The sequence below is a fragment of the Pelecanus crispus genome, chromosome 3 (assembly GCF_030463565.1).
Source record: "Pelecanus crispus isolate bPelCri1 chromosome 3, bPelCri1.pri, whole genome shotgun sequence".
NCBI classification, from domain to species: Eukaryota; Metazoa; Chordata; class Aves; order Pelecaniformes; family Pelecanidae; genus Pelecanus; species Pelecanus crispus.
Window position 1 is genome coordinate 46880505 of NC_134645.1, and position 72089 is coordinate 46952593.

Genomic DNA, 72089 nt, shown 5'->3' on the forward strand with positions numbered 1-72089 from the left:
TGCTGGGACCCCATTTCCTGCACACTGTCTTCTTGCACATTAAGGATGTAGGGAGAAAGGCTGAGATGCAAGGTGGAAGCTGTCACCGAGGTGTGCGGAGAGCTCCCCGCTGCGCTATTCCCTTCCGACCACATCCATGGGTACCCTGGAGAGTGTACACCGCTGGCTGCAGGCTGCCCGCTGTTCCCTGGCCAGGCTGCTTCCTCCCTGGCATGGTGCTCCTGGCCAGCACAATATCCCTTTTCTCTGCTGGGGACAGAGGTATGGGGCTACGTGGCAGGAGGACTACACACTCGGCTCATGCCTTCTGCCAGGGCTGCGTTCCCAGGAGTACAGTGGGCATTAGAAAATTTCTCAAATTAGAAACTGGCTTTTGCGTGTGTGGAGCGCCTGGCAAGCTCCATCCTACATCTGCTTAACCTTTGGGAAAGGCATCCTCGGCATGCTACACCCCAGTACTCTCTGGCTTTCCTCGGGCATCAGCACCAGGTTAACCTGGGGAACTTCTTGCTGCAAGACACAGAGCCACTTCTCTGCTGATGTTGGTCTCCACCTCTCTGCAGACACTATCTATGTTGCTGCCTTTGATACCTCATGGATGCTTTGGAGAATCTCATGGGGGATCTGCAGGAGCAGAGCACTCATGCTAGCCTTCCCACCGAGGAAGGGAGCAGGCAATGGCACACAGGAATTGACAGGAGCATCCCAAGGAAAAGTGTTTCCAAACTCAAAGGCTCCCCCTGTGAAGTCTGTTCCTGAGGACAGCCCTGGGAAGTGGCCAAGAGGAACTGAGCAGTCTTCATGCAATTGCCCATCTGCCCCTGCTACTCTGCTGGATCACCCAGCGCTGCTGGTGGGAGTGTTAGGTTTAGAAGAGGCCATAACCCAGCAAAGCAGAGTTGCTAGAAAGCAGCAGGGAAATCAGGGCTGGGCTGACTTTGCAAAGATCACTTCGACCTCTGTGTGTGACTGAGGATGGATTGATGTCTACAAAGTTCATCTAATGCAAAATAACCTGTAGAAAGAAGCAGCATAGCTTAATAGAGTTGGTGTTGATCTCCCACGAGTGTGAGAAGGCTGCAGTGTGGCTAGATATATCCTAGTACACTTTCTGACTAAGAGGTACCTGGAGGTTTGCCTGCGATGAGCTTTGTATTCATTTCATTTGCTGTAAGTGTGCTCAATGGGGACAGATATGCTGTTTTGTAAAAGGTTTTCCAGCTCCCAAGCAGCCCAATGACTGAGTATACAAAGCAATCAATGTTAAAAGCACTGCTTATGCTACACCCTGGTGCACTGCCAGGATCCCACACAGATCAACCTGACCCAGCCAGAGAAATCATTGAGAAATAAGAGAGAGAGGGAGAGAGGGAGAGCGAGTGAGCGAGAAGAAATCCCCAAATCCCCAGAAACACAATGTTAAACCCTCCCACCTGATCTGCAAAGCAGAAGCCAGCCCAGACCAAATATAAACCAAGGCTGCACAGCCAAAACAACCAGACTGCAGAAGGTCAGACAATCTGAAATGTGCATATCGCAGCAGGGCAGACGTGCCTGCAGCCAGCTTGCAGAAGGGAGGAGAAACGATGTCTCCCTGCACAGACTCATTTGGGATCCTCTCAAACTCCAGTCCTTTCGGAAATCACAGGGATGACTAGCCTGGAGGAAGCCCATAGTCTATCTATCGGCTGTCAGCTGGCGACCCTGTGCCTGGCAGCAGCCAGCCCAGATTCATTACTAGCTCTGTTCCTCCCTGCCACACTTGGGTGTCACTGCAATTTGTAGGACGAGTGACAGGAGGAGGGGAAGGGCATCTTTGTGGACCCCAGCAGACTTACACCTGAGGCCAGAGGACTAAAGCACTAAAGAACATTAAAGTTTATGTTGAGTTCTTACTCACATAACATGTCTGATCCCTTTTAATCTTACTAAACTAATAGTAAATCCTGCCATAGCAAATGCCCCAGCATTGCCAAAAGTGTTTTCTCTTACTCTTATTAAAGTGCTGTTTACTAGGTTTTTCCCATAAGTCATAGGACAAAGGTGTCCCTTCCCCACACTAGCAGGAGGAAAGGTAAATGTATTTCTAATGGAGAACCTGAACAATTCTTCCCAGAGTGGCTGGACTTGCCACATGTTCCTGCTCTGCAAAGATGGGATTGCTTGTCATGGTGCTGGTGAAAGGGTTGAAGGGGTTAACATCTTCTGAAGTGTCTGCATGGGTAGTAAGCTGGAGAGTTTAGCAGTCACCAATGGCTCCAGCTTCACCTCAGACCTCAGTGGGACTGTCCTTCTAAAGATGTGACCTTCCATCAATGCTGCTCAATAAACAGAGGCCATCCTTATCCCAAGTCTCCCTTGTAGCCCCTTGATGCTTCTCCCATAGAAACTGCCATGGGGCATAGTTATTTCAGGCCAGCTGGTGACACTGTCTTTCAAATGTGCTTCAGGCTGTAAGTAGTCTACCTTTCTCTGACCCCACTTCTGGCAACCTCTCTCCTACAGAAAGGCTCTTCATCTGTGTATGTTAACGGTACCTTTAAAACCATGACACCATCACCTCCAGGTGCTCCATCAGTTTTGTGCACCCTACCTGTGTTGTGGATGGGAGTTCACAAGCATTGCAGCAACCAGAAATTGCTCTCTTTTCAGGCACAGTTTTATCTTTCTTATGTTTTTGCATTCCAGTACCATCCTGAAAGACTTCAGCTGCCTGTCCAAAAGGGAGGATTAAAGCTGGAGCTCGTAATTTGAACGCCATTCTTTGCCAACCCAGCTGAATTTCTCAGCTGTTCTTCACCAGATAATGCACAGCCCTTTAATTTCATGCAGAGATGTTTAGCCTATGATGTTTACAGTCATATGTTATCCTTACCATGACAACACTGAAGGGAGTGTCCCTCATATAATGATAACCCCTGCATATCTTCCCAGAAACACTGAGGTTTTCCACCTTGTGTTCCTGGACAAATTTCTGCCCAGAGCCTGTGTACTTACACTGTACCACAGTAAAAACACGTGGGACCATGGTAGCTGGATTTTAAAAAAATCATCCCTCAGATCCAGGACACAGAGCCTGTGTTCTTCTGTCTTGGGAGGGACCTGATGGCTGCCCAGGAGAAAGCAGGCAGGCTCATTAAGGAGTTTTGCAGTGTCTCAGAGGGGATATTACACAGCTGTCCTACAGGACCCTGACATAGAAGCCTCTCTCCTCCCGCCCGCCTCCCCAAATGTTTCTCTTTCCCACATTCACACAAGCCTTGATACAAGATGGATCTTTGTCTTCTTACACTATGATCATAAATTTCAAGTTATGGACATCTGTGAGGGACTTTATGCTGGGCCTTTGGTGAGTCTATATCCACCAGCTGCTTGAATCCATCACTGTATAGACTGTATAGCTCTTAAAGGAACTGAGAAAATTCCTGCTAACTTTGCTAATTTGCCTTGGAGGCTGTGTTCACATGCAGTGGATGACTACTGAGGTGTGTTCACGTGGGATGGTGGACTGAGGTACCAGGGGATTCAGATGTGTTCTGGGATGTCAGTGTGCTGAGCTCCTGAAGTATACTGGCAAACCCGATGCCTGGTGTTTGGGTGATCACCTCACAATGACATATTGTCGACTTCCACAATATTTCCCAGTTGTAGGTGCTGAAATCAGGTGCTTGCTAAAGGATCACTTCTTTTATTTCAAGGTGCGGGGCAGGGGCGGGGAGGGTGAAAGGGAGAAGGCTGCTCTAGCTTGAATGGCAGCTGGTGAATATTGAAATCTCAAGGCAAATATCACTTCTGGTTTGGGGGTGGGTGGGTTATAACTTGTTATTTCAAAGAGAAAAGAACTCAGAGCGGAAATGTAACATGACCTCAAACATACCTCAGGTGATAACCCAAGGGGAAAGTGAATAGAAGTATAAGAGTTGATAAAAAGTGAGTTTACCCACATTTGTACAATGTGTAGCAGGTAGGGCCCTGCACTTGTTTTGGGACTGTGGTTACTACAGTAACAATAATGCGAAGGAAGGAAAAATAGGTGTGCCACGATATAAAGAAAAGGTGTGAGTAGTGGCACTTCACTAGCAGCCGTGCCTTAGCCAACGGGAACTCTTCCAAAGGGATGGCTTAACTCCATGCCTTTACTTTATGCTCTGCAAATATTTGCCTTTGAAAATGACAATATTTGTGGGTACTTGCAATTTTCTTTGACAGCTGCTACCAGTAGATTTCCATAGCAAAACAAACTGGGGAAATGTAATTTCCTGAAGAAATTTCCATGGAAATGTAGCAGATAGAACCTGGCTAATGTTACCAGAAATGTTACCTTTTGCACCATAAAAATGGCTTGCTTCAGTGAAATTCATTTCCACCTGGGCAGACTGACTTAATTATTCATGCTAAAGTTATGGCAAGGAAAAAAAACCAACCAACCAAACAAAAAAACAAAGAAAGATTCTGCTTTATGAAAATGCCACCCCAAAATACAATTGTCCTCATTCGTACCCCAGAAGGGCAGCAATGAGAATGGGCTTCCGTCCCCCAACAACCACATAGACCCCGACAGTGGGGAGGCAAACCTGTTAGGAAAAGAGTTATGATACACACTCTTTCCTTTATTCAAAAGGATAAAGGATAAGCTGGGACACTGCTAGCTCTTGCTAGTTGAAAAGTGCCAAGAACTTTCTAGGAGCCTTACAACTGGCAACTATGACCAAAACATTCAAAATAACATTTGGAGATCATTAGAGTAATAGGAAGAAGAAAGACCATAGTGAATGATGATCTAGCTAATGGGCTTCATGTACTGCAGAAGAACAAATAGGCACAGAACAAAACCTTCTGTTTTTCTCACATATTACAGCTGAAAAAGATGATTCCGTGCTAATCCAAGGAATTACAATAAGGGCAGGGAGAAAGCTGTAGCCTTTTGTGAGGTACTAAGCTGACAGATTTGAAGAGGAGAGGTGGGCAGACAGGGCTGAGTTGCAAACGTACTTGTCTCCAGGCCTTGCAAGAACATCACCCTAGGCCTTCTGGCTTCGTGCTGTAGTCTTCTCTCTCCAGAGGATGTGCTTTCTAGAGGAAACAGTTGGAGATTCACTCCTGAACTGCAGCCGCTTTGCCCTTTCTAATCCCCTAAATTCCTTTTGTCCTGCTGCCTCTAATTCTCCTCACCTGAAAACACACTCAGCAAAGTTGCAGAATCACACAACTACAGCATGGCTGAGTCGGGCAGGCACCTCTAGAGATCATCTAGTCCAACCCACCTGCTTACAGCAGGGTCAACTAGAGCAGGTTGTTCAGGGCCATGTCCAGTTGTTTCTTAAACATCTCCTATGACAGATGCAAGCTCCATAACCTCTTTGGGCAACCTGTTTCCAGCTCTCCCTTATTGATAAATCCAAACCTTTTCAGCCCTGGGCTTGCAAGCCCACTTACCGATAATCACTGAACTAAGGCTGCTCTGATGCCAAACATCTTGCTGATGCTACAACAAGAGAAGACCAATAACCCACATGCAAATATATACTAAGAGCCCTGCCTATGTAAAGTGTAGTGAGACGTGCAGATCACCATGCAACATGAGGGTTGTGCCCACGCACGCCCCAACAGGGAAAAAGCCCAGCGCTTCCAAAGGGTTAGTACCCTCAAGGTTACCACAGCAGGGCCTGACGTAAGGCCGTAACCTTGGCAGGGTGGGAGAGGGGAGAGTAGCGTTTCCACTTTGTGGAATAAATAATATCCAAGGCTTCCCTGATAAGGGGGGCTGTATCAATAGAGAACTTTATTCAGAAGGTTAATGAATTGATCTGATCATTCCTGAGATCATCTATTAGTCCGGTGCTTGCCCATGGAAGAGAGCTGCCCCAGAGCATACGCTGCACATCAGTGAATCAAATGTGCAAAGACACACGCCTGGAGAGAAAAGAAACCTGAAGCAAAGCCTGACACCGAACAGCTGGACAGCAGCATATAATAATGGAAAGCACGTTGTGAATGCTGCGTTATCCAAATAAAACAGCACAGAGGAGATTTAGAGAGATGAGAGGGACACATGGTGGGGATGTAAGAGCTACCATCTTATTCTTTCCTTAAATAGGCCGTAAATATTCTATGGGACCCTTTGTGACAGCAAAGCGCTCTGAGCCTGATTTTTATCCAAAATTAAGTGTCTCGGACACAATAAGAGAGCAGGAGCTCAGTACCAGCCTGGAGGAAAAATGCCTGCAGTTGGAGCCCTCCCTGCACCTCCTGCTGCAGTGGGGTGTTCCCCAGAAATCACCCTGTAACCCTGTGCCTGCAAGTGCTGAGGGGAAGCACATCCCGATGCAGTGCGGACGGCCACTGGTGCTCCCCGGCTCGGCTCAGCTTCCCAGGTGCCTGCCTTGCAAAATCCCCCATCACACTTGGCGCTAATTGGTACCCTTGTTAGGAGGCTTATCAAAGAATGGGAGAGCCGGATGGGGTCATAATGGCTGAATTATCTCCTTGTTCCTGGAAGTGACCCTGCTGAGCCAAGGCTGAGGCAACTTGACAGGCCACTGTAGTGGAAGCTAATGTTGCCTCTTCTCATGTTGTAGCACTTCTGGAGATACAGAGGACTTAAGGCTCCAGTGCTGTCTGTTCAGCACAACATGCTGCCAGCACTACATTTACTGTAACGAAAACAATAACCGTGAAACCCTGTCTGTGTTAAAAATCCACCTTCATGAGGATTCAGTAGCAGTGTTAGGAGTCACCTCTGTGGCTGAAGGGTGCCTTAAAAGACTGAACTAGCCCATCGGGATTAAATCACGCCCATGGCGTTCAAAGGGAAAAGCTGGCTATGTAGATGCAATATGTACAGGCATGTGTCCCTCCTAAACAGCAACAGGTTCTGGATGTATGTTGAATTATGGTCTAAAGCCACTCTGGCCAGGAAATATGGTTCCCTTCTCTGCTGTGAGTATAATATGGGAAAGAGAATGGACCTGCTGCTGTGGTGAATTATAAGGAAACAGATTGCCTGTGGTCTGGCAAGAATGCTTATATCGTAGTTATTTACTGTTATTATTGATGAGTACATGACAGGTTAAGACAATGGTTTGCCTGAACTGCACTGGGGTCCAGGAAGTTGGCTAGTGTGTCTTCACATCTACCTTTTCTTTGGCCTAGGCATAGTTTGTGCTGACCACACAGACACAGAAAAATGCACTTTTGGTGTTGTACACCTAGGAACTTCAGGAAGGCTTCTTAAGGCAACATGATAGGTGGTTTAGTGTGGCCAGTCCTGATTTTTCAGCTGCTCTGACAGCCCACCCTTTGCTTTGGAAACACTGATGGTGGACGTTAGAGCTAGATTCACTACAGCCAAGTCTCTCTTCATGAGCACAAGTTGCTCATGTTTAGACCCTTTATATGTAGTTATAGTAAGTGTTTGTGCCTAAATTGGAAGGTTCAGCTGTCCTTTCAGCTACTGAGATCCATGCTCCTGTTGGGCACCAGACTGGACCGGGACTGTGGGTTCATGCAGTCCTCCTCCCCTGACCCTCAGCCTGAAAGCCCCATTGCCTCATGTGAAAGCCTCATTGTCCAAGTCATTTATAAAAAAGAACGGGCATGGAGAATCCAACCGACGGTATTCTGCTCAACAGCGGCAGATCTGACAAAACCCCTTGGCAGTGTCAGCTGGGGCTAGATAAAAGCACCTGGTAAGCTCATCAGCCATAGGGTTGTAAGGTCAAGGAGGAGATAATCCCTCTGAGCCATGTCAATAGGACAAGCTTGTTTCCAAGCATTTCCATTCAGTGGTGGGGTCAGAGCTCCACCAACACTGTCGAGTGTTCCCACTCATACTCACTCTCCAGTGCCTCCTGCCATCAGCTTTTGGCTCACCCATGGGAAGCCCACCAAAAGAAGCTGTGTCCCACTCTCAAAGCTTTGATTGTCTTCACTGGAGATTTCACAAGAGAGTGTGCCACAGGAAAGTAGGAATATCACCGACTCCCTTTGGAGTCATGCAGAACAGCGTGTCCCACCGCATCTTCCTGCCTTCAGGGCCAGTCTTCCTCTGAGGACAGGTCTGAGATTTACCAACTTGTGAAATATTATCAGGACATTTCTATGCTGTCCCTGTCATGCAACCTTGAGTTCAGGGACGCGTTGAATTCTGTGCTCGGTTTGCCTTGCTTTGATGTCCCACATCGCGGGCGTTGATTAGAACAGTGAAAGTAATTGCAGCTGCGCTTTGATTTAGAGTGTTATTTATCCCCTCAGCCAGTTTAATGCATTGTTTTCACAGTCCTTCTCCTCTGCAAAGTGCAGCCCTGCCCTGAAAAGTAAAAATGACTTCTGGTTGCAAAGATTGCATCTGCTAGCCAAAAGGTATAATAAAAACATCAGGCTGGCATAGCCCAGCAGCTTCACAGAGGGGTGCAGCATCCCTTGCATGCCTGATCAAAAGAACTGGGGAGTAAACTTAATAAATTACACTCAGAGGTGGCTCTTGAGGGATTTTATGTCGCTGTGGTGGAAGAAGAAAGTGGAGATAGCATCAGGATCTCCTACTGCAATTCAGTAGAGCAAGAGGAAAGAGGCTGTGCTCTACAGAAGCTGTGCTTCCTGTAAATCCTCATTTTCCAGTCTAGTCCCACATTAAGTCCATCTTCCCAGCTGTACTGACTACGAAATCAGTCAGACCCCTTGGATTCTGCACCAAAATCCCACTCCAAAAGGCCACACATTATTTGCTCTAACATACCTGAAATTCCATGTTGTGCCTATTGTGCAGACATCGGCAACAGCTTTTCCTGCTAAGCCAGGCTGTGCTGTTTTGGAGGCCTCTTGCCCTGTTTCTCATTGCTAATCAGGTAGATATGGGAGAGGATGCATTTGTTTCATCTCTGGAGTTGCATGAAGAAATGATTTTTAGCTTGGCAGCCTCACTGGAAAATAGTTCAGATTCAGAGAAAAACAAATGTAAATTTTTGGGGGTTTAACTCACAGGCAGAGGAGGGGGATCAGTCTTATTGTTTTCAGTTGACACAAAATGTTCCATGTGATCCAAAATGAAATGCTTAGCTATGGACACATGAGAACAAAGGCAAAGAGGGGGTGGGTTATGCAACTGCAGGAGGAAGGAGCAGTTATTGCCATCACAACCTTTTATCTGGTATAGAGGGGGCAAAAAGAGTTATGCATCTCCCAAGGCACTGCAGCCTGGTGCGAGGTTAGGTTAGGCTGAAGTCCCTGCCTGGAGTGAAGCAGCTGCCCTGAGCATGGGGCTCTGACACCCCCTCACCCAGGAGTCCCAGTCTCTAAGGGATTCTGGGCCAGGTTACTCTCCACCTCTCCACCTTTCCTGCTGAAGATATTCTTGTTTAAGCACTGATTGGGCCAGAAGACATCCCTCTCCATCTTGCTGGATTACAGTACTGTCCCAGGAGATGGGATGCACATGTTCCCTTCCTTGTGGGAGGGACTATGAGCTTTATATCAGAAGAACCCAACAAGAGTGGGGAGACTGAGAGCCACTTTCACGCCCTGGGGGGGCTCCTCTGTGTTCTGCTGCTCATATCTATGCTCCAGGGCATGCAGAGGCAGGGCTGCATCTTCTCTTGCTGGGTGGGAGTTTAACCTGGGTATTCTACACTCTTTGAGACTAGACATAGTGGTAAAATCTGAAGAGCACTACCTCCTCTTGCAGATTTGTGAAGCTAATCCCATTTTGTCTTTTTTCTTCTGAGCTAGCATCATTCAGGAAATGCAGTACTAATAATGTGTGAATAGTTTCAGGACAACTAAAACCACATTTCCAGAGAATGTATTATTCTCTGGAAAAATAATAATTGTTCAGGTCTATTCATGAACACACACTTGCAGAATTAGTTCCATATATCTGGGAAGGAATCATTTAAATCTCTTTCAAAAGAGAGCAATTACTGGTTATAAAAAACTGACCAGGAAAATAGGTTGAGACACAATTGGAAGTGCTTAGAACTTAATGAAGAAAATGTTATTCGCATTGGTACCAGCATCATTGATATTAAGTAAAACACAACTTCATTCAGCAAGCTTCTTCCTGATTCTATTCTATTTGCCAGTGGTTTCGCTTATGCAAATAGGATGTGCTGCCTATTATAGAACTCTCTTTGCCTGTGTTATATTGGTAAGGGAATCCACTCAGCCTGTGCTGTGAGATACATGATGTGCTCCATGGGGCTAAGTGTAGGACACGTGCTTGGTAAAGGACAGGCTCTGTCCTCAAAGAGCTCCCAAGCGAAGTTAGAATCAGCTGCAGCAGGTGGCAGAGAGACAAACAGGCAGGTCATGGTGGGATACAAGGCAGCAGCTAAGTCAGTGCAGGGACCTCACGCAACCTCCAGGATGAAAGGGTTGGATGTGTCTGGACCACAAATCACCTTGCTCCTAAGAGAACTGAGCTGTGGTAGTAGAATATGCCTATCCAGAGAGCCACAAAAATGCAGGAGGCGTGAAGGGAAGAAGAGCTTTGATATAAGGAGAAAACATTGTCAGGGCAATTAAACTTGGATGACAACATGAGGAGAGGAAGCAGGAGTACACAGTAATGCAGATGACTCCAGCTGGCACTCCTGCTTCCCTTTCCCATGAAACAAGACCAAGAGACTCTTTATTATAAGAAGATAGACTTGAAAGGATAAAAGGAAATACTTTTTCTGGCAATGTGTAAGGTACTTGTAGAGGCCTCTATGTTGCAGAATGTTATTGAGGCAAACAGTTTAGATTGAATGTGTGATAGACATGGGATTAAATTTACCCTTGCTGTAACTCAGGGAGTGGACCATGTCTTAATAAAGCATGAATAATAGCATCTGCAGTTACAGTACATAACACTAGCGATACATGGGTCTTCGAAGCCCAGGCTAGCCAGGATGAAATTGCAAGCACTATCGATGCCCAGCTTTGGGGCATGAGATAATCAGCCACAAAAGGGGCAAAGTTATCCCTACTGGCATGGTATTTAGGTGAATTAGGAAGGGGTTTGCACCTTCCCTTCGAGCATCCACTGTTGTTAGCTGTAGATTTGGTATTGGACCATGTGGACAATTACTTTTTCCTAATGCAGCAGACCTTTTCTGCCTCTTGTTCCCCAATAAGGTGATCCCAGGAACTTCCTGCACAAGTTGCCCCAAATGGGTTTCTGATAACATTTTGCCAGAAGGGTGGTGTGTTTGGCTATTTTCTTTCTATTGGTGTCTGGTGGGCAGGGTGGGCTTTGTTAGATCTCTGCTGTTACAGGAGAGGATTTCTTAGAGCACAGACCAAGAAAGTATTGTTTCTTCTGATGAACAAGTTGCTAGCAGCCAAACAAAACATTGCAAAACTAAACAGGACAGAGCTTGTGCTGCACTTCAAGAGGCTGGTCTTATTTGTCAAGAACCTAAAGCAAATGCTAGCAGAGGATCAATCAGAGAGAACAAAAAGCTGCCTTCTCCCAGGCCCGGTCAGAAATCAGTTCAGCCTGATGGACAGGTCATCTCTATGTGCAAGACCTTCCTTTCATTGTAGATTCTTGAGGAGGAGACACGGCTCTCTGAACCCATTGGCAGGTGAATTCCTCTGCTTAGTCCATGAGTGTTGATCATACAAATCAGAGATGCACCTCATTAAATGGAAGGTAGCACTCCGTCCTCAGATCTGGTTGTCTGCTCCCCTTTCCTTGGCATTTCATTCTCACTCTCCAGGTCACTTGTAGCTCATCTGCCCCCCCCCCGCCCCCCCCCCCCAATGCTTCTATGCACATGAGGGAAACCGTGTCTGCATCATCCAAACATTGGCTGTGTTATTTCACTGGGGAGCAGGCAGCTACTCTGCTCTTGCTGTTTCCATAGAAGGTCTATAAAAGTGTTATATGCCTGCAGTCTGCCATGGACCCACCACACTGGAGGTGGCTCTGCAGAATCAGCTAGATCCCCAACTGGCTATTAAAAGGGACGTTCAGCAAACTCTTCTCCCTGTTACCCTGCCACTGCTGGGGAGGTGGGTGGACATCCCCCTGGCCTGGCTCTGAGCTGGAGCTGTCCATCTACCTTTGCTGGTCCTGCCCTCAGCTCTTCCTAATCCGGGCCACAGTCCCCCACTAACTGATGGACCAGATCTGCCTATGGTGGGGGCCTCAGGAGCCCATTTAATACCACTCCACCTTCTGATGAGCTATTCCAGGTGAAGCTTGCACTTCAACACCCATGGTGCAGAGTCTAGGTGTTAGAAGACAGTAGCCACTGCTTCCAGCATTGGGTGACATTGATAGCAGCACGTGAGGCTCGCAAACTGGGCAGCCAAAGTCCAGCCCCTCTGTTGGCTTCATTAGCATTGAGACCACAGGAGGAAAGGAAAAATGGTGGAAAAGAACCAAAGGAAAAGGCAACACACAATGTCCTCAGTGATAGCGACAAGCTGGTCACCACTCAGGTAGCAAGTTCCATCCCCACAAATTTGTCATTAGTCAAGCTCCAGAATAACATCTTCAACCCTGACCCTGATGTTTCTAAGGTCTGGAGAGTGCTCAAGATGGGAGAGTAACAAAAGGCAGGTGTGAGTACAGCTATTATCAAGAACAAAAAGAGGAAATACAGAATGTGGCTTTCATCATGGATGGGATTTCCTACCTACCTCCACCCTTCACGACATAGATGTGCTATCTTCCCTGAGGACAATTCTCATTGAGAGGGAAAAAAACAGATGGGCTGATATTTTTTTTTTTAGTGCTAAGAGCTGCACAATGCAGTATTTAATTAGATGAATATAAACTTCAGCAAAAGCAAGTCTGGAAGGCAGGAAGGTCATTTTTGTAGTATAAAGATAAGAGGAAGTGGTGAGCAGGCTGGAAATAACATAGAGTTAGGCTGGTTTTGGAGGATTTCTAAAGAAATAAAGTCGTTTTAATTGTATGACAAATTTCACTGACCTTTCACTGGAGACAAATCTGTCTTTATACCTTTTATTTGATCTTGTACATAGATCAGCCCTTTCAGCAGAGATCATTTCAGCTCTTGGAAAGGCATTGCAAACCTAGCTGAGACAACAGACATTTGAACTCAAAATGATCTTTTTAATTTTCTTTGACACAAGAATTAAGCTTCACAGAATGATTGATTTCCAAACACAATGCATCACAAGATACTGGTCTGTGTCCAGAAACTGGCCTGCTGCCTTCCTCTCTCTTATTGTGCAGCAATTCTTTGTTCTGCTCCCTGCTTTCTTCACACTACATTGACTGCTGTTATTATTTCATCGATAGAGTTGCACCTGACTGTATTTTTACAGCTCTCCCTACTTACAGCTGTTGTGCTGAGTTTAATTGCAATGCCTCAGCCAGCTCATGGTAGGAAAAGGGTGGGAAGGGCTGTCCCCGGTTGACAATTCCAATCCCCTGCTATTACAGGCGAGCGCATCCTGTCACATCCTTCATAACCACAGCAAGCTCCATCATCAAGAAGCTTTTAAGGTAACCTTTTTGGCTGTTTGTCTCACTGGAAGCTTGTTCTCCACCTCTTCTTCCCCCTCGGGAGTTCTGATTATTTGTGTGTCTCCCATCGCGCATTGCTTTGTTTTCACAAAGGCAGATAAAGAGATGGCTTCTTAAATCCAGTCCTTTTATAAGTTTGACATGTAGTTAATTCTTTGTTGTCAGTCATTAATCCCCTGGCAGAGCATTCAGAGCAGGGTAACATACAAAGTAATATAGAGCAATCAAAGCCGATGTTGATTTAGTCCCAATACCAAATCAATGCCAAGGTACACGCCTTCTGATCTGCTCTCTTAATATATCAATAAAGGCTACAGAATGAAATGCATCCTGGCATTTGAACAGAATTTAACAACTACCTCAGCATTGTGGTATCTCACTACATAGAGCTGAATTTCACCCGCAGAGAGCACACACTGATGTGTGCAACACTGCCTTGGGCTTTTAAAGATCATTTCCAAGCACTGCGGAGCCAGACTTTCTCTGGAGTTAGAGAAACATATGCTGCATATGCTAATGCACCATAAATCAGTGTTCACTAATACTCCGTGGCTTTCCATGTTGAGGAAAGTTTCTAGAAAGCAGATAAGACAGAAGAATTTATCTACAATCAAGGAAAGTGTGAGACACAGGCTGGGAAACAGCTCCAGAAGTTCAGAACTTGCCTGGCCTGTTTTTGCTTTTAGGTTTTGGAAGTGCCCTGACCTCGGGCCACCGTAACCTGAAATTCTTACAGCCTTCTAGGGAATGACTGATTGAAAATCCACACTGGCTTAGTATTTCAAACATGCTTAGGTTACTAGATGGTTTCTAATTGACCAACAGAAAATTAATCAATAAAAAGAGTGTAACCAACTACAAATACCTGTCACCAATATTATGTGTCTGGGAAGTACAAATCATATGCTGTCATTTTTCAGCTTGGTGTTAAGTCAATGTCTAAACCAAAGGCACTGGTGGCATATGATATTTTTGTAATGAGCTACCCAAATAGATTAATGGTCTTGGTCCCATAGTAAAAAATACACATGGGAACTCACCATGAAAACACTCCCCCTTGTAACGGCATGTGGAACATGAGCATTCACAGTCAGCTAGTCATTACAGAGGTTTTTAAAACTGTGAATAACCTCTAGCCACTGGAAGAAATGAGAAGCACAGTATCTGCTTCTGCACAGGTGACAGGAGGAGAAGGGATCCCCTGTCCCACTTGTGGAGAGGAACACACTTGCTTCTGCTACATGGTCTGTCACTGCAGAGGAGTTCAGAACTTAAGTGGATGCATGCATGCTAACTGCAAAGAAGAAGAAATTCAGCCAGAGGAAGGACTATAAAAAAAATAGTGAGTAAAGCTAGTCCAGGATTTTAGTTGAATGACAACAACAAAAAATACCAAAACTGGAACATTTTTGTAGGCAGACCTAACATTTCCAGAAGAAATCCATGTTAGATTATGTCAAACAAAAATATTTTTTTTGTTTCTCGTTGTTGAAAGCCAAATGCAATTACATTTTTTAGGAGCTGGGCACTGAAAATTGCAACCCAAACCTGGAAGGCTTTGCTTTGTAATCAAAGTAGTTTTTCTTCAGGCTCCCCAATAAAAACCAGAAAAACTTTTAAGTAAAAGCTTCAGTATAAACTTCGCCAGGCTAAACTTGCAGAAAAAATGACCAGCTGAGGTTGCAATTCATGTGGCTGTTCTCAAGGTCCAAGACCTCATCAGACAACTGTAGTTGGGTGGTCACTACAGGGTCATGATGGCTGAAATCATTTGCAGTCGATGCAGAATCCCTTGCAGAGGATCTCAGGGTTACAGCACAAAAGACATACTCATTCTCCTAGTAGAGGAAGTTTATATAACTAAGTCAACAGAAAAATACAAGCACAGAATGACTAGAAAGCCTCAAAGGATCAAGGATAAAATGAACAAACAAATCTACTCTACCACTCCGTGACAGTGCGTGCACAGACAGTAGTGACTTCACTCTTCAGGACATAAGAACCCCAAATGCATGTATGCCAGTGTGAGACTCAGCCAGTGCTTAAATGGATCTTCCATCCTACCCATCTGATGGGTAGGCAGGCACTGCTGGCTGTTGTTGCTCCAGTCCTGGCTAGCAAGTCCCAGGTATCAATACCCAGGGGTCCATGTCAGTGTGGATCCTCTTGAATGATGACTGCAGTCATCAGACAGTGAGACAGCTGACTTCTGTACACCCTCCTTTTCTACAGTCCCCAGCATGGCTCTCTGTGTTGTCCAGGGACCAGAAATTTCTGTTCAGCAGAGCACTTGCATATGACACTTACTGAAGATTAACAATAAGTACGCCTTCCAGTATTTTCATGAACACTAATGGATGTGAGCAGATCCTTGAAATTAAGAAGACGCTTTGCAGAAATGAGACTGCAGTCATCATTCAAGAGGATCCACACTGACATGGACCCCTGGGTATTGATACCTGGGACTTGCTAGCCAGGACTGGAGCAACAACAGCCAGCAGTGCCTGCCTACCCATCAGATGGGTAGGATGGAAGATCCATTTAAGCACTGGCTGAGTCTCACGAATTCCAGTTGGGATTTCAAAGAAAGGAGATGCTCTTCTACACCCTGCAGATGTTGCTTGTTTCTGTGCCAGAGGCTGAGGAATTGTGTGTGCCTTTCCCCAAAGCCTAGTATAATGTCCATGCCGTTTCTACACCTTGGGATCAATGCTAAGTCTCAAACAAGCTAGATTTACTTCATGTTACTGCATGGGATCTTGCTAAGTAAGGCTCTAGAGTTTCACGTGTGGAAATAGCCTTTAAAATCTGTGCTGATCATAACCAAACTGAATGTCTGCCAGTGTCATTTTTGAGGGATTAAAGCCAACACCAACTATTCACAGTCATAGACCCCCTCCTCTCTTTTACCCCCCTTTCCTTCCCCTATGCTCTCCTCCCTCATGATAGAGAAATAGGACTGTAGATGTATGATCCATTGACAATTTTACTGTAGGTCTCTCCACCCATTCATGAGCACTATCCGTATCACCTCCGAGGTTTTTGTGCTAAAACCTTTAGCATTTCAATGAATCCAAGGCTTTTTTGTTTGAACTGTAAATTCTTTGAGTCAGGGATTGTCTGCTTGTCTCTGTGTGTTTATACAGTGCCAAAGACAATGGAGCTATTCTTAATTTATAATTAGGCACCACCATAACAAATCTAACGACAATAGTATGGACAACCTGCTCCCACCTGCACTTCGACATGAAGATTTGTAAAGATCAGATCACTGCTGGCAATCCCTTTGTAACATAGAATCATAGAATCATAGAATCGTTTAGGTTGGAAAAGACCTTTAAGATCATCCAGTCCAACCATTAACCTACACTACCAAGTCCACACTAAACCAATCAAGGGTAGACTAGACTAAACCATGTCCCAAAAGTGCCACATCTACCCATTTTTTGAACACTTCCAGGGATGGTGACTCCACCACCACTCTGGGCAGCCTGTTCCAATGCTTGACTACCCTTTCCATGAAGAAATTTTTCCTAATTTCCAACCTAAACCTCCCCTGGTGCAGCTTGAGCACATTTCCTCTTGTCCTATTGCTAACTACATGGGAGAAGAGACCAACACCCACCTCACTACAGCCTCCTTTCAGGTAGTTGTAGAGAGCGATAAGGTCTCCCCTCAGCCTCCTCTTCTCTAGGCTAAACAATCCCAGTTCCCTCAGCTGCTCCTCATAAAGCCTGTGCTCCAGACCCTTCGCCAGCTTTGTTGCCCTTCTCTGGACATGCTCCAGCACCTCAATGTCTTTCTTGTATTGAGGGGCCCACAACTGAACACAGTATTCCAGGTGCAGCCTCACCAGCGCCGAGTACAGGGGGACAATCACCTCCCTGCTCCTGCTGGAAACATGAAACAACACCCACCTCCAACATAAAAAGTTGGAACATCTTTGTCCGAAAAAATTCATTTGTGTGATAACATCTGCACACTGTGCTCTGCTCAGAGGGAGAAACATGTTTATGAATGCCAGTGAGGAGCTTGCACACAGATGTGAATATGAATAGGCTGTGCTATGCAGGTAACTCTATTCTGATGTTGTCCGATGTGGTAACCTTGGGTACTGATGATAGCAATCAAGCCTGTATTACACACACAATCCTGGGTACCAAGGTCACCCACATTAACTTGCACCAACACAACCAAGCATTGACTTCTGCTGATCATGGGGTCATTGGCCACAGTTAGAGAGACCCAGTCAAAGGAAGATATAAGATTACAGGCCTCTGAGAGGGCTGGGATCACCATGAGAAGTTCTAGGGGCATTTGCTGCAGAAAAACTTCATAAATCTGAGGTTATCACTTTGCTACTTTTGACAACTTTCCTTTAGGACAAAGCTATCAGTTACAAAGGGCACTTGCAGTAGATGGTGAAGGATCTTGGGCTTCTGCTTTGGGGAAGCAGGTGACACGCCAGTCAATGGTCCCTCATCGTCTCTGATATCTCTCATTCTACTAAGCACCAGTCCTGATCTGTCTCCCCAGATGACACAGTGGCTAGATTTAGATGGTGAGTATACATCTTATCTATCATAAGTCCTATAAATAGTTTTCATATCCATGTACAGTATCTTGCTGGACTATTTACAGCATGATCTGAAGCCCCTTGAAACCAATGGAAAGGATGCCATTTACTTTACAGGGCTTTGGATCAGGCCATTATAAACTCCTCACCTCTAGGGTATGTGACCATGCTCTTCCAGGCATATCACAACATGCATGGCAAAACCATAGTCTGTAATAGGCTTCCATTTGGACCTGCTGCATTTTCTGGCTATGAAAAAAGAGAAAAAAAACACAGAATGAAAGCAGGCAGGGATGAGAATTGGAAATAGAGTCCATCTTCTGCTTTGGTACATTTTCCTGGCTATGATAAGGGAAAAATTAGAAAGAAAAATGAAAGAGAGCAAGGCGAGAGCAGGTTAGGAGATATCTGCTGGGAGGCATCAAGTTCTGTGGCTTGAAGTCTGTTGTCTGCATTGAGATGCACTGGGGAGTCTGTTTTCTTTGCTTAGTATTTGTTATCATGTCTCCTACCTTGAAATGAGAACAGCAAGTCCTGAGAGGGCATCTACTCTTCAGTCCTTCTGCACAGCACATGTACCAGCAGAATTAGGCTGTGTAGACTTCCTTCAGTGAAACTCTTGCAGCAAATAACACTATGCTTTCTATAGCAGCAGGGAGGAGAGACAGGAAAATTGTCCCAGCTTGGAGGAGTGGGTGATGGGCTGTTCAGCCACTCCTCTTCCAGCCCTGGCTTACTGATACACTCTGATATAACCAGCCAGTGAAGTCAGCATCAACGGTACCTGAGCAGTGCCTAAGGACCCTGCTAACTCAGTAAGACCCTTGTGCTTGGTGCTATACAAATAGAATGGAAGGATGGTTCCAGTTCCAGGCAAACTGCAATCCAAATATATACAAAAGGCAGGGGTTTGGGAAGAATGTGTAAAAAATGAGACTATTTTGGCCAGCACACTAGACAGTAGCTCTCATCTTTATTCAGCTTTCTGTAGGCAAAGGAAGGTCTGTATGATTGATCTGAAGCAGGTAATTATTTTTCCTGCTCATCTTACCGTGCACCAATGGAAAAGCAGAGATGGGCATGTTGCAAAAATCTTCATACCTCTGTAACTCAGTGTTTTGAGGTAAATGGGGACACCTTTCATAACCCAGCCTCAGCAGGTAGGAAGGAGACAGCCCTGATAACAAGCGAACTGATACCAGTGCTGTGGGCCACACCTCAGCATGGGCAGGGAGAAGGGCCCTGAAGGGTCTTGTTGTTGGGACCAGGGGGCTGGGGAGACCCTCAGTGTCATGCTCATCCCTCTCAGGGTGCAGGAAGAGGAGTCCGAGGTGGGTAAGGAGACCCCCACCTCCTTCCTGCAGGCAGCAAGTGCTGCTGGGTGGGGATGCATCCACCAGCACACATGGGCTCAGCTCCAGGAGGTCCAGCCCCAAGTCCGCATGCTCAACACAGCTGGAAACTGCCTGGCTTCTGCAATTACCCCTCTCCTGGCCTCTAAACCCTCCACTTGGGGAGAGGGAGAAAGGAAAAAAGAAAAGGTAGCAAGGAAGATGAGGAGGTCTGAGGACGGGGAGAAGGGAGCAGCAAAGCTGACGGCAGGAGAGTCAGAAATTTTCACTGCAAGGGGTAGCAGGGGACAACTGACAAAACCCAGGATGAACAGGGGAGATCTGGAACCAACTGCAGGTAGGGAAAGGGCATGCAGCAGGGTGAACAGCCTGCCTCTTGAGGCAGGGACGAAAGCTGGCAGCAAGCAGAGATCCCAAAAGACAGTGCAAAAGGTCAAGAAAAGAGGCCAGGAAGAAGGAGTGGAGGGAAGGGATGTCGGTCATGCAGGATTCTGCGGAGAAGGCTATATGAACTCCTTCCCCCAGAGCTGGCAAACCTGCCCTCTCTGAATTGGTTTGTGCCCTGAAGCAGGAGGGTTAACTTCCTTTTCTGTTGCAATCCTAGCTAGTCTAACTGCGGATATTATTATTCATACAAGTATCTAATAAAGGATACAGAGTGGAGCAGCTGGAGCGGAGCTCTGGGACGTGAATGATGTTAATAATGTTTTTGTTGACCTGAGTTTAGGTCTTTTCGTGCTCATCTGTCCTGCAAATGAGACAAGATGGACGACAGAAGAGTGAACAAATAAAAATGCATGATCCTGTTGGAGTCTGTGCCTCAGCAATCAGGAGAAGGCAGATAGCTGGACACAACCCTTGCTACCAGTGTCCCCATTTATCCCTGTCCATGGAGAGGAGACATCATTCCCTTCACCAGAACCCTGACTCATCAGTCAGTTTTTTTGTGCCCAAAGGCGGCTGCAGATACCTAGCTTCTATGAGTGGGATTTTTCAGAAAGTGTGAGACAGCCCAAATGCATCAGATAAAACCAAGCCAAGCCCAAGGCAGTGTACTCAGTAGTCATTCTGGAGAACATCAGCTTTGGTTTCTACAGAACTGCAGGGTCAGAGTCTTTACTGCCCTTCCTGAACCCATGCAACCAAAAGGGAGAAGGGAATGACTTATTACCACTGGAGAGATAGTTCACTGCCTTTAATACTGCAGAAGTTACTGGTTCAGCAGTCAAACAAAAAGAAAGAAAAAGTCATCACAAGATGTTTTGTTTTGGTTAGAAACAAGTCTCTTTGGCTTGTTTTGTTGCTAAAACATTTTTAAAAATTTATTCCAGCCACCGGAAAGCTTTAAGTCAACTGAAAATACAGCATGGTGATGAGTGACTGCCATCTTAAGCTGACATCTGGCCACCTTCCAGATCTGGGCTCGCACCGTCATGCACTCACCCCAGAGGTGAGTGGCTCTGTAGGACTTCTGCTGATAGGGCTCAAATTTACACAGATAATGAGCTCCTCCCTGGAGCAGAGCTTATACCTCAAGTGACTCCCCCTTCACCCCAGCATGTTCTAGCCACCAAGCCAGAAAAGTAGGCCCTCCCCCTTGCTATATTAGTAGAAAAACTCGAACTGCTCCAACAAGAGGTAAATCAGAAATGCCATCTTGGATACGCCTTAGCTCTGTGGCTACTTGACAAAGGGGAGACCCCAGTGCACTGTTGGCTCATCCTCTAGGACAGCCTGTTTCCTCAGCAATGAGCTATTCACAGGAAAGTTTCCACCACTCCAGAAGCTGGTGGAGGATGATTTGTGTCCTCCATCCCGCTGTCTGCTTTTAGGCTTTCATTGTGTTATTTTTGCATACACAGTCCAGGGTTTCTTTGGTCTTACTTACGCAACCCTCAGAGAGTCTACTTGAAACCCAAGTCCCTGAGGAAGACTTAATGATAAGGTTTAGACGGCTCTTCTCTTTTGAACTTCAGCTCCTCCTCCCCACACTGTTTTGCTCAGGACCGACATTAAGTTGGTCAGTGTAAAGGCAGGGAACACAACCAGGGTGGTCATCGAATCCAGCCTCAACTACATGGCAACAGATCCCCGCCAAACGCTCATGAAAGAAAGCTCTTCCATTGACACCACTGGGAGTTTAGTTCATGGATCGTCAGATGTAGTTGCTACCTCAAGATTTACTCTGTCTCATGTCCCATTCTAGCTATAATCAATTCTGCCTTTGGTGGCTATGCATGACTTGGCTGCCATGGTAATACATGCATAAAAACGCTCCAGGTACAGCTGATCTGGTAGGAAGGGTCTATGTCTAGTGTGTGCACTGCCCAAGGCAGCAGATCTGTGCTTAGCACCAGCAATTCAGGGAAGCTGAAAAAACAAAAAAAATACTGCTGCACAATGTCTAAAGAAACTAGTTTTAGGAGTGACCTAACTGTATAAACCTCACAAAGCAGTTAAATCACCTGGTGGTTTATTAAAGTGGATAGAGGTGTAGATAAGTGGACAGAGCTGTAGAGCAGATAAAGGTAATTTATTTTTAGTGACCCAGGCTTTAGATTACTGTTACTTTTACCAAACATGCTGTGAGGGATTTGGAACTCGTCTCTGGAAAATTAAATAACTAGTATGTTTTAGCATAGTAAAACATAACCACAGGGTTTGGGGCTCCTCTTTGGGGCACCTCCTGAATTGTTTCGCATTGCTTCTCTTCTCTCTTCTCTTCTCTTCTCTTCTCTTCTCTTCTCTTCTCTTCTCTTCTCTTCTTCTCTCTCTTCTCTCTCTTCTCTTCTCTTCTCTTCTCTTCTCCTCTCTTCCTCTTCTCTCTTCTCTTCTCTTCTCTTCTCTTCTCTTCTCTTCTCTTCTCTTCTCTTCTCTTCTCTTCTCTTCTCTTCTCTTCTCTTCTCTTCTCTTCTCTTCTCTTCTCTCTCTTCTCTTCTCTTCTCTTCTCTTCTCTTCTCTTCTCTTCTCTTCCTTCTCTTCTCTTCTCTCTCTCCTTCCCTTCCCCTTCCCTTCCCTTCCTCCCTTCCCTTCCCTTCCCTTCCCTTCCCTTCCCTTCCCTTCCTTCCCTTCCCTCCCTCCTCTCCTCTCCTCTCCTCTCTCTCCTCTCCTCTCCTCTCCTCTCCTCTCCTCTCCTCTCCTCTCCTCCCTCTCCTCTCCTCTCCTCTCCTCTCCTCTCCTCTCCTCTCCTCTCCTCTCCTCTCCTCCCTCATCTTTTTTTTTTCTTCTTTAGTTCTGACACATGGAAAATGCACCTGGATTTTCTAAGGGTGCCAGCATTTGGGGTATGACATTTGGGTAAATATTTCAGACAGTAAAATATTCTATTTCCAGGGTCAGCAACCTCTACAGTTCTGGATGCAACCCATTTGCCAAGGTACACAATCAGAGGGGACAGGGTCACATCCTTAGCTTGTCCAAAAGGTCTTTACACTAGCTGCAGTCTGCTCCAGGAATTCTGTTCTTTGTCTCAAAACTTCCAGGTTGTCTCAAAACTTGACAGGTTTCATTTCAGGTGCTTGATAAACTCATGCATGGCAAGCTTTACTCTGCTTAATTGTCATGTTTTCTATAATGAAGTGGAAAAGAATAGCAGGGCAATACCATTGCTCAGATGACTCAGGAAACTGTTAATGAGATGGAGAATCTCTCACCACTGGGTGACCAGATTACATGTGAGGTGTGGTTTCATGACCACCCTGAGGCAATCTAAGTCTGGCTTTTGCCAAAATGTGTAGCATTGGTCTCCTGCTGGTCCATGAGTTCCCATCCCTTCCCTTGTGCCAGCTGTAGCGCTCATGCATCTGGGAAATTGAGCACATCAGGCTGATCCAGCTAAATGCTCCACTCAGCAGAAAACAGGAAAAAAGGGAAGAGTTCCCTCATCTGTCTGAATCCCCTGATTTGGCTGACTGCTCAACCACACAATCATCAAGGTGCACAGGTGATGGGGTGGGAACGCATGATGTAGGGCTGAGTCACCCCTTTCAGATGAGGTAAAGCATTAGATTGCCTTAAGCCAATGATGAAAGCAGAGAGAAAAAAAAATATCTTTTTCATCTAGGAATTAAAAGTCTATCCATTTGTCATCATTACGGTATCTGATGTCTTTACAATAATTGATACAAAGCTAAAGGATGGGCCTCACTTCTACTCATTTATCCAGCTAGTTTAAGCTAGTTTCTCAGATCCCTCTGGTCAATGGAGAGAGCAGCTTCCAGAGGAAGATGCATCTCATACAAAGATGGGTGTTTAATGGGACTGAGACATCTTCTGAAGATAAAAGAATCATAGAATGATTTGGGTTGGAAAGGACCATTAAAGATCAATTAGTCCAACACCCCTGCCATGGGCAGGGACATCTTTCCCTAGATCAGGTTGCTCAAAGCCCCATCCAACTTGACCATGAGCACTTCCAGTGATGGGGCATACACAACTGTTCTGGGCAACCTGTTCCAGTGTCTCACCACCCTCATCATAAAGAATTTCTTCCTTATATCCAATCTAAACCTACAATCTTTCAGTTTAAAACTGTTTGTCCTGTCACTGCAGGTCCTGGTAAAAAGTCTTTCTCCATCTTTCTTATAAGCCCCCTTTAAGTATTGAAAGGCCACAATAAGGTCTCCCCAGAGCCTTCTCTTCTCCAGGCTGAACAACCCCAACTCTCTCAGTCTTTCTTCACAGGAGAAATGTTCCAGCCCTTTGATCATTTTCATGGCCCTCCTCTGGACCTGCTCTAACAGGTCAGATGCTCTTGACTATAGAGTAAATTCCAGCTCCACCTCTAGGACATCTGCATTTCACATCCCATCTTGTTCTTGATTGGAGTCTGGCTCAGAAATCTTTACTCTCTAGGGACCAGGCTGAAGAGTGCAAGCACCCTCCACATTGATGTATTCCCGGTGGATGCCTGTTCGCTTCACCTCTCCTCCCCTCCTGTGCTGGCACTGCACCTGCACGGGCCTAACATTTCTTCAGTGAACTTTGGCTCAGACTTGTAAGGGCCAGCAGCAGGTTCACAGAGGTAGGGTTAGTGACATCATAGTAATTGCCCCAACAACAAGATGACATTATAAACGCCAGCTTTGTTCTGCCCTGATTTCTGTCTGCAGCAGACTAAGCAGGGACAAGTGCTGGGCATGAGGCACCCCAGCTTTCTGAGCTCTGCCTGTGGAAATCAGGCAGAATTATATCCTTCCAGAGACCAATTGACTCGGGGGGGGGGGGGGGGGGTGTGTGTGCAGAGGGAAGAGACATTATTTTATTAATAATTTTTTACAGCCGTTTTCCCCCCGGAAGTCCTTTTCTGCTATCTTAGGGCAAGGTCTAAGAGTGTATAACTTAAAAGATCTGGTATGGAGATTTTGATCATAATGACTTAATTAAATGAGGTGTTTGGGGAGTTTAATATTACATCGTTGCTGATGGCTGGCTGATTGTTTTACTTGCCTTTGATCAACTGTGTGAGTGGAGGGTCATCCCAATCACCACGGGCCCACAGTATCCGTCATCACCCCTCAGTCCTATTTGTCTTGCGTGTGTATGCAGAAGGCCTGCTTTTGATGAACTGTGAAAAGAAAGATGAACTGTTGTAATGAAAACATTCCCTCCCCAAGATCCTCTTTAGACAACATTCAATTGGTTTGACCTTGTCCCCTCTCGCGGAGGACGGTAATGATTCCTGCAGATGGCTGGGTCATTCCTTGGACACTTGGGAGCAAGGGAGCTGGATTCTCAGTCTGCATTAGCTCTCCGGCTATGCAGGCTGCAGCCAGGCAATGCAAGAGCAGCATGGGTAGACATACCTGAGACAGTTGTCATCTAGCCAGTTGGAGTCCTCATAGATGTCCTGGGATGCCTATTAATACTCGAGGGACTTTACCTAGGCTTGTTTTGCTCATGGCACATGCATGCACTAGCTAGCCAGAAAGAGATGGATCTCTCAGAGCTGCAGTCTCCTCTCTGGCTGAAGCAAAGGCATGGTCTGAGGGAAGACATTCAAGATGGCTTCCCTTGCCCATCTGCCTTATAGGCAGATGTAAGCTGGCAAATCTTAGTAAATGGTCTGCTAGCTGAGCTAGTGGTCCCCTGCCTTAACTCCCTTTTGCTCCCAAAGAGGCAGCCTTCTCTGATTATGTCACATTTAGAAAAGTGACATAAGAACTGGTGATGAACACAGCCTTTGCATCTCTTGAGGCAGTCTTAGGGAGATGAAATCCCTGGATCAGCCTTGGGGAGATGTCCTTGTCCCTCTGAAAAGGTGACTGTGTTGGAAATGATTGTCTATATGTCATCAGGGGAGGAGAACAGAAAGACTTTCCAGTACTTTTACTGCTTAATAACAGAGAGTAGAAAGAAACAGCTCTGTGTATTATAAAGATTTAAAAGTATTTGGAAGCTAAACTGGTAACTGCATACTTGGAGGCATCTAAGGGCACATGAACCCTGGTACAAATGCTTAGTAATGGCCGGTGCCTGAAGAGTTACAGAGTGTGTAAGCAAGGAAGAGAAAGGATAAATGGGGAAAAGAGCACATCAGAGCAATGGGACTTGTCCCACATCACACACCCAGACCACAAAACCAGAGCCCAAACAATCCCAGTTGGTGTTCTACTAGCGAGGCCACTGAGTCTAGTCTGGTGGTCCTTGAATAAGACAAATAGTCTTTAGCTGAGGACAGTCTCCAATTCCACCTGACTAGTCTGAGGATGTCATGACACATCAAACTCTTGGCAGCCTCATAAGCTGGTCCATAGGTCCTCCAGAAGTACTGTCACTTTTTCAGAAGTGCAGTTATCCTGTCCTCCTGTGGCTGCTCCAGAAGGAGCTGCACCTACTGTAGTGACATAAGTCTTGCCTGTGGAAATACACGCAAATCAAGTGCACAGCTACTGTCCTAATCCTGCTGGTTTCCTCGTACTTCCTCCATTTCAGGAGTTCCATGAAAATGCAGTCATTGCGTGCATGGCAGTTATAAGACAGCCTGACACTTGGGTGCAGGCCAAATACTGACTGTTCTTGCTTTGTCATGCTTCAGTGAAGCAAGAATGCCACCCTTTCTCTAGGAAATAGCATAGCTACCAGCATCTTGGTACCTATAATAAGAAGCGTTTTGCCACATGTTGCTATCTGCAGCTTAGAGTGGTAGGGCTTTTCTGCCTATCTGGTCAGCGCAGGATCATGTAGGCATGACTCATTTAATCAGTTTAATCATGTTCCCTTCCATTTCAGGTGCCTTAGATATTACTGCCTGGGCTGTCCTCAATTTCTCTTGACCTTTGCCAGAGGCACATGACAGTTTAGTCACCTGGAAGACTGCAGCCCTGTCATTTATCTAAAGTCAAGGGCTCCATACTGGGGTATTCCAGCTTGACTGGTCCCAGTGGGATACAAGAGCAGCCAGTATGCTTCGCCCTTGTACCAGCCCCATGGCTTGCTCTGTAGTGCATTAAGCTTGCAATGCCCCATCACTGTCCCGCATGAACAGTGCTTCCTGCTGAGGTTTGCAGATTTAGCAACAGTCATTCAGGCAGAATTCCTCATGACCTTAAAAGATGTTTTGCCTCAGCAAGAGCTCTGGTACTAGGTGTGCAGCTGGCAGGAGCGGCAGTTGGGGAAAGATCAAGCTTGGGATTCCCCTGCAGGATTTTCTCCAGACAAAGAACCATTACCCAAACACAGTTATGTATGAGAAGAGGAGGTCTTTCCAACTGGCATCTGAAGTGGTGCGATGAAGCTAAAACCCTGAGCCAGATTCGTGAGGCAGCTGTGTGGATAGCAGCAGTTTGCGGTGCGTGCAGCAACAGGCACTGGGAGATTACTTGCTCCAGTAACTTGGGCTGGGTGTTCAGGACCCAAAGTAAACACATGAGGTGCAGTGCTCTACAAAGGCTTAATACCCTATATTCATAAAACACCTTTCATTCAGTGGTATTTTAAAGCATTAGTACATCCTGCATACATGGAGCAGCGGGTGAAGCTGAACTCGGTAACCTTTGCCCCAAGCAGCAGTGGGAAGAACAACCAGGCGTTTATGCAGTGCCTGCACCCTGGGTGTACCAGATGTACCCTGTGCCGGCTCTGGCCCTGCACTGCATGCACGGCTTCTGACCATCTGGGATCCAGGTGATCCATGCTTCCAGAGACAAGGTGGGCACACACAACATGACCTGCAGTCACACTGGTTGCATTCGTGAGAGAACACAAAGAAGTTAGGGGTCCGGGTCTCGCTGGGAGGAATACCCCAAATATCAAAATACGTGAATGCTTTGGCACCCCCCTAAAGATCTGCCAGAAACACAATCCCAAAAGAAAACTAAACACTGAATGTGATCAGCCGAATTGTTTGACTTACTTCATTGGACAACACATGAAGGTCACAATCCCACTGCTCAGGGCGCACACCTCTCTGTCTCGCTAAGTATTTCTAAAGCATCTGATGGCATTGTTATCCCAGCCCTGACTTGGTGCCAGCACTAGCCTAGTCAGCAGGAAAACTTTCTCCCTGCTCTGTGTGCATCAGCAAAAATGTTTGAAGCCGCATGCATATCCCAAGTATTAGGCTACTGACTAAGAGCACCGAGCACAGATCCTCTGAGCACAGAAAGCCCTCCAGCTGCCTGGGGAGGGGAATGGAGAGAGAAAAAAATTCCCCATGAGTTGCCATCTTGGGGGCGGTGTTCCACCAGACCTGTATGTTTGTAGATGTGCAAAAGGCAGGATACAAGGATTGATGTGCATCATTTGAAAATGGTGCATGTTTGATATCCTAATTTTCAAGAGGCCCAGTATACAAATCCCCCAAAACCTCCCTCTGCAATTGAAACTTTCTCCCTGGTGGAAAGTTAGCTTTAGGTGCAATGACAGAACCAAGGGTGTGCATCATTTACATTAAGCTGGCTAACATTTGCCAAATAATTAGAGAAGGACATAGCATTTCCTCTGAAAGTATTTTTGAAAGTATTTCCATTTTTTTCCATAGCCTTCATTTCTAGCATTTATGCTCGATTTTTTATTTGCCATTTCCCTTGATCAGCATAGCCACATGATGAGTTTTTCAAAAGTAGTAATAAAAAAGAAAACTTTGCTTGAAATAAAATGTTTAATTTGAAATCAAGAATTTCACGTTCCTATTTTTTCAAGAAGTGAAAGATGGATTTAAAAATCTATGCAACTAGCAAATCCATGGAAGAATAAGCATCTTTGAAAGCTACAGAAATTCAAATGCATTGCTGACCTTCAAAACTTTGCAAAAGAAAGAAAAAATACCCACCCATTTGTAGATTTTGGTGAAATTAGAAATTACATGCCTGTGCACTCCCAGATGAATGTCAAATCTCACACCTCATCACCATTTATCATTATTCCTACTCAAAAATGGGTCTGTTGCAGATGAAGTGGAAGGTCAAAAGAGCTCCCTGCCCCTTGGCTGGTGTATGTGTCTCAAAGCTAAATTCCAGAAGAGTCACAAAAGAGGACAAAAGGACACAGAGGAGCAACAGAAACAGGGCAGCTGAACTCAGAAACAGGGGAGACCTGCTCTCTGTGGGGATGTCTGAAATGCCTTTTAATTCTAAACTAGCCTGTGGTGCTTGCGCTGGCTTAGCTGCATGGGAGATTTCCACCCGTCGGTCCCCGGCTCATTGCAGCAAAGCCAAGCTCTGCCCTCCCCAGGGAGCAGCATCACGGGCGGCTGCAGCCCAGGGAGCCCCGGGCCCCCACTGCCACCCAGCCTCCCGCTCCTCCCACACTGACCCGCAGCAGGGCACTCCTCTGGGCCAATGCCAGTTGCATAATGCTCCCTCATTAAAAATGGACAGGATTACAGAAAAGGAAGGGCTAAAAATACAGGCCCAATGAACCTGCTGAAAATGCAGCTTCTTTGCCAGATCTTAAACCCCTGCTCACCTCCCAGTCTTTATATCTGTGAGGGCGTGCACACTGCTGTTTTATACAGGTCTAATATATGCAAGGCAGCGTGCCCTTGGCTTTTTCTTTTTATTTAATCTTTGATATGACAGTGTTGGAACTTGCTTCCCCATGAAACCGGAGAAGGAGGGATTGTTGTGTGTGTCAGGTTTTGCTTTCGTTTTGTTACTCTCCCTTTTATTGAGTTACATAAAGAAACTCAGCAACTCCTGGCTACTCCTAAGTGCTCGGGCGTCTGTTTGATTCTGTCTGTTGGACCATCAAGGTGTACCTCAGTGCAACAACCACCACGCTGGCCACCACTGGAAGGATGGTTTAGGATGTTGCCGAGGGCAGCAGGTCCAACAGGGAGCCTTATTTTTCACATCAACTGAGAAACCTGCCCTTCATGCTTATTAATTTGCATCTGTAACTCCCTTAAAGGGGAGTCCCTGTGGTGTCTTTGGGATTTTCTTTTGGATTATTTCAGGATGGACAACTCCCCTAAATCCCTTCTCCTATCAGACAACAACCCGTAAAACCAGGTAGTGACCTGGTCGCAAAGCACCCACCAGAGAATTAAGAATCAGCTTTGTGACTTTCTGCGTTGATAACAGAAATCATACAAAACTGAGCTGGAAAAAACTTTTAAAGGTCATCTTGCCCTTCCGCCAGCCTCCAGATAGGATCAGTTCTGCTGAAGGTTCTGGAGTTGAGATAGTTATCTCAGCCGCTGCTAAAGCCTACCCACAGCAGCACTTTCACACAGCAAACCAGCCCAGCAGTGCACAAGTCTCACAACTGGAAAATGTCTCTTAACATCTCACCTGAAATCCCTTTGTTGCACTTTAAGCCTATTACTTCCTTTCCTGTCCCCAGCAGACATGAAGAACAGCTTATCCTTCCTCCTTGCAGTAGCCTTTCACATACTTGAAGGGTGTTATCACATCTACCCGTCTTCAATTCCCTAGACTAAACAAACCCAACTCTTTCACTCTTTCCTCATAGCTCATGTTTTCTAGCCCTCTGATCATTCTTGTTCCTGCCTGCTGGACTCTCTCCAGTTGGTCAACATCCTCTTGAAGTCTGATGCTCACAAGTGGATGCAGATTGATTCGACAGGTTACTCCAGGCCAAAGGATAGAGGGGAGTATTTTCAAAGAGTTGGGCGATCCTCACCACAAATGACCTATCCGCTCCAGCTGTGGCACCTCTGTAAAACTTGGCTCTGGGTCATTCTGGCAGTCTCCCAGAGAAGCAGTAGATTCATAGATGAATATCAGCACCTTGGGTTCATCCTGGAACTTAATAGGCAGCTGTAGCAAAAAAGAAAAAAAAAAAAAAGCCAACAAAAAATACCAGTAGAACCAGCATAGTGGACTCACTGCATGAGACACTTCCCGATAAATGTACTGTTAAATTTGCTTCTGCTTCAGTTTCTGGATAGATATAGGATGAGGTGCTCTGAAGAGCATGTGAAGAACAAAGCATCATCTAACAGTCTGTTAGCAAAGTATTCAGGGGCAAGTGGCGTTGTCCTGCTGTCGCAGAAAAGGAAGTTCTTCCCTTTCACATCCCAAGGCTTATTCTTCGGGTGAGATGCCAGCATGTCTATACTGCATTTCCAAAAATCTCAGACCAAACCCCAGACTAGTCTGTATGTTCAGCACAGCAGAAAGCCTGAAGGAAGGTGAGATCCCTTTTGAAATCACGGCATATTGCCCTCTGAGCAGGGAGGACAGGCTTGGTCACTGGACCACACTGACACAGATCTTGGTGGTCCTGCTGTTAGCTCTGTGGCCAGCACTGGGATCTTTGCAGTGTGCTTCATCGCATGGTGCAGCTGTGCCCTAAGGAGCTCTTTGGGTTTGCGGGAAAGGTTCTTACTCCTAGAGTCAGTTTTCAAGGCAGCAGGATTTCTGTCTGGTTTCATTGTCACATTGCAGACTTTTTTCCCTGGAAATTGCTCTTTCCAAACTCTAACCTTAACATCCCTCAAAGAGCTTGCCCATCATGAGCCAAAATCCTTAGCTCCCGTCAAGTGAAGACAATGAAAGGACATGTTAAAACAGCCATGCTGCTACACCTCAGGCAAGGCTCAGCTCCAGTCTCTTCTGGGGAACTGCTCAAATACATATTGGCTAGGATTTGTGCCAAGATTTTTCAGTTAATATTTGCAAAATTTAATCACAACAGCCCAGATTCTGCATTGCCTTAATCCCATTGAATTGTTCCTTAGTCTGCAACGAGCACCTCCAGTTTCAATAGACCATTCATGGTTATGGGCACTTTTGAATAAGAAGGGATCAAAACCTGATTCTGGAAATCTGGTTGCAGAACGCGTTCATCCAAACCAAGGCTGCATTTCAGCTGCCCAGTCCATATTATATAAAGGGAAGATTTAAATACACACTGTACTGGACCATTGTAGCAAAAAATCTGCTTGAAAGAGGAGAAGAATGTAGACTGGCTCTCTGCAAAGCATATCCCCAAAAAGCTCCCTCTTTAAAGGAAAGACAGATCAAACCAGGAAAACAAGCAGTACCTACCCCAGGAGGCAGGCTTGCCTCCTGAGTGCCAGATAATAATAAATGATGTGTTTGTAATCCACAGCAGAGATACAACGGCATTTTCTTTGACATCAAATGCTAAAGAGGGAGCGAATAGTTCTGTAAAGTGCTTTTTCCAATGCAGGGTGAAAGATCTTTCACCAGAGAGATGATGATCTCTGGGGATGATTGTTCCTATCTTTTCATTTCACATCAGCATGAAGAATCCGGAAAAAAGGAGAAGTGTTTATGTACCTAATACTGCATAATTTCAGGAAGAAAAGAGATTCAACTACACCTAAAGTGAGTAAATAAGGAAGATATATGCAGGAAGGGGGAGAAACTGAATGGGGAAAAAGCTTGGAATCAAGGGGTGAGTATACCTCTTTGCACTGAGCGTTTTTAATTCAGCCTGAAAGCTCCTTTCAAATGTAAGGATAAAGAGGGGTAATCCCACCTCCTCCTAGAGGGCAGCCACAGTGGGATTCAGAGGTCACTCCTGGCAGCAACAGCACAGGGTGGCCAGAGAAAATCAGGATCCATGTATGTCCAGCAGGAGGAAATTAATTCCAGCAGAACAGAATTGACTCTGTTATAATTTGACCAGATCACTCTATATCGCTCATCCACAAATATGAAATGTCATCCAGAATGATCTTCCATGCAACTAAACAGTTTGGTCACAATCCTGTGCCCCACCAAAAGATTAGAGGGCAGGCTTAAACTTACTGCAGGACGTTTTAATTCTGTGTATTGATGCCACCTTTAAAAAAGTGCAGCGGGTTTTATTCTCTGGTTATTTCCTAAGGCCACACGTTGGCTCAGCAATCCTGGGTTTCACTGAAACACCTGCTCTTTACAGGCTCTGCTGACTGAAGGACAAGGTAATTAGGTAACTTACCCAAAGGTCACATGGTGAGTAAAGTAGGATTAGCACTCAAGTTCCTCCTGGCAACTAGTCCTGTGCTGCGACAATTAGAAAAGGTTAACCATCCTCTTTTAGCTTTTGTTTTCCATCTTCCAGAATGGGGCAGCACGTACGCAGGGCTGGGCCATGTTACATTGCCTCAGCAGTACTTTGGAAAAAAACGCCACAAAACAAACAAAGAACTCACCCCAAAAAGGGCTTTGAGAAGTCATCATATCTGGTGGGATGTGGTGCTTGAGAGGGAACGGAGAAAAACAGTGGATTAAGCTAAGCACACTGAATATGAATTCTGGAAAATGCCCCACTCCCTCGTTAATCCCCAAGCACAGAGCTTGCACGCCCGCCGCTGTGCGACACTGTCATGCTGCTGCCCACCTTCTGCTCAGAAGTCACCTCGGCTTCCCTTGCCTATCGGCCCTGGAGGCTGATGTCAGCTGGCAAACATTAGTAAAGGGTCTTCCTAGCTGAGTTACAGATCTCCTGCTTTAACTCCCGCTTGCCTGAGACCTCTTGCCCGAGTTCCCTGCGCTGGCATGGCCAGGCCAGGTCTGCCATCTGCCAGCTGGCATAAACCTGTGTAGAAACCAGCTGCATTGGAGTCACTGGCCACATTGCACAGTGCTGTGAACGTGTGTGTACCTGGTGCCATTTTTCTCCTTAGCAGGACCCGTCTGGTCGTGCCACTGTTCAGCAGGCATGCCTGGGAGCACAGGGGAGCAGTCTTCTACACACACTGGTCCACGCCCACAGCCCACTGGTCTCTTCTCCAGCTGCTCCTCACCCTGCTTTGCCTACAGCCCTATATCCTGGTACTTGCAGACTACAAAGGAGAAAAGACGTGGCAAAGGAGCACAGGCCTTTGTCCTTCCCCATACTGGGGGAAACTGGTGTTATCCTGAGCTGAAGATCATCCTGTAACTCAGCTTGGATTTGTGTGGGTCAACACCTAATCTCCCACAAAATGCCTGATCCCTCTCGATGAGCTGTCCAAGTGCTAGGGTGGACAGCTTTCCATCTTGATTTGGGGGCAGCTGTGAAGGGGCAGAGTGCTGGTCTTCCTTCTTTGGGGGAGTTTTGTGCTACTCTTGGCAGGAAGGCATAAGTAATCTAAAGGACTTCTGGGTGTGCCAGGGCACATGGTCCTTCCACCCACCACCTGGGCAGAATCTAGATAACAATACCACCACAGAGAGGTTCTCAGGGTGATGTTTTGGGACCACTGGCTGTGGCCTCTCTTCCACCAGTATGAGTAAAAAGAGCAAATGCAAATGCATTTTATCTTGGAAAGCAGTGATGGGTTTTGGCTCTGGCCGGGGATGAGGTGTGTGTCACCTGATGATACATATCTCATTCCCATGGTCTGTGCCCTTAGCTCCCAAAGTCGTCATCCCCCCATGACTCTTCCCCTTGGCCTAAGCAGTGTCCCTGGGGGCCAAGGACCTCAGCTGTTTCCAAGCGAGGCCAGCAAGCTCCTTCTGAGGAAGGTGGATCTCCTGAGTCCTCCTCCAGTCCCTTGAATGCTGCACCTCCCTCCTTCTCTTGGTGATGAGCAGATGTGAAGATCAACTGCTCATCATATTGCTGGAACTTGCTGAACACATTTCACCCACAACCTCCAGCAGGAGTGTATGTGGGATGGCCACTCACCTGCCACAGTACCAGACTGTACATACCACCCCAAGCAGCGTACCTGGGTGCTATAGTCCCCTCTTCTGCTATAAATACAGCCTTAGGGTAAAGGGTTGAAATGAAAAAAAATTCATTCACATACTGCACTGTGCACCAGCAGACAGCCATTTCTCTGCCTGCTAGCTGCTTTAAATTCAGGTAGCTTTATCAGCTGAGAATTTACTGGGCCATTCATCAGAAGCAGCTGTTTCAGAGTCAGCCAGGGACCACCTCCCAAATACTAGCTGTTCGGAATTTGCATAACTTAAATTCACAGCCATTGAGAGTATTCGCAAAAGCGAGACCTGCTCCTAAGCTGTGAGCAGGACAGTTTGACTTGAAAAAGTCAGCTCATATTTCTCGTGTGTTAGAAAGAGCACCTGTTTAAACTGTGCAGATCTGACTAACAGTGGGCATGTTTTGGGCACTGACCCGTTAATAGAAAGGGTGGGGCTTTGCAGTTTGCATTAACAGCAATCAGCAACTGAAACAAAAACAATGAAAAAGAATCAGCATTTTCTTTAATCCAAGGGTAGGCAGGAGGGTGAGGATCATGACTGAAATAAACTGTAACACACCATGTCTCATCCCTGGTTGCTGGCTTTCTGACGTGCCCTCCACCAAGAGGCAAGAACTTCAAAACACATTAACCATTTCCATTCCTAGAGAAATCCCTAGTACTAAATGGCATCTAATGACCCTGCACTGGCAAAAGGGTCCAGAGCAAGACATTATAACTGGAGTATAACACTCTCACACTAAAAAATAGTACTATTCCCTCTGAGATCTTTTCATAAACCTTGATTAAAAGTCCAAGAAGAAGGAATAAACTTTCTCTGCACGTTTTCAGCAGCAAGCAGTGTTGAGGGGCATGGATGTTTTGCCACCTCCTTCTCACTTCTTGCAGAAAGGGTTGTTGGAGGGAACATTTCTGCAAATCTGAACTGCAGATCTCCCTCAGCCAGCTCCCCTGCCCACCATGCCCCCTCACAGGTGCTTTCAACATGGTCCTTTTGTTCTCCCATTCATAAACCGCTGTGCAAGCAGGACAGATCGCTGATCAACAGCTGTCTATCTGCCTTTCTCTGCAAGCAACTGTCTGTGTGCCACCTAAAATAAGCAGCTGGGGCTACCCCCTCACCTACAGCTCTGAGGACATCACTGAGGTGGTGAAACCTTGGGTAGCTGCCCGCTCCCAGGGCCAGCCTTGGCAAATGCAATTCTCATCTGCTCCATGTGTTAGCATTGTGTGTCTCAGCAGCCCAAAGGGCTTGAATGCCAAGTTATGTATGCCTTCTGAAATAGGCAGAGGTATTGTCCACAATCAATAAGGTCAGATAATATGCCCGGTACCTGCAACGGTATCAATCAATCACCAAAAAGCTAAATGGCAGAAAGCACTTGGATATGAAACATGCATAGAATTTACACAGTGCCTTGACTTTGTGCTGGACACTTAATACTTTTGGAGAGCTCCGGTGTTACGCGACTCTGTAAGCCACATAGAGCCCTTGCTGTATCACAGCCATGTATGGCCACTTGAGTCTCAGTAATGTGTCATTAAAGGTCACCAGCACCATAGACAATACTTCAATATACAGTTATTTTGGGAAAGATCAAACCTATCAAAACTAATAGATTTTTCACTACATCAAAGACACTTTACTGACATTCAATGAAGCATGTCTCCTTAGATCCTAGAGAAAGGAATGAGCCTCATAAAATAATAAATATCTTTACATTTTATCTCTTCATGCCTCTATCTATGGAGGTATTTATACGGCCCCCATAATGTCTCTGGGAATTTACCTCACCTGATTAGAGTACAGATCTACTAAACAGACATGATTTGTCTGCAAAACCAAACTCATTTTCTTAAAACAGCTTTCTGAAGGAGAGACAAACCTGTTAGTGGAGTTTGTCAAAGAATATTTTACTGCAACAAGGTTTTTTTTTTTGTTTAGCAGGACACTGCTTGGTTGGTGCCATGTAATTTAAAGGAGTTATCTCTATTGGCAAAACCAATCAAAACACCAGGGGCCTGAAACTTGACTGTATTTCAGATCTTTGGCAGTGAAGCAGAGGATATCATACGCCTAAGTCTTTGGTCACTGGTGACTGCCCCATGGGGCAGGAATATCAACAGAGGAGCTCTGTATTACTGCTCTTATAATCCTCTTTGCAGAGAGGTTGGCAAAATGTCCCTGACCAGACCCGTGGTGCACTCCAGCTGTTCCCAGCTGCCAGAGGAGACTTTTGGGGGATATATAGGATAGCTGAGCAAACCCTGAGGCTGCTCTGACCAGTGCGATATATTTGTGCCAGCCCCAGGTGCCATGGGCAGTGCAAAGGTAACTTCAGAGACCACCACGGGGGAGAGCAGACCCTCTTCTGCTCACTGAGCTTTGGAACAGAGAGCTGCCTGTATTTCAAGTGGTGGTAATCCCTTGGAGAAGAGCCTTGCCCATCACCAGCATGCCCAGTTTCGCTTCACAGGCTGGCCAGCACAGCTGACAGATGCTGCCAGAGCCACCAGGACAGGGGTGGTGGGCTGGGGACCCTCTCCCTACTCCCAGGGGCTGGGGTGACCCCAGGTGAGTCTGGACCCAGCCACCATCCTCACCAGGTGCTTGCATCACCCTCCTGGAGTGGAGAGCAGCATCTGCTGTGGGGCTGGCTGTGGGGGCCTCTGGGGAGGGCCCACCACAGCCAGAAGAGACTGCAGAAGGTGGCTTTTATCTCCTTTTATCAGCACACCAGAGGTTACTCCAGCTGGGGACTTGGCAGCTTGGCAGCCGCAGGCCTGGCTGATGGGAGCAGGAGGGATTAGCATACAAAATCTCTTTCGGGAAGATGTCCCCTGGCACTGGAAGCATGTCATCATGTCACCAACAGCGCCAGGCTGCTGCAACCTGGTTACTCTCCTGTCCCTGGAGCACAGTCCTTTTGTGGGCCTGGGAGGACCTCCCATCTCCCCCCATGCTACAGGATGCCCTGGTCAGAGCTGATGTCCCAGGAATGCCCAGGGGCTTCCTGGCACTCCTGGCTCCAGCATCCCTCACTCCTCTGGCTCCATCCCAGCTGGCATCACCTGCGTGCTTTGCAGAGGGGCTGCCCGCCCTGGTTCCCCCCACCAGCCAGCCACCCATCCCTGACCCATTCCCAGGCTGCTGCCCCAGCCTCTGGGCTGCACTGCTGAGCCTCTCCCTGTACCCATGCCCTGCCACTGGAAGGGGGAAAGGAGGATGAGTGCTGAGCCCTGCTACTGGTTAAACGGCGCAGTCCGTGCTTTTGCGAAGGGAGGGGAAAAAGCTGTTACCTTCCTGAGCATGAAGGGCCACCACCCTCAGAAGAAAGCCTGCACAATAAATCATTTCTGAGAATTAGTGGGCAAATCTTGGACATAGGAACGTGGGCAAATCTTGCACATAGGAACGTGGAAGCCAGCAGCACTGCGAAACACCCCTGTCCTGACCTCTGATACAACACCACACTCTCCATTACTTTCCAAAGCAACACATCTGCACTTTTATATGATCCCAAATACCAGGATGCCCCAGCCATTGACTCGGAAATGTCACTCACAGGCACAGAGGAACTCAAGAGGCCATAAGACCTTCCTTGCAATGTTTTCTTTTTGTGGTGTTTTCAACCCATAGAAAGCTGGATCACTGAAACCAGACACAAAACCCCCCAAAGAAACCGCTTTCAGTCTCTTACTCAGCATGCCACCTGCCATTGCGTTCCCCTGCAGCTCCCCAACTGTTCTTAGGAGGCTCTCATGGCAGATGCACCTGGGCTGCAGCCGAGTTGGCATGAAGTTTGCATGAATCTCGGGACATTTTATGACGTTAATAATGTTTAGCTGAAATAAGTGTGGCTGTTTACAGCCCAGGCCCAACCTAGCTAAAAGCATTTCTTAGTAGGGTGGTGGGTGCATAAATCCCTTTGCCTCTCTGTCATTGACCTTTCTGTGGTGCAGAGGCATGTGGATAGCAGAGTACGCTCATGTGCCATTGTGCCGGCACCGTATCCATTACGAACGTCTGCCCTTGTTCTTAGAGGACATGTTCCAGTAATAATATACCCCAGTGAACTTTTCCATCATGAGATCATGATTTCTTCTATGGGAGATGCAGTAGCATGTTACGGTTTACTGGCCTTTAGCTGACCAATAGCAATTTTCTCACTGTAGTAACATAATGCTGCAAAGCTTTCTGAAGTGAAAAAGCAGTGGCCACACTTTTAAACAGAGATTCACTTCCACTTTTACACCTGCAAAAAGGAAATTTTTTCTTGCACATAAGTGAATCTGCGTTTTTATATACTGGATTTTATATACCTGATTTATGCTTCCTGTCAGAGAGCTCTGAAGGCCAAATACTTGGACTGACAACCATGAAAAAATTGTGAGCACAGGGACAAAAAGCAAATGCTAATTTTGCTACTGAGAACCCTGAAAGGGAGATTTATACTTTTGAAAATGCCTAAAAAGAAACTCATGATGTTGTGAATAAAGCGTCAATATATTGTAACCAGGGCAGGACATCACCATTGATTTATATTGATGTAATATAATCATGCTTGTTATAATCATTTCAAAGGGAAGAGATTCACAGAGAAGTGCCATGGATGACTCAAGTTTTTTGTCATTACAAAACAATAAAAACTGCAGAATTTATCGCTGTATAATCAAGTTTTTATTAACACCAAATGGATAACAAAGTCCATCTCCTAAGTCTTTTCTCATAACATGGTCTGGCCAAAGTTCTTCTCTCAGCTTTGTTCAGCTCAGATCCTAGATTGCATGAAAATGGTTCTTGGTGAGAAAATTGCACCCTGCAGAGAGAGATTTGAGGAACTCTATCTATTTAGCTGATCAAAGAGACAGCTAAGAGACAACTTGACTGGGGTTAAAAAGTGTCTGCACAAGAGAGTATCTAGAAAGAGAGGTTCTTTCCTCTGAAATGTGGAAGTTGAAGTGTGAAGAATTAAGAGCAGAAATAAGCCTTTAATAGTGAAGGTATTAGCACTGGACTAGATTCTCATGAGACTTCCAGATTTTCCATTATTTGAAGTCTTTGGTCGACAATAGATTTTTTTCTAAAATATATGGCTAGTTCAATCACAGATTATTTGTGGGGGCAAATAAAAAAAGAATGATTGTGTGAAATGCTACTGCCCATGACTTGGCTAGAGCAGATCTCCTCTTTAGGCATTCACATAACTATTCCCAGGGCCCCAACCTATTGCGTTGTCTACACTGGAAGACCACAGATCCCTTTTCTCCATGACCTGTCTCGAAACATGTCTAGGGCACTGGCTTTGGTTGCTGTTCTGTGTAGAGGTGGAGCCTCAAACACAACTGCTTTGTGTTCCAGCCACCACTTTCAAAGCACCCCAGTCTTCAGGACCACAGGTACCTGGGAGATCCGGTGCTCCTCTGCAAGCGTTTAGAGCACGTTGTTGGTAGTTGGAAAAGGGCTAGGGTTGAGATGGTATTCAGGAACAACTTAGCTCTTTACTCAGTACCAGAAATGCACAGAACTAAAAATACAAATGAAAAAAGCTCTGCATAGATTTCTTTCCTTCAACGGCCTCTCTATGTTGGGGTAATATTGAGTTTGGGCCAGTTCCTTGGCTAGCTCAGCTGATAAACCAGACTTGCTCCCAGTATGAAAATCACACTGGATTCTTCCCTTTCCTCCACAAAGTTTATTCTAGGTCCTTGCAAAAATCCCACAAGAGTCTTCTTCAAATAATTTTTTTTAATCCCCTCTGTTCTTTGCCCTGTCCTATTTCCATTCTCCAGTCCCTCTCTTTGTAGGTATGAGCTGCGTTCCCACCGACGTCATTAGCATATCAATTGTTTGCTCAGAGGATGGTCATTATGACTCTGTTCATCTCTGTTATTACTCGTTGCCCTTAGACTGGTGCTAAAGGCCTTGTCAGCAAAGGCAGAAATGGAAAACATTGCATGATAGGGCAACGGCCATAGCAACAACATCACATTAATCAGGGTCTGTAGTTTGTGCAAAGACAAACTTCCCAAACCATCAAACTGCATGATGCAAGACACCATCAAGCTCCCTTTCAGCCCAGAAACTACAAATCCCCCAGATATTTGACCCCATTTGCCTCCCTTCTTCAGGTGAGAAAATGAATCAGCTGGGAGCAAGGTAACCCCGCATAACCCTTTCACACAACAATCAACACTTACTGTCAGGGTAGATGTTAGAGTAAGGGACTTCTGGGCTGCCTAAAGCATTTAGTTTACGGCCCCCACGGGGCTGATGATTTTGCATTCCCCCACTTCAGGGAATATGCATCAGACAGATGGGGCTGAGAAGCCAACCTTAGAAATGCCAGAGGACTTCTGAAAAATAGGCTGATTGAGGTGTTAGGAAAGGAATAATAATAATAATTCACTTACATTGAGCATATATGCATTGACATAATTTATTAAAAATAAGTAAGTGTATATATATAAAATGGGTCCCATCATCTGTTCCAAGAACAGTGACATGATTGTCGTCTGGTGAAGCCAAAGTGCACATGGAACATCTTTACCACTGTTGATTTGTCAAGGTGTTAACATCCTCAGGGGGTAAAACATACCTTTGAAATAATCAGCTCAAGCTCAGTCAGTCACTGTTGCTGCTGCTCCAAGATAACTGTGAGTCAGGGGGTGCACACAGAGTCCTGTGCACAGCATCGACAGGTCACGCACACTGGGAAGCACACACACATTTATATTCACCCCTATCGCTTGTTGAGAGGCTGGGAATTGTTGCTGAGTTATTTAGGAGGGGGAAATGAGATAAGTACAGCTTCCGAGACAGAAATTTCCTCTAAAAAGCCAGATACATTCAGGAGAGGGGACAGTTTAAAACTGCTGGCTCCTGATCTTCCTGTCTTACGCTCTCCCTCTCCTGTATCTCCAGGAAGTAAATGGCTTGGGCTGCAGTAGTGAGGACAGTACCAAGGGAGGCTTCATGTCACTGCAGTGCAGCTGCGGAGGTCCGTGGACCTAGCTGAGCAGGGGCACTGATGGCAGAAGTCAGCACAAGAGCTGCGCTGCACAGAAGGTCTCAGAAGGAAGGTCTCTGAAGGAGAACAGTCCTGGTCTCCATGGCCAGCTGGCTCAGACAATCTGCCTGGCTTATCGCAGCTGGAGACAGTCCTTCAGTAGAGGGAGATTCCAGGCTTTGCAAACGTCATGGGCTGTACGCAGAGATCAAATAGCTGAAACGCAGCCACAGAAAGGATGCAGGGAAGAGAGCACAATCCAGTATGCTGAATGCGCTCCTCGACCAGCAGAGATGTGCCCTTCCTGCGAGGCAACACGGGAGGCAGAGGCAGGAGGTGCCCACTGTACAAGCCCAGGGCAGCCAGTGCTGGAGGAGGAGACCAGGATAATAGGCACTGCTGTTGTACTGAATTATCAACACAAAGGGAGTTTGACAAGAATGATCTGGACTTTCAAGGGGACATGGTGGGAATGCCACCAGCTGTCAGAAAGGACAACCAAAACAGAGTAGTAAATCCTTACCCGTGGTTCATGTTTGCCTTTTCACTGAGTTGCAGGGCAGGGGACTGTGTTCATGTCACAGCGATGATGTTGCAGCTGTAAAAGGCTGGCAGTTGGCAGGCAACTGTGGTGTCAGATTGAAGGTCGGCTGGTCTCTCCAGAAGAGGACTTGGGATGTGTGCTGACATGGACTCTGGTAGGCAAGCCACTAGGCTTGCAGGTAGAGCAAAAGGAGATCTCCCTGGGACTGAAGCCCACTGTTTTCAGTTTGTGGTCATGACGCATTTGTTTGCAAAGCAGTATTCAGGCAGCCACAAGTCACAAGACTCAACCTGCTTGGACTGTGTTTCAGGAGCCTTAAACAAACAAACACCAAATCATGAGATAAGGAAAAAAAAAAAATTCCTGAGGAAATACTCCCAGGTATGACAGCAGAAGATAGCCAAACTTTCATAAATTAATGGGTGAGCCAGGTTCTACTCTTTGGTCTTCTCTGAATCCTCATGTGGAATCTCAGCCTATGGCTTACTGCTGGCCTACAGTGACTCACTGCTGGGCTAGAACATTCACAGCACGGCATGGCTCAGCCTTCTAGGACCCACATTGCCCATGGGGGCAGGATCCAAGTCCTGGCCAGTACTCTCCTTGTGCCTATATGTCCCTGGCCTGCAAATGAGCGGGCTCAGCCTAGGTGTGAGCCAGACTATAAGCGATAAAGTCAATCAGAGGATTGGAGCTGGAGTGTGATCTTGAGGCTGGAGGTAAGACAATCCTACAGATGTCCCCTTAGCAGTGAAGTCTAGTTACTTGTTTATGTAAAGTAGTGCAGATAGGAGTCACTCTTCCTTGGAAGAGAAGTAGCAAGCTTCCAAGGGGGAGCATATGGTCTGGCATGCACAGAAGACAATGGGAAGCCAGTAGGAGACCTGGATCCTATTCTCAGCTCAGTTGTTGACTCATGGACATGTTGACTAGGACACTTCTCCATTGACCAGCTCCATATTTAGGCAATGTGAAAGATTAAATGTGAAAGATTAACTCACTTGCTTTTGCAAAGCACTTTGAGATCATCAGACGTCAAGTGCTCGACTGCGCCTGAGGGACGTACTCTCCTGCACAAGGGCACTGAAGTTCCCAAAACAGGTGTGCCTCTCCATTGGCAAAGGGACACCTCTGACCTTTACAGCCTCCTTGTACCAGTGACATCATGCTAGTGCAAAGCTTGGTGGCGTCCATATTTTTTCTAGGTAGAGCCCTGAGAGCAGTTGTTTATAATACAAATATTTATGATATAAATTAAAATACATATTATTGATTTAAAATAAATATTTACTATCTATCCAGGCACTTGCTACTGACTTGCTACAAACACTAGTTGCTAATCTTATTAAAATATTTCTCCACTAATCCATCTTGGTTCTTCTGCAAGTGAGCTGTTCCTTGGGTATATCTGGATTTCCTCCTCCAAATGCTGGTGAGGTTTGGCTGTCAGTTTTGACATCTCCAGCCTCTGTTTCCCAGGACTATCCCCCCTTGGCTGAAAAATCAAGTCCTTTCTGAGGAGTAGAGCAGACAGTTACCCAACAGAGTAACTATCACAGAAAGCAAGGGAAGACAGAGCTGAGTACATTAGGAAAATTCTCCTAGCGATCAGCACCAAACACAGCCTGTGTTTCTAATGATGGGCTGCACCTTCCATCCCTATCAGTCAGCTAACCTTCCTGAGTGCTGACACTAAGGTGATATCACTGGAAAGAAAAGATCAGACATATGAATGTGATTTGCAGATAATTCAAAGTACAAAACCGATTTCCTTAGAGAAGGCTGCAGTTCAGAAGGCATTCCTTGAGATGTGACATGAGGCCACACCTAAATGGATTGCTTTCCAAAGTTACAATGGCTAATAAAATGTAAAACTCACACTAAAAAAAGGAAAAAGAAGAAAATCGAGTAACGTAACGAGTATCAGCATGCCTTTATTTGCAGAGGGCAGTATCAGGACCAATATGGCAAATTTCCTCGGGGCAGCCACAGTTGAGGTTTTCAGTGCTGTTTAGAAGACAAGTGTCTGTTTACTTCCCTGGTAGACTGGGAACATTCCAGAAAGCAAGTATTCTTCCAGACACTTGAATCTGCAGAAATTGAGGCTCACTTCTTCTGGAAGCAGACAAGGGGAGAGCTGAAACACAGCCACTGGTCCCTTCTCCTTGCTGTCATCCCTGCTGCCCTTAACCCAGGGCTCAAGCCCAGGTAAGCAGCTGTGTCACACGCAGGGTGCATGGTATTTACAGTTAACTATTATTGTGTCATCTAATAATATAGAGCATCACAACTGCTAGCTGTGTATGCAGACTTAACATGCCTCTGCTGTTGCTGTTTGCGTCAGCAAAGGATCCTTCTGGGATGCTGCAGTTTCAAGTATGGCTTTACAAGGTGTCAAAGATACCAGTCACTGTGATGATGTATAGTACACCACACTGATAGCATTCAGCCCTAATGCCTGCCAGTATCATTTCTTGCTTGTAGAGCTTTAGGGCAGCTCTTTGCTGATGAGTGGGTGAGTTGTGATCATGAGCAGAGGGGAGGCAGAGGAACAAGGCAGCAGAGGCGGCAGGACAAGGATGATACCAATAGGCAGACAAGCTTATACTCTGCTGATCAGGGAAACACCCCTGCAAAGCAGAGCAGTCCTGGCTAAGACAAGGTGGGTACCTATAAACGATGTCACTGAGCTACGTTTCAGGTTCTTGACCTTGAGTCAAGAAACTTGAGTCTTTATGAGGAAGATGACAGCTGCAGTCTCCAGTGATATGTGTGGCCATTGGTTGGGTTCAACTGGATGTGTCTTTTTTCTGCATCAGGACCCAGGGTCATAATTGCATTTGCATTAATTTTGCTTTCAAACAACCAGTCTGAAATTGAAGCAGCCTTTACCATGTAAATCTCCTGTGATTGTGGCAATTGTACATGAATTTGCGCTTATAAAGCTACTCTATTTTACTTGCTCATGTTTTCCTTATTCAGCAAACTTTTTAGCTGTTTTGTGATGCACGAGGAGTACCCACAACACCTGGTGAGGAATTGTCCATGCTCAATGGAAGCAATGCTGAGAGGAGAAAGGGTTGCGAGAGACATCCCCTTTATTTTCACTTGAGACAGAAAATGCCCAGATTTATCACAGAAAATCAAGCACACTCTCCTTTAGGCAGCAGACTTACAGGGCAGACTCTTCACTCACTGGTCAGCACAGCTGGACCCAGTCCTGCTAGTGGCTCCTCAGGGCCATCCCAGCCTTCCACCCCCAGGGTGTTTTGGGACCAGGAATGAACCCCTGTCATCCCTGACATCCCTCTCAGCCCAGAGCACTCCAGCACAGCTCCAGGGCAGCTGCAGGCCACTTCTTGTGGGCCCTCTTGCATGGTCTAAGGGCCCAAATGGGGAGTCTATAGCAAGACCAGGGTTAAAACAGTAGCAAACCTTTTTTTAGTGTGATAACCTCTCAAAGAAGTGGGGCTGTGAAAGCATGAGCTTTGCAAAGTGTCCAAACTCTGATGGTACCATAAAGCACTGGCCATAGATTGCCTCTGCAATGGACTGGACTCCCACGAAGGCAGTTGTTCTGTTTCCATTTTCCAATGCTGTAAAAAAAGAAGAAGAAAAGTACCATTAAAAACACACACATGAGGCAGGGCATGTTAAATTCATTCTTAAGGTTTTGGCCATACGGTCATTTCCATTTCAGAAAACTTGTGTTCGGCAGGATCCCAAGCACATGCACAGACAAAAAGAATGATAAATGATCATCTGCTTGCTTAAAACCCAGTGTTTGACATAGTTTGTTTTCTTAAGAAATTAAAACACATCTTGGCAGTCTCCATCCCATTCCAGAAGGGGACTAGTATCTCTTCCTTTCACTTTGATTAAATGTTTGCTTTGATAAAATACTTAGTAATATGATTTTTTTTAGAAGTTAACTCATTCACAGAAGAGAATTGACTAATGGATGAGGATTTATACTTTTGGGGGCCTCTGTCATTTCTTTACTCCTTGTCTTGACATTCGAGGAGTCTTATAAGTTTCCCAAGAAATGCAGGTTACTTTAAGGAGAAGAGATTACCATTCAGTTAAAGCTGATCAAAAAAATTTCTCCTTTAGTCTTATATCATCCTAATGGACAACTGAAATGTCCACAAGTACTGCCAAGAAATTGCCTGTTAATCTCTGAAGTGGTGCAGGTGTGTTTCTTAACACAAAGGGCATCCTGTTTAAAAAGGCTAGAAATGCCACTAATATACCAAACATTTCAAGCTTCCTTCTTTAGCTGCTCTGTAAATGTCTCAGTGTGCATGGTTGGCTGTTTGTGTGCCTTTCAGAGTTTCCCACAGGTAGGCTCCAATCAGCAATAATTAAAAACAAAACAGGCTAATCACACCGCACTCCCAAGGGTTTCTAATGTAACATGAAAAGCCTATTGGAATGAACTAATGGTTTTTCTATTTTAAAAGGAAACTGATTATTTGGCCCAGCCCAGCAATATGAAAATTCAGTGGGCAAGAAAGAATTTTGTGAATAAACATGAGAAGTATTTCATTTGGCATCAGCAAGCAGAACACTGGAGAAGCAGCCATTTTGCTGAAATATGGTATTTATGCTACTTTGACATTGCACTTTGTTTAAATACATTAAGATAATTTAACCACATCTGTAAGAGGCTGAAATGCTTGCTGTTCAGCCTTTCCCTGTTTGCAAAATGTGTGGCCTTTTCTGCAATATCGGAGGTCAGAGGGAGAGATGACCTAGACTGTGCTGCCTAGCTGGATAGCCTTCATTTGGATGCCTGAGGACTGGAGAGATGGCACAAAGACTTCTGCTGACTTCAGGCAGCGTTGGTTTGGGCCTTGGATGCAGCAGTTTGGTACGAACCACTGGTGAAAGACAACAGCATTTACACTGAATCCACTTCCGGTTTACTCTCACCACAAAATTGGGTGAGATCTGATTGTCTGCTAAAAGATCCACTCTTTGAAGATACTACTTTCTATCCATTCTACTCCATGTGGGCATGGTATTGTTTTAAAGAGCAAGATGGATTTTAACAGGAGGTTACTAGGGCATTATTTATATTAAGACATAGTAGCTCTGACATGCCAGGGTGCATTACGAATATTGAAATGGACAGAGTAAATTCTGCTTATGCAAAACATTCTAATCATTTTTTTTCCAGCCAGAAATGTAAAAAAAAGTCTGAACTCTGTACTTCAACTTGCTATATAAATAATATTATGGTGCTACCAGCAGGGTTACATTCCCCTTGTTCAGAGAAGGCCAACTCAACATTAGTCAATTTCTGCACTCTTAAAAAGACTGAGAAAAGACTGCCAAATATGAAACTCCCCTCAACTCTGACCTGCTTTAAGGCTTGCATCCTAAAATAAATGCTAAACGGACAACAAAAAGGAGCAAAGTGGTGCAACTGTTCAGTAGAGACAGCTGCCCTCACAGTAAACTCTGTCTGCAAGCACATGATGTAGCTGGACTGTGAAGCGGTTCAAGCAAACCCATTTTCATGTTTTGTAACAGCCTCAGCGACACACACAGAGCTGGATACCTCATCTCAGACAAGGGATAGTAACTTCATAAACTGCCCAGGTGTGATTGCAAAGCTCTGTTTCCATCTCCTGCATAGGCAGGCTGCGATGGGTGAGCAGGACTCATGCTAACCTCTGCAACTGGGCAAACTTAATCCTTACCAGATCAGGAAATGTCACCCAAACTTGGTACTGTGTGAAGGCAGAATGTGAGGCACTGAAAATAGAGCACACCCTGCAGGATGCTCCCAGCATCCGCTGAGGAACATGTATCCCATGGAAAGCACAGCACAAAAATGAGGATGCAGGTAGAATCAGGTATGTAGCAGAAAGGGAGCAAGAAAAACCAGAGACCTCCTGTGCACTGCCCACTTCACAGACTTTCCTAACTTTCTCACCGGTTTCCTTTTCTAGCTGGAAACTTCTCATGCTTAGTTACCAGCTGAAGCCACATAGCAAAACATATGAGTAATTCATTCGTGCATATAGAGCTAATTACATGCTCCACTGGTTGGCTAAAGGAATTCACACATCCCACCAGCCAAATAGTTTTGGACCAAGGAGTTGAAAAGCTAAGGAGTTGATATTACATTAGCTAAAATTTTTAGTAGAAGCATGACTGTGAGAGGAAAAAATACACATACATCTAGGAAAAGTTTGAATGCCCCTTAGAAATGAGCCATCTGAGCAAGTTTGTTATAGATAATATCCATATGGTATTTTGCAGGCAGGTGTGAACTTGCTCTGTCTGCATTCGGAGCTGGCCGAGCACAAGGAAGTCTTGGACAAGTGCGGTCATTAACTTTGGTTCTGCATGTTGTTAACACAGCCACACAGCTCTCCAACTGGGGCCCAGGAAGACCTTTTTTATGCCTGCCTGTGTAGCAGATATTCATACAGGAGCATCTGCCTTTTACACTGACACATTTTTGAGAGAATGGGGCTTTGTTTAAGAAAAGCCACCAACTATTCACTGCCGGAGAGACCAAGAAGGAATTCAGACACAATCTTATTGCATGGAGCCCCCTGACTGTCATTTGTCTACATGGCCAATAATTGCATAAAGTCGCAGCTAAGTGACCAGGTTAAGCCTTTTTCAGAAACCCAAAGGTCTAGAAGTCAGCTACTAAATCCATATGCAGGCACTTGAGTAAAGACAGCTTGGTTTTCAGAGTAGCCAAGCCTCCCAGCTCTTCCCAGGACAAGTGAGAAGTGCAGCATTTGTGAAAATCATGTCTCAGGTGTGTGGCTATGGATGTCAGGCAGCCTGCTGTAGGCACCAGCGTTGGCACATGTTGGTGGCACACTGGTGTAGCAGTGAGCAGTACCTATAAGATGTCAGCCCGTGGGAGCCACATGAAGGAATTGAAATTCTAGCCTTGTCGCTCTGCGTCTGGCTGCCAGATTCTGACTTGGTTTTTGTCTCTTGCCTCCTCCTCCTCCCCCACCCTCCATTTTAATTCCTTTCCACCGCTTTCACCCTGCTGTGGTCTTTGACCCGCTCTTGTCCCTCCTAGTTTCTTCCTTGAGAACATGCTCTTGCAGGGAAAGGAAGACAGAGTGAAACATTAGACTGCATGTTACGATGATTAAAAGGCATGTAAGAAAACCAAGGCTGTCATTTTAATCTCTCACTAATGTTCATTGGCATGTCTTTGAGATAGGGTACTGTGCTGACAATAGTGATGGACAGGGTGTGAGATTGGCCCCTTGAACCCAGGGGCCTCCCAGGAATAGATCATGTCTAGACCTGGTTTGCATCAAGGGCCAAACCGGATAAGCTGATTAGCCAATTAGAAATAGTTCAGCTAGTGGAGTAGAGGGACCAAAGAGAGCTGAAACTGGAGGTCATGTGGATATCACAACTGATTAATAACCCCGTGGTGATGTGGAACCTGGGAGGGGCTGGCGCTGAAGGGGGAGGAGGAGCCCCAAGTACGAAATCAGGAGATGAACAGAAGATGTTTTGTGTGTGTGTGTGGTTTTTCTCTCTAGAACCTGACCAAGAAGAAAGATCAAACATCAAACCTAAATGTGGAGAACAGTGGTATTTGATCCCCCGCTAAAATATTTCTAGCATGTCCTTTAAATGTCATATGAAAAAGTCTCACTCTAGAGGCTTCATTTCCTATCTTTACCAGTGTTTTGGTTTTCATTGCTTTATTCTCATCAGTCCCTACTATATATGGATTCTACTAACACTAAATATGGTTTTCATCATGAAAATCCTAGAATTTTCCATTGTGGGCACCATTAGTCAGGGTTCATGTGAATCATAGGAGTTTAAAATTACTTACTTGGAACATCATTGAAAGCCAAACAGAACCAATGCAGAGGTGATAACTTTTAATAAATGGAAGAAAGGCAAATCTAAATTCCCTTTGGGAAGGCACCATCTCTGCATCACCAGTGCCCTAAATCCAGGTCTTACACAATTAAAGGTGGTCAGGCTACTGCTTGGTCCCTTGACTCTCAAGAACACAAAAGACCATGACCTTTCCTGCAGTGTTCCTGGCTGGCAGCGTAGCATTACCTATCCTTGTTGCCTTCCATGCTGGGTAAGGCATAGGAAAAGATGGTCCCTCAGTACCGGGGGACACACCCCTCTGCATCCTGTGCTGACCCCCTCCTTGCTCAGTCCACCTGGAGACAGGAAGGCAGCGGGAGGGTGAAATGAGGGGCCTGTGTGTGTACACACAGGTAGAAACAGGTGCTGATATGCTGCCCTGTGTTTCACACCTGCCCTGCTCCCTGCTCACATCAGCATTTCAGGGAGAGAAGAGAAAGCTGCGGTCTGCCCCAGTCAACTGCAGCCCAGTGGGTGTCTTCCACCTAGGTATACCTGAGACATTCAGGAGCTGTCAAGCTAAACATTGTCAACCATCCCCAAGTGACAGAGAACAACAGGCTCCTGGTGCAGTGGGAATACCCTTCTTGAGCACGCAGGAACAATGTCTGGGTTTTTTTAAAGAAGGGGCATGCCCAAAGTTTGCTTAGATTCAAGACAGGATGCAAGTGGATAACTCCCTTAAGTTTCTTTGTTTTAAATATTGGCTTTAACTCTGTGGTTCATAGGCCAGAGTTGTGCATTCAGCTAGCCAGACCTTCTGGAGAGGCTGCCTAGAGCTGGCTGTACCTGCAATTCATCATAAATGAAGATGCATGTCTAAAGGCTTTCCAGGGTGGAGACCTCTTTCCCAGAAAACTCCTACCAGTATGCCACTCTCCTGCCCATCAGGAAAGTTTTCCTGGTAATGCCTGATCTGCATCTTTCCTGCTGCTTTTATGCCTTTTAGTTCTCAGGCTGAGAGAACAGGCCATTTCCTTCTTCTCTGTAGATCCTTTGTTTACCTGAGGGTTATTTCATGTCTCTTGCACTGTTAAACAGCCTCCATGCAACCTTCTTCAGCAATTCCCATTTTTCCAGTCCTCTGCACTATTATGTCGCTCCTGTCCTGCCTTCCTCCAAAAACTTCATATCTTTTCAGAAGTTCCGTGCCCAAAACTGGACCATGTGTTCCCCCTGAGGCCTTCCCAGTGCTGAGTAGAAAGTATCGTCCAAGATCTATTCCCACTCAGATATCCCAGGATAATAGTTGACATTTTCACAGAAGTACAACACAGCTGGTTCATTTGACAACTCCTTCTGTGATCCCCCAGAGTTCTTCCCCATCCGTTTGTTAAACTTTCTAAAAATTGTTCCTTGTTATGGGCTTATGCTGCTGATTATTCTTGCCTAAGTGTATGTGTTGCGTGTGTCCCTGTTGAATTGCATTCTATTTTTTTTCCAGAGCATTCATCCAGTTTGGCGAGATCATTTTGAATTCTAATCCTGTTCTCTATCAGACTCACAAGTAATCTCTGCCTGGTGTCATCTGTAAATTTAATAAACATTCTCAATATCCTATCATGAGGTCATTAGCAAAAATATTCAACACCAATTCCAGATGGTCTCTTACATTTCTGGGCAACGCAGAATGTGTTAAAGCATTTCCATGACTGACAATTCCCTCCATTTGTGTTATTGCTGAGAACTTTGGGTCTGGGCTGTGTGGTCACCAAGGTTAGGAAAAATTTTTGCATGTAGATGAAGTGAGCATTCCTGCTGGCATGACATGCTACATCCCCTTCCCACTTAACGACTTGAAAGAGCTGTATGTCTTCCTAGCCTGAAGGAAATAGATTAAATTCTGCTTACTAAGATAGACACTTTACTCCTCCTCTTCACTTACTCCTAGTAGTGTCTTTATGTCCTCAACTCACCCCTATTATTAAAACCTCATTCTTAAGCTGAAAGAAATTTATTTTTAAAGCAACTGCTTATTTTTAAGGCAACTGCTTTCAGTTTAGAGAGTCACTACTCCTGATTCCTGTGAGAAAACGGTGGGTTGAAAGATTTCGGAGTAGTGTCCCATGCATCAGTACCCACAAAAAAAAAATGTTTGAACCTCACAAAAAAGACCTTTCTTACCTAGAGATGATGTTTCAGGATGAGGACAATGTGCAGGGAATGAAAACAACATGGTCAGTATGTGCTCACACATAGACCACAGCAAACTAGAGGAAGACATTACAACTAGGAAGGATAAGGCTATTTGTCACAATGCCACAGAAGAAACAAGAGGATAGTGCATCAGTCTTAGATGTTGGCACAGTAATGAAAGAAGCATGGTGATATCAATATTTAATAAACATTCTTTATATTCTGAGAGTTTTAATATAGGATCAAGATCACAGCTTCACTGAAATAGTAGAGACATGGTTGAATCACTTGTATGACTGGAATGCTAACAGAAAAGCATACTGCTTATTCAAGAAGAATGGACAGCAGCGAGAGGGGTGTCACTTTGTGAGCCTAGTATGTATAACTGAAATCCAGAAGATGGATGGAGTTAGCCTTGCTGATAGTCTGCAAAGGTGGAAAGAAGATACCATTGTCAGAGTTTATTGGAGTCTATTAAAGGCCATCCATCCATGAAGATAAGATGTATGAAGCTCTTTGGGAGTAACTAACAGAGACATCTGAAGCACAGGTCTTGTCAGAAGTGGAAGATTTTAGCTACATTTAGTGACATTTGTTGAAAAAAAGAATTCAGCAGCATACAAACTCTCCAGCACCTTTATGGCATAGGCATATCACAACTTTTATTTAGATTCAGAAGACCCAGAAAGGAAGTAAAGGAAAAGGTCCTCTGGGTTTGAGTCTCAGCACGAGGCAGAAGAAAGGGAAGGTGGAAGGCAATGTGGATGGGAGTTACCATGAAAAGGTAGATTTCATGGTTCTTGGAAAAGCAAGTCAGGAGAAGAGAAGAAAAACCAACCCAATGGGTTTCAGACAGGCAGACCTCAATAACCTTGGGAAACTGACACATAATATCTCGTGGGAAACCGCCAAGAAAAGAAGGACTTAGAGAGAGCTAGTAGTTCCCCAAAGAAACAATGGTAAAGGCAGGCATGCAGATGCAGAAGAAAGACCAGAAATGGAAAAGACACTGACTTCTCTTCATTGACCTCAAAGACAAAAAGGAACCACAACAAGTAGAAACAAAACCAGATGTCTGAGTATGAACATAGCCATGTAAAACAAGGTCAGGAAAATTAGAATTAAATTAGCAAGAGACACCAAAAGTAACAGAATTCAATCATTCATTAAAAGGAAGATGGAGGAAAATGTTAGCTCACTGCTCTCTGAAGAGAGAAGACAATGGGGAGATTACAATGAGCAGATCAAAGTGTTTAATTTCTTTTTTTTTTTTCATCTAAAATGGTCAGATGTGGGGATGCATTTAGCACAGTTAATACCAATGAAAAATAGGTAAGATTTAAGGCTGAAGTAGGGAAAGAACAGACTTGGGAGTATTTAGGAAAATAAGACTTTACGCACAGAGGAAAAGCTCTTGTGTTACCATGCATCTTAGCAAAACATCTGGTTCCACAATGATCTTAACAAGTTGAAGAAATAGTCTGAAAAAGGTGGATGGGATGACAGAGCAAGATCAAGGGATTAAGTTCAGGTAGACTCTGGAGATCGCACAGGTAGTAAATTTTACGATGCTAAAAATGCAGAAAGACATATTAGTTAGAAAGGAGTGTCTGGGAAAAGGATTTGTGGGTTAGCTGAACCTGAAACAGCAATGACAGGCTAGTGTGGAAAAGGCAAATTATCACATGGAAGTGTACAAACAGGAATTCAAGCCTGCACACCATGAAAAGTGATATTGTGCTCTCCTTAGCAGTAGGAAGGCCTTCACTGAAATATTATTCCTTAAGCTCAAGGCATGCACTTCCACAAAAGTGAAGAACAAGAACTGCCAGAAATGTAGAAAATGCAGTCTATGAAAAAAGACTAAAAGAATTAGGATTGTTTAAGGGAGACAAGACTGAAGGAGAAACGGTAACATACTTTCAATATGTAGATGGCTGTTGCAAAGTAAAAGGGGGTCTACTGGTTTAGTTGCACAGATGTAGAAAATCTGTGGTTTTCCATTGCCACAGGAAAAGCAATTTAGGCATTCAAAAAAGTTTTCCAGTAGCAAGTATATTAATAGGTTGCTTGAGGAAGATATGGAATAGTCATATCAGGAGGTCTTTAGGACCAGTAAACAGATACCTCTATCAGGAATGGTACAGCTGATCTTGCTTTAGGGCAGAGAGAAGCACTCTGCCACATTTTGAACCCCTCTCCCATTTATACCTATGTCAACTTGAACTTCTTGTGGTGGCCCATCCCTGAATAAAGGGAATATATGAGACATCACAGAGTCACATACCTGGGAAGCATCCTTGAAAGTCACCTGCTCCACCTCTGTGCCCCATCACATCCAAAAGGGAGCAGACATGGCAACAGAACTAGAAGAACAAAAGAAAAAAAAAAAGTGTTTTATTCACAGTCCAGGAGCTGCTGAGCTCCTTGGCCATTCAAACATCCTGCCTGCCACATGGTTTCTCCAAGACTATTCCTAATACCCTGCTGTGTGCGGATATCTACCTCATCCTTGCCTGCACAGGACCCCTGCCTTTGGCTAGTCCATTCCCTGGCCACCTTGATGGGGCCAGGCAATCCCAAACCTCAGGGTCCCTCTCTTTTCATTGCACTAGTCAGGCCATAAGATAATGTAGAGTCAGAAGGGAACAGAATAAATAGGGAAGACAGCTGTTAGACAGCTGCATTGAGCTTTCTGACCCCTGTTATATCTCAATTAGGCTTGTTTGTATACAGTGCTGTACAAAATGGCTAACTGGTGGCACTTTGAAGGAGAATTTTTCTATTACTCATCTTCTTCCTTAACATGATTTCCCCTTTATTTATTTAGCTTTCCACTCTCACTTGAGTTTGCAATAATTTAGTGCAGATGTTCTCCTTTTCTGTAATTTATTGATACTGACTTGCTTTTCCCTCCCTTTTCTATAAATGTTTTTCAAATGTTCACACTATGACTGTGTGACTTCCCTTGCTTGCCTCCAAGCAAGGGAGCTGCAGGCTTGCAAGGAGAAAATGTGCTGGAGGTGTCCTATCAGCTCCAGTACTGTAAGCAGCTAGAAACAGCCCAACCTTGGCCAAGGAAGGGAAATGGGTAATGAGCTCACCCCAGCCACCCTGCACATACAGGAAACCTCTTACACTCAGCAAGAATGTAGAAAAGATGCAGAGAGTAGGGAGAGCAGTTGGGATTAGACAGGAGATGGGTAGCTTCTCCTTGGGATCCTCTGTGAGGGGAGAGGGACTTCTGGTGTTTGCACAGACAGTGGGAAAGTGGCTATCTTCAAAAGGTCACTGAGGAGGCATCCAGCCACTGATTCACCCAGAGCAAGAGGCAGTGAGGTGCAGAAGTGGCACTGCCCTGAGTGCCTGGTTTCAGATAGAAGGACAGAACGGTGAGTCAGGGTTCAGCAAAATTTTGCCTCTGTTATGCATTTGCTCACCTGCTGAGGACTCCAAATGTCCCAGCCTAGGGGATGGACCCAAGCACTTGCCATTCACTCCTGCACAAAGCACAAACACCTCAACCAGTTAATTCAAAAGAACAACTGGGAGAGGAGGCTGCCCATATTATAATCTGATGTTTATAACAGTGATGTGTGCAAGGGAGAGACCTGCATTTGGTTGTCTGCCTACCACAGGAAGGTTCAACACCTTGTCTTCCAATGTCTGGAGGGGAACCCAGCTGCCAAGCCTTAGGCTAGTCTGCCTGGTAGACAGGAGACTGGGCCTGGAGGGAGGGAAGCCCTGGACCCCATCCTTTGCTCCATCACTGGGAATGTGTCTTGCATTAAATAATTATTGTGAAGAAGGCAGACGTGGCAAGTGGAGAACAGAACAGAATCCAAGATGCCATTCAGGATCTTCAGCACTAGGCTGTCCACAGACAACCCCCTATCTGAAAGGAGGCAAGAGCAGTAGGAATACAAGTTACTGATTTTCAACTCTTCCAGCAAGTTAAGTGCAATTTTTCGAGTGTCTCTCTAATGATGGAAATGGGAAAGCACCTGTTTGAAAGAGGTTTCCTTGTAAGAACAAGATGGGCACCAAGAGGTTTTTTCTGCCCTGAGTTTCTGCTAGACACCTGTAAGACAACAGCAGATTAGCAGAAATTATTGGAGTCCATCAGCTGGTTCTCCACCTCCCTGACTGTGCAGCTGGTGGTCACTGACACTCCATGGAGATCAATGGTATATCTAGCACCATCTGTGCTTGCTGTCTGCACAGCATGGACCCACAATATTCAGCACACCCAAAAGCTTAAGGAAAGAATGTTGTTTCCATGACCCCAGAACACTACAAATATATTCTGGAGCTATTGAATGCATCAAGAGGGCTCAGAATAGCATTTTCCAAGATGTTTTTAACACTCACTGAGTTATTTGGATGTGGATCAGTCTGGGTAAAGCAATCCTGCATCTCTTCTACTGGGTTTCCAGAGGAGATCTCCAAAACCTTGATGCTACCAAGGATGTCTAGGCCAGGGGAGAATTAGAATCCAGCTAGGAGAGGAGACAACATCTTTCCATTCCTTTGTGCTTACCTGTTTCTCCCCACACTGTGTTGGCACTTGCAGAAGCAGTCCAGCATGCTAAATCAGCTCCAAGAAGGGAAAGTATTTCCAAATGTGCAAGATCAAACCATTGGGGTAGGCGAAACAGGAAGCTACAGGAATTTTTTTCTTCTTAATCCTCAGAACAACTGGAATGGGTAATGCTGGCAAATGAGGATGCTAGTCCTGTGCTCTTGCTGCAGTCACGCACATTATGGCTGGCCAGGCCGAGACCTCAAACTGTGAACACTATTCTGCACCCACCTGCCCCATTCGTCTGAGCAGAGGAGCCCTTCAGCCTGCTGCCAGGAGATAATACACTTCTGGATGTGCATGGTCCCACTTACCCTGATTATAATATAGTGATCAAGATGCTGAAAAAGTCATGGTGGAAAAAGGGGAGAAAAATTCAGAAGAGTGCAAAATCACTGCCTCATCACCAGGCACATCATGACCCTTGGCAACGAAAAATCACATTCCCTGACTGCAACACCAGAGTCAAAACAGAATAGACTAGCAGCAATGAGAGGCGTTTTTCAGGACATAATGCTGTATTCCCTTTCTCCTCCTTCTCCCTGCAGCTGCTCCACCTAGTCCCTGGGTAACACAGCTATCAACCCTGCTTCACAGATCTCCTATAGGTTTCTCATCCTCTCTTTCCCCTCCAAACACACTACACTTTTCTCCACATTTTGGCTGCGGCCACTGCCTGCTCCCTTGGGTGACCATGTGCTGTGGGATCTGGGTTCCTAACAGCATGAAGTCCCTTTGGCTTGACTAACCCTACAGTGAAATTTTCACTTGGTGGGCATAGACCTGTGTTCTGTTATCAAAATGCCTCTATTTAAATCCCAGAGCCCTCCCTTGTGCATTATTCATGATGATTATTTCATACAGGCACAAGGAGCAAAGCTTCATTTCTGCTGCCCACAGAGACCAGGCATGGTGCAGACCATGCCATGGGCATGGTCTCTGCTGTACCGCCTGCTCATGGGGCACTGCTACATGTCCTCTATGGCCCGGGGAGGTCTTGCAGCTATCTCCCGCTGGCTCTGTGAAGTGGCTCCTCTTCACTGAATGAAGCCAACAATGTCAGCCCAAATCCCCAGCTGCTGCACAAGAGGCGTGCCCTGTAGAAAGTGTTGGCCCCCAGCCCCGCTCGGCGCCTGCTAGCGTATCTCCACCAAGGTCAGCAGAGTGGCATGCTTGCACGCTCACTGCGAGCATGGCCTTGTGGGGCAGGGACAATAAACTAAATGACAAGAGAGAAATTTGAGTGACAGTGATATCCGTTTTGGCTCTTCCTCAGAAACACTAGCAGAGAATTAAATATATATTCCAAAGCATTTTGCTCCTCTCTGTCCCAGCTCATTTCTTATCCTTACAAAGGCAGTTAGCAAGCCCAAATTGGTCTAACAGTCCATTAGGATCCTATCTGCTCCAAGCTGCCCACACTTTCAAAAGAAGATTTGAAAGCTCAGATAAAACTTTGCCGCTGGGAGTTCAGCTCCATTCTCCTGCTCTGTGGGGTGCTGGGTGCACAGCATGGGGTGTGTGATGCCACCCTCAGGACCGGTCGAATGTGATACACAATGGCACAAAACCCAGACCAACAGAGAAGTGGTGCTGCTTGTGCCCCACCAACCAACTTCTCTTTGGAGTTTATCATGGAAAAAACAACACTGTGACTTGCTTATGGAGCTGGTTGTTTGAAAATGATGGTTTGAAACTTGGGTGGTTTAGGAGGAAACATGCTGAAGGAAAAGCAAAGGTGGTTTTTGCGCAAAGGAAGTCAGGGGATGAAGAAATAATAGAAGTGATTTCACAAAAAAGAAGCAGAAGTTGTTTTGTAAATTGCTAGGATAAATCTGTCTCCACACTCAGGAGGGAAAACAGATAACAGGAAACAGAGGACAAGACAAAATGCAAATGAAGGATCTGGGTAACATCACTGAGTTGTACGATGCCCCTCCAGGACCCACTTCAGAGCCTATTAGAACCAATGGGTGACTTTCCACTGACCTCAGAGGACCAGGTCCTGTTTCCCAAAAAATATGTCCTGCTAGGTAGAGGCAAGCTGGTGCTGTAGGAGCTCCCACATGTTTGAGAAATGGAAAACAATGCAGTGAGCATGGGATTTCAGATACCTGAACTGGCCTTCTAGTTTGCCAGGAATTGTAATATTCCACGTTGGATAGCAGTGTCTTCTTGTAGCTGTAACAAAGTTTCCATACCCAAACAGCATCTATGGATAATGAAGTCCTGGACAAGCCAAAGCAGTGCCCTGACTTTAGAGAGACAACAATGGATCCACATAAAGGAGCAAGCCAGCATGCCCACTTAGAGGGGTGTCAGATGCCAGTAAGAAGAAAGCCAGTGTCATTGTTTGGGTGAAAATGCCCTTGTGAAGTGGAGGTCAGTGTTCAGGTTTTTGAGCCTTCCTCTACCAGAGCAGTTTCAGTAAGATGGTGGTCTCCCCCATGTTCACTCTATCTGCCTCCCTCCACAACTTCTTTATGAATGTCTGCAAGCATCTGAAACACTGCTCCAAGCTCCAAAGCAATGCTTAGAGAGACTTGGCCTTCAGCTTTCCTGCGGAGCATGGCTGCACAGACAGACAACACACAAGCATTTTAGTCAGGAGGGGCCCGGATTCTTTGCAACCATTTCCCTCTTCATTTTTGAGATGGGTGGGATCGGGGAAGGGTCTGCTTACATGTCCATATCACAGGATTAAGAGCTCTGCCTCCCAGGAACATATGATCAAATCTTCATCAGTCCCACAGGACTCTGAAGGCTTACCAGGAGGTAAGGAAATTAGAAAGGCTTTAGAAACTAGACTCCAGCCCACTCCATGTGGACATGATGGATTAGACCCAAATTTTCTTACAAGCACCAGCCTGGCCTGATTGTACTTGGCCTAATGTTTCCTCTTCTGAAAGTCATCTTGTGTCAGGGGAGCGGCTGCACTTTGGAGAGGAATAATACCCACAGATATACAATCCACTGTAATCACTCATGTATACAGCACTGTAAATTTATGTAACAAACTGCAATAGCAGGCCCTTACCTAGGGGATTTTGGTGTCACAGCTAGGGTAAGGTAAAAAGTATCGACAAGAGGAAACATGTACAGTGAGGTGTGGCCATGAAGAGATTTTTGCATTATAAAATGGGTAAGCATTATTTATGATGTGAGCAGAATGCAATTTAAATAGTTACAGTCAGATCCTCTGAAGAACTTGATCTACCTTTGAAGATGTGGGTCTTAATGATTATTCAGGGTGAAACATATCCAGTACAGCAAGCTGTTGGGTTTTTTATGGTCTTTTCAGCATCCTTTTGGGTGATGAAAAAAAATCCAAAGACCCGGACTTCCTAAGATCCCAGAGTTACCATCTGAGCTGGCAGAAGCACAAAGAGGAGATTGAAGCTGCCTGGATGCTGAAACTTAATTAGGGATGAATAAATCAGCCTTGCCTGAAAAGTCAAGAAAATACCACATTCAATGGTGCTTGGGATGTTTTTGTTTTTGTTCTTGCTGAATGAGAGCCAGTAATAGGACAAGCAAGAAAGAGACAAAGAGGGCCATTAAAACAATGTAGCAGAAGTTATCTCATAACGGAACTAACGATAACGGAGGCACAGCTTTGTTTTCTTTTGCAAATATCTCTGAGAGCATTCATGTGACAAACCCACGCATCTGTTTCACCTACGCAGGTAATGCTCTCACACCACCATCTGTATCTGACTGTCACCATGATAGATGAACATCAAGTCCTACTGTATCGCTGATCCCCCAAAGCCCTTAAGCAATCTGATATTGATAATGTTGCAAGGATAATCACTTAATAATAAGACTCCCTGCAAACCAGACACCTCTACCACACGCCATGGGAGGAGAAGATGCTTTGCATACATCATCCTGTCAGCTGAGTTTATTATTCCTGCATTCAAGATAAACTGCAGCAGCCAAATGCTGGCCTGTATAAATTCCAGCCTCAGGAGTCCAGCAGGCACCGGGCTCCTTGTTAAACACACACACACATGCATAAATCCAACCGGGTAAATAGTACGACATCTTCCTATTCCCAGCAGATCTTTCAAGAGCTGATGTTTTCTTTGTTACCTGGGGTGGTCCTCAGACCAGCTGTATAAACCAGGGATAAGGAGTGAGTACATGGGCTACACAGAGACAACAGGCAGGAGAGACTTCTGGCCACATGCAGACCTTGCTGCTTTGTGCTAATAAAGCTTTGTTGTATGGCATTTAAACAGACACCAGACAAACAAGCTCTGGGCTTCAGAGTCTTTATCTTTTCTGTTTACCTCTCCCCAGGATTCACCACTATATCTGTTAGGCAAAGAACATAGGCATCTAAGAGGCACAGAAAGGACATAAAACCGTCAGAGCTCAAGCCAGTCTTCTTAATGGGTATGCTGAAGAAAATAATTCCTTCCTGTAAAACATCTGTATTGGTCTCTATTAGGATGATGAGCTGGCAGAACTGTAGATCTGGCTAGGAGGGGTCACTCCTAAATTTCTCACAGACACGATCCTAGGAATGAACAGAAGTAAATCCCCTCAGTCCTCTTTTTGAGTGTATTTAGCCTCTCAGTGGTTCTGGTTAGGTTGTGCAAATATGGTTGCTGACTTGGCATTGTGGCTAGTTACCAAACTCCCAAGGAGTGGAAAAGAGACAAACCTTTCCTCAAAAGTTTCTTGTTATTGGAGAAAATAACAAACAAAAGAAAAAAATCTGGTGGGATAACGCTGGCTTCAGCAACATCACCGTAGGCTTGAGCCAGAACTGACATCCTCTGGCGCCGACTGAGGTGGGTTCTAAGGCTGTATTAACAGCAGGTCCAAGTCCATGGTCCAGGAAGAGTCTGGCTGCCCAGTTCACCCCCAAGGCTTTAAGAGCAAGGTTTGTTTCTCTTATAGGAAACTGTCTTGGACAGCAACAGGGACCAGCATATGGATAGTGCATGAAGTCACTACAGTAGGGTATGACTTTAAAGTAAGAAAATATTTTCAGGTTTCCAGTGCCTCCTCACTCTCCAGGTTAAAGGAGACTGAGGAACCCCCTCCTCATACTTCTCTCTGGCAGTTCTGGGGCTTCCTGGCCCATCCATATGACACCCCAGCACATGGGAGATCACAGATGCACTGCCATGGGCTCTTCCACATCTTCTCTGAGCTCTTTCTTGCTGCCACAGAGAGGAAAATACTTCCGTTCCTTATTTTCCCAAGGACTAAGCCTAATGTCTCTGCTGAGACACCGAATGCATAAATGAACCAATCCTACCAATTCAGCCTAAGAGATAAATAGCTTTTACCACTGTTAAAAAATGAAAACCAAACCAGTTGCAAGGATACTGAGCTATGGGAGCAGAAGGGTGAGGTGGTGTTTCCTCTCCCCAAAGCCATAAGCAACAACAGCTGACTTGGGAGCTCAGCCCTAAAGAAGAACACTTTTGTAGCCCTGGAGAAGACAATTTTTGTCAGTGCAGCCTCCCCCAGGTTTCCAGGCTCAGAGCTCTCAGGAAGGAAAATTTGCTGCAGTTATTGAAATAGATTTCTATTTTCTGTCTCTTTGACAGGGTGATCATAAATAAAAGATCTTGGTGAAAGGGGCTGACTCACCCAAAGAGAAGTAAAGTGAAACTGAAACTGCAAAGTGCACCCTGTTAAAGTGAGAGCAGTGTGGAGATGATGTGCCAGACTTTGGAGCACTTGAAACTGGGCAAGAGATGTGTCCCATTACAATAAAAATAAGGGTGTCTAAGCAAGATGAGGGAAGAAGGGTTTAAAAACTTCTTACATTCCCTTAGATCAGCCTTTTCTCTATACTCCTCCTCACCCCACCCTGCCTTTTCCACCATAAGGGACCACCTTTTATTACTGAACAGCTGAGATCTGGCCCAATATACCAACAGAAAGTAAAATGCAGGGGCTTATACACTGCCTACTTCTTAAGTTCTTTTCTGCAGTCCCAGAAAGAGGCCTGAGGGGAGACTCCTTCCAGAATCCAGCAACAGGAGGGAAATGAAGCAATGTCTCTGCTAAGGGTCTGACAGCAGGATGCTGTGTTTGGGAGATACCTTGGAAGCTGCTCCACAGCTTCACACATCTGTCGTTCTGCTCCTGGCCAGAGAACAGAGCCATGGAAAATGCTTCCTTAACCAAACCCTAGATGGGCTGGAAAATCAAACTAATGCTGGTTTGATTTTCCACGAGAACCTAGAAAATCTGATCCCAAGCCCCGTAGCATGTTCAAGCCTATGCTATTTTTTAATACTGCTTTTGGCAGCACATCAGGTGAATGGCAGATTCCATGCAGTGTCTCATTCTGCTTATAACTTCCAAGCTGTGGATGTCACAGGCATGCTGCCTGTCTCAGTTTTTCAGCTGCATGTTGATCCCACCATTTTCACTGCTGCAGAAATTTACATGTTCATTTTTCCCTGCATGTATCAGCAGCTGCATGACCAGATCTCCTGGTGCTCACAGCTAACCTCCCCTATACATACACACAAATTTCTATACTCCCAGGAAAAGGCAAAAGCACCTTTCATAATCTGGTCCTCAGCATCTCACCCACACCTAAAAAGGGGTGGTCCCATGCTGAAAATACTGTGTACGTGGCCATGAAATACTCCACAAAACCCAGCAGCAGTCCACTACCTCCAATTTTGCAATACCAGGTGTAAGCAGCTGGTTGTCTCCCTCTTCGGTTCCTGATTCCTCAGCAAGTAAAGAATTTCTTGTACTTCTGTGGCCTCTGTGCAAGGACTGCAATGGAAGAGTCACCCATGTTTGTGGGAACCTGCCAGCTCATCTTGTTCTGAGTGCCCTGATGGGAACTTTTATGAGCAGAGGTGCAATTCCCCTTCCCCTGAGCTATGTACACACACTGCAACAGTATGAGCTGGATCCCATTACTCTGCTGAAATCTTATACCAGGCATTGCAAACTGAACGAGTAATTACATGACTGGCATTTTCAACATCCACTGCTGAGTTTTTATGACTGAGAAAAGCAGCAAAACGGAGGAGCAGTTACAGTAAGTTTTACTTTTTGGCTTTCATGTTACTCAGTTCTTCTCCACAGCCTTCAGCTCCCCTGTGTCCATAGCCTCTGTTGGGGGCTGTCGCTTACTTGGGCCAGACTACCCTCATGTATAGCTAGCTCCCTGATGCCAAGAATGAACTCAGTCCAGCCATCCTGGGGGGCACCCTCCCAGCACCACGCTGGGCAGGGTCTAGGAGCAAGGGAATGCACTGAACAGGCATGACTTCAGGCTGGTTTATCATTTTTGACCCATTGCACAGAGGCTGGAAGCAGGATAAAACCTGGAGTTAGAAGGAGGAGAGCTTTGTAGTGATACAGCCACTGCTCAGGAGCTTCCCCAGCTGCGGCAGCAGCCATGAAACATGTTCACAGAAGACTAGTGAAGTTTTCCTGCCTGGGCTTTGGCATTTGGTGAAAAGCAAGTCCTGACCCCAGAGAGATGTTTTACCCATCTCTGCAGAGCACCTGGTTATGGCAGTGAGCAGGCATCTTTGCCCTCGACACCATCCAAATGTCCTTGCGGTGTTCGAAGCACCACAGCCACCCCACACCCCCGCGGCCAACTGCCCTGCTCTTGCTTCCAGAGGGAGGTGGCCTGCTTGTCCCCCACCTACCACACATCCACACGCCTTTCCCAGGGTGGCATTTGTTGGCTTTGCTTGTCAGCATGTAACGTCTCACAGTGAGTCACCACCCCAGGAAGGCTATGGTTTGTTCCCTGACCTCAGGAGCTCCAGGATCTGCTCTGGGTGGGAGCAAGACGCAGGGAGTGGGGAAAGACCCCTTCACCTTCTTCTCAACAAGAGGAGCTTCCTTCAGGGAGGACATACCACCTATCAGCACACCTGTGAGAGTCAAGCAATCCCTTGGCCAACCCCTCCAAAGACAGGCAGCAGGAACTTAAAGGGCTTTCCCACCTCTGTGGGTGAAGCCTGCTTGCCTTTCATCCCACGTCCAGGGAGAAGGTTTCAGGCAGCAAACATCAGGGCAAATTTTGTTTTGCTTCTCTAGTATTTTCCCAGACATGATGAGAACCACATCTGCTAAATGTGTGGGCTTAGTTGTTTATTTGACGGGGTGATTCTTTTTTATTTGACCACAGTTCTTTGTTAAAACTGTTTAAAAAAGAGCTTATCCTTACAAGTAATAAATATGTGATAACAGTTTCAAAAGACTTTAGTCTGGGATCTGTACCCTTTCTGATAGGTGCTTTATATAACCTTTATATATTCCACCTAATATGTATAATCTAATACAATCAAATATGTATTTGCAACGTGTATGCAAAATGACATTGATCTTTCTTCATGTCTTTATATTAAACTCTACTTTTCTATCTGTTTTCCAAAGTGAGTCAGTCAATAAATAATGGATGGTTGAGGGCATAAAGTATTATTTCTAGAGCATTCTAAAAATTATTATAATTCATATTGCAGCAGGAGAGAAGCATCCACAGCTGTAACGTACTGGTTTCCAGTCTAAAACTCCACAGACACAAATGTTGGGGAGGAGACAGCCAGTTATTTAGATAGACCAAAGCTTCATCCAAAGCACAAAACCTGCTCACAGGGTGAAGTGTGGCTGTAACAGCAGCACTTCTTGCTGAGCTTGACTTCTCCCAGCCAGTTCCTTCACTAGTTTGCTATTTGCTTGCTTATTTTCAGAGCTTCATGAAAGTATTTTTTAGCCTGGTATCCTGATCGAACAAGGTTCATGCAACTATGGTGCCCAGTAACCCCACACCCTCTGAGCTTCTGAACCCATCAGCAAAGGAACAGGAACTTCAAGAGATCTTGAATTTCTACCTGCTTTGTAAAAATTGGCATCTAGTTAAGGGAGAGAGACTAAAATTGCTCATCTTTGTCAGAGGAAAGGGTCTGGGAGGAGCTTGGACATGTTGTTAACTATCAAAGAGTCCACAACGGACAGAGCCATGGGAGAGGGACTAATAAATTCTGCTGCTTACAGAATTACTTGACTTTCAGTGTCTTCCTTCAAGTTGCAGAGCCCTGTGGAATCACCACGTTGGTGACTAGCTCTCACCTCAAAACACTGAAGGTGGAAGAGCTGCTGAAAGGCTACATGTGAGTCCTGCACCGATGCAGAGGACACCTGACTTCGTTGGGAGCTCCGTGCATCACCTCAGCATGGAGACGTTTCTCTTCCTGCTCCTCAGCACTCAGATATGAGATAATAAATCTGCTTCTCCCCCACCCCATGAGAGGCTTACCAGGACAACTGCTTTTTCTTGGCAGGTTTGGGAGAAGGAGAGAAGAGCTAAATGCTGTAGGTGAGACTACTGAGCAGAATGGGAGTCACACAGCAAAAGGGATGCTGAGGAGGGCATGGGTTTCAGGTGCATCTGCCCTGCCCTGGGAGGGAGGCAGTGAGCGGGATTCAAAGGCAGGAAGGCCATGGGAGGAGATGGGATGGCAAGGAGAGGCAGGAGACACTGGAGCTTCTGGGGTGCTTTGTTTTCACTTAGCCAGTAACCAACAGCCTGCATGGTGAACTGTGCTCCCCCAGCTGCAGAGTAAACACGTGTGAGAGAACAACAGGGATGTGTTTACTGTACGTAGCCAAGTACAGTAGACTTCAGAGGATAAAAATACCCAGTGGAAAAACACATGGGCTTAAGTAAAACTTTAACTATCAGGGGCTGCCTAGCCAGCAACATGTGTATCCTTCACAGGCTCTCCTGCTTGTGGAGAGCTTTGAAGCTCCCTAGGAAAACTGCAGCTCTTTTTGATTAGTGGCTTCTGCACCCCAACCCCTGATAATTATATTATAGGTCTGCTTCAGATTATGAACTCCTTCAATGCAGAAAGGCAAAAGGGAGCGTAGACAGCCCATGATGCAGGGAGAGCCTGTGGTGTCTCCTCCACAATGTCCCCCAAAGCTCAACAGGTTCATGTGCACTGGGGACTCTTACTGAGAAAAATTTAGCCCAGAGCAGGGATCATCAGCAGGCACACCCATCCTTCCAGCCCAAAGGACCCAGACAGAGGAGGATCCTAGCAGGTGATGCATACCACTGTGCAGCCCAAAGGAGCTACTGCATAATTTCTGAACCCTCCTACAAACTGGGCAGCACAGCAAGGTCCAGCACCCACCTTGGACTTTGGGCAGGAGTAGCAGAATGAAGGCAGCAGATACAGCCTGGAGTCACTTTGGGCCAGGGATCCCACTGGCATTACTGAAATGAATGGAATTGCACCCGCCGGATTACACCCACTCGAGCTGCATTGGATTGAGGCCCTGGTTGAACAAAACACTTAAGCACATGCTTAAATTTAAGCACACAAGCAAACAATTTCAGGGCAAATACTTATATGCTCGAGTGCTTTGCCAGGTAGGTGCTGTTCTCAGCAGCACACACCTGGAGGGAGGTGGTGCCATTTTTTACATGGTCACTTTTCTGACTATATCCAGGTGAGAAAGGAAACTTTCCACTGGCTGTGGGCCAACAGGCACTTCAGGTATGTGTCAGGTCTTTAAAAAAAAAAAAAAAGTTTTTTTCATCTTATCTGTCTCATTATCACCCTGACATTTGCTTTGGCTTTGAGTTTAATTACCTCTTGAATTGAACAAAGGTTCAGATAGGGCTGAGATAATAAGAAGTCAGTAAAGCTGAGGTATATAGGAAACAGGGCCTCCTTGAAGGTGTTAGCCCATGCAAGCTGACCCCCAGTTATGAGAAAGAAAAGCCGATAAGGGAGAAAGCTATTAATCAATCATCCAGGAAACCTGGGGATGTGTAAAGAGGTGTCTGATGTTTGCATCTTACATGCCACCTGGGCTGGTACAAATACAGCAGACCCCACTTAGACAAATACCTGTGCATCAGAGCACAACCAGGCAAACAAAGGGAAACCCTGGGGGGAAAAAAAAAAAAGAGATGGAATAAACAATGGAAATAAATATATTACCATGAAAGCCAATATTCAGAGTAGAAAACTGCACAATAGAAAGGATACATTACCAGTCACCAGAAGCAGAGATCAAGACCCCCATGATGCTCCAGGTGCTTTGTACACAAAGTAATTAAATCTCAGTTGCGGACACACTTCAGTCCAACTAGACAAAGATGGGGAGTGGGGAGCAGGCACAGACATCATGTGTGAGCAGCAAGGGCTAGGAATAGGATTAAGAGATTGTGAGTTCTTGGTGCCACATGAATAAGGGGTGGACCAGGCTTGCAGCCACACAGAGCACATCTGCACCATTGGCCTCTTACAGAGACACTGCTGTTCTAGGACAGTTTTATTCCATATTTTGGAGGCTTCCTGGCCCAGCAGGTCACAAAACACAGTCTTTAAGGAGCTCTTTCCTCTCAGCCTGTTGCTGGAGTGGGTTCCAGCTGGCTAAAGAGAAGGGATGGGTGACTGGGAACTACAACAGCAGAAGGTGGCACAGTTCAAAGTATGATGCTGGACCCAGAGGCCAAGACTATATTTTTGCAAAATGTTCTTTGCTAAAGCTGATAAAGAGACAAGTAGAATCCTCAGGAAATCAGGGACTGAACTGTTACTGCAAGGTGCTATCCATGCATGACTTTCCTACTCTCTGAGCACAAAACAAGGTTATGGTGCCCATTCAAAATCCACACCTGAATAAGAAAATGTAATTTTGAGACTGCACTTTAGAAAAATACAGCTGACATTTTGGTTTGACTTTATCAAACAAATGAAACAGAAACACAATCTTGTCAAAACAAAACATTAATTTCATTTTTATTTCATCAGCTTGACCCATGTCATAGCATGCTTTAGAGTCAAAACAGTGAGACTATTATGCCATGACCCGTCATAATATTATGGCATGGCAATTTAATAGACAAAACTTTAAGGCTTTTATACTGTGTTGTAAAAGTCAAACAAATGTTTCAGTAAGCTGGAGAGACTCATACCTTCTTTGAAAACACTGTGAGAACTGACACATTCCTGCAGACCATATCCGTGGTATCGAAGCACCATTTTCCCATGGAGGGGCACTCAATGGCCAACAATAACCAGGTCTGACCGGCACAAGTCTCCAGCAGCTGCACAGGGAATGGCAGCGGTGGAGCCACAATTCTTGCTGGTCTCTGCCTCCTCCCAGGACATGCATTCCCCCGAGACAACATCATATGCATAGCCCTTGCTTTTCACACCCAAGACACAGATGCATCTCAGAAGAGCTTTAAGTGGGGCGGTAAAGCTTGGGCAGGGTCTTGCTCACCTGCACTGCTGTGACAATCTGGTCCAAGGCATTTATATTTTCTTTAGAGAAGATCTGTCAGAGGCCAGATCTACTGATAAAATTTTCCCCCAAAGGGCTGTCAGCATTTCTTAGCTGAGAAAGGATAGCCCCTAGCATCACTACAGGGCCACAAGCAGAACTCAAAGACAGAACAGAAGAACCTGCTGATTCAGGCCCCTGCTACTACCAGTTCCTCTCCCACGCATCCTTGCAGTTTGCTCCTACTGGCACTACACTGTATGCTATTGCCTGGATGGCAGGGATGTCTACATGGCCCACTCTTGTGCAAAGACCTGTGCAGCTATGTTGTAAAAAGCATGTGGTTTAAAACAATTTATTGTCATGACTTTGACCATTGTGCACCCTTGAACAGCACCAAAAGTTGAAGTCTCTGTTGCCCGTGGACCTGTTACATGGCAGAGGTGTTCTACAGTAAACGGGCAATGCTAACAGGTGAATGAAATGCAGAAAGCATCAGGAGACATGTTCACCTGCAAGAATAACAGTATGTGTTGAACAAGGTTCTCAGCAGACAGAATGACACTGAAGTACCAGTAGCAATGGCTTATTCCTTCTAGAAAACAGAGTAAAGGATAAGATTTAAGGAAGGACTGGGATAATTGTCCTCCAGATATATCCCATTTCACCTTTCAATTGAGGTAGGAAAAGCTGCAATTACCAGAGAAGCCCTGAGCATGAGCAGAGATGATACTTGGATGTGGGGGAGGTGTTACATGATTGTGAATCTTTGGGTAATTCTGCCTTACCAACTTAATAACAACTTTTATGATTGTATTTCTTGGAATGAATTGGGACTCCCTTTCCTGAGATAATATCTGGAAAACAGGACTATACCACAAAGCAGGGACAGATATAGAAGAGCTCCATGCTGGTGAGGATGCAGGATTGCTTCCAGCACAGCCATTGACACTTGACAGCTCTTCCACATGGAAATGGAGAATGTGAGAATCCAGCACAAGAGAAGCAACAAGCAAAGTCTGCTTTTAAGGAGGAATATCTTAAACAAGGGGAGCCGAAAGACTGGAAGAGACATGAAACCTTGGTGGAAGAGCTTTCCCATCTACCAAAGACAATGACTGAAATCCAAGGGCTTCCAAGACCAGCAAGGTCCCCATGGGAACAGAAAAATCACTTCCAAGTGATTTGCATTTTTCCTGGATCTGTTTGCCACTTGTACTCTTTTGGATTATCAGTTTGTCTGCAGAGCTTGTGCTCCTTGCCTTACTGGAAGGGTGTCCTAAAAGAGAGAAATCAGGCCTGCCCCGTCTATACTCTGAAGACTATTTTACAGCTGGCCAAATCTAATTCCTTGGGCTGTAGCCTATTCCTGGTCACCTTATTTACTGGGAGCAACTCAGGAAGAGGGTGTAGGTTGGCTGATTTCCTCTGGCAGCAGCATCCCATTGCCAGATGTCATTTTCTGGAGTAGGACACTAGGGCTAGTGGTGCCAGAGGCCGGTCCTCCTTCATGGAAGGAATGGATCAAAGGTCCCTGAGAAAGATGTATGGAAATGAGCTGATCTGCCTTGCAGGTCAGAAAGGGACTGGATGCCTTCTTGTCATCCCTTGCTATTTTCTACGGTTGTCAAAAGTTATTAGGTACACCAGATCATGCTGGCGACTTGTTTACCCCAGTAATCATTTTCTGCCTGGTAGGAAATGTTTAGGGAAAGCATATTAGACATAGACAAGAAAAGAGTCATCTTTCCTTTCAAATATTCTTCCAGCTTTCAGCAAACAGGACCAAAGGGGTTTCCTGAGTTGGGCAATGCAGCAAGTGCCCTGTGGTGTCTACTCCCAAGTGCCTCCTGACCTCCTCTGCCCTCTGATTCCCCACAGCAAGCTCCATCTCAGGCTGAGAGGACTCTTGCAGCATCCCAGGAAAGCGCTGAAGGATGCACAGTTCTGCCCTACAGAAACTTGTGGGACCCTGACTAATCCTATGGTGCCATCACAGTGCCACCTCCCTGTGGGGAGAGCACCCTTCCTTGCTGCCTTCATTCCCCTTGCACTGCTGCAGGCAGGAGAGCTGGGGTGGAGGACATGGGCTCCTCACCTGTTCGTTTCCTCTCTCCAACTCTGAGACACCAACCATCCGTCCCCACCCCACCTCAATATTTGAGATGTGATTTCTATTAGGAATACTGTTTTCTGGCACTCTGGGTTTTTGTTTGTTTGTTTGTTTGCTGTGCTTTTTTTCTGATGCCTCATGTGCTCTGCACAATAAAAATTAAAAAAAAAAAAAAAGAGAATGAGACAATGTGCACAAACCCCTGGCTTTTCCACCCCCTAGCTCCTTGCAGTGGTACCAGATGTTGTCCCACAGCGGCCTCCCGGCTGGTGGTTCTTGGCATGACTGACACCTCCCACTCCAACCTACTTCAGGCACAGCTCAACTGCCGGCTCTCAAGGCACAGGGCTGGTATGTCTCAATTTCCACTATGGAGGGAACATCCCGTGGCAGCACTGTCAAGCACTCAAAAAAGAGCAGAAAAATTAACAGGTAAAATATTTTAAAGAGTATGAGTAATATAATGGAGAAAATTTTAGGAGCAGGAGGCAGTTTTACCATAACGCTTCTCCATCAGACTGAATTACTCTTAAAAAACACAGTATTATGCAAAGCTTGTACACGCCTGCCACAGGTGAGGCAAGGAAAATGGCTTAGATTCCATCCTTCAGGATGGATCCACAACAAAAATTTGTACAAGCAAGTAGGCATGAAATATTTCTTGTGGCTTCAGAGGACTCTGAATTAGGCACTTCATAATGGTGGTGTTGAACCCTGAGCAGAAATGGGAGCAATGGTCTCAGGTTGCTCTTCAAGCTGATCTTCCCTGGTATAAATCACATGCAGCTGCTCTTAGTTGTGTGAACTGCAGATTAACTGCTGGTGGTAACGGTATGCTTCTGCCCTGGTCACCTACCCTCTTTGAGCCGTTTCCTGCAATGCAGCCATAATGTTCACATTCCCACTGATGGAAATTCAGGCCAAAAGCTATGCATTTTATTTAATCTTTTTTTTATTTCCCTCCATTTTTGCTTTTCTGCATGTTGTTTGGCCTGGCTGCTGTCTGACTTGCAGGTTGAGTAATGCTGCTCCAGACCACGCAGGGCCCTGGAGAGATGTTCCCATT